Source organism: Choristoneura fumiferana, chromosome 15, assembly GCF_025370935.1.
Source record: "Choristoneura fumiferana chromosome 15, NRCan_CFum_1, whole genome shotgun sequence".
In the NCBI taxonomy this organism is placed as follows: Eukaryota; Metazoa; Arthropoda; class Insecta; order Lepidoptera; family Tortricidae; genus Choristoneura; species Choristoneura fumiferana.
In genome coordinates, this window is record NC_133486.1 from 1265797 (window position 1) to 1329554 (window position 63758).

A 63758-nucleotide genomic window follows, 5' to 3' on the forward strand; every position below is an offset into this window, starting at 1 on the left:
GGATGGTTCAAGATTATTTGTTTGGCCACTACCCGGAACTCTAATCAATCAAGCGATTTCAAGGGTCATCCCTGGATGTACTAAATAAAGCATAAGCCTACAATGAGACCCTAAATCGGATACTTTTACTTACACTGTAAAACTTACCTTTAGAAAAACGTATTACTCGTCGAGTTATTTTAGCGTCCACAGCTAAATTGTTTGATCCTCCCGGATGGATCTGTCCGGTAGTATTACTAAGGTGATGGTAAACCTATTTAATGGGACTACCCTGCTCCAGATGATCTTGTTCAGAAATGGCGATAATTTCTTTAGGACTTACCGTAAACTGCTTTCTCTGCCCCCTGGGTGAAGGGATTGCCTGAGATTTGATTTCAGAGACCTCACGCTACACTAGCGCCTCTATGGCGAATTCATACGCGATAGCCCTCATTGGATCATAGTCAGCCGTAAGTGCGTCCGTGACAATAGTTGGAGACCTTCGGTCTTAATGTATAAGTGACTCATACTTACCCTTTTATTTAGTATTGGGAGCAAATAACTCCGTTACGGCATTATTTTATTAGAATAGAGAAAGTACTGATACCCGAATAACAAAGGAAAGAAGTTTTATGCACTTAATTAAAGAAATAAAAATATTGAAATAAATAAATGGTATAACAAAGTGCAATAAAGTTGAAAAATAATAACGAACTAATTACCACAATGTTTTTTTATTTTATTTTAAATATAAAAAACATTTGCAATTTCATAGCAAGGCAAGTGACACTAGGATAAATATAAGAGAAACTAATTAAACTTAGTTTAAGTAATTGTAGTTAAAGTCCTCCTATTCTATTAACAGCTTCCAGTACTCAAAAAAAAAATGTAAACAAGTAACATGCGTTTAATTGCAACATCTTTGCAACATTGCAAAGATTTTGGTATTTCAAGAGACGTTAAAAAAACGTATGGAACGTGCCAAAAAATTCCAACTTAAAGCGGACCCCGACATTATGAGCGAAGAAGTAATCGATAACACTCTGGCGAAACTGAAAAGACTCTTGGAAGATAACGGAATTGACGTAACAAATTTTGCAATTACAACATTTAAACATATAACAAATCAATTGGGCAAGAAGAATAATTTGTACTTTCACGGACCGCCATCTACAGAGAAAACCATAATAATGGAGTCGCTGTGTGATGTGAACTTTAACGTATCGCGACTGACGGGACTAACACCCAACAGTCAATTTAATTTTGCGTCTGTATACAATACAAACGCGTGTTTCATGGACGAATGTAAACTAACGGACAATCAATTTGAACAGTGGAAATTGTTGGCTGGTGGCAGCAAAATGGACACGGACATTAAATACAAGGACAGATTAATGGTAGTAGACTGTCGCCTGTATACCGCGTCGAATCATCAATTGGGATTGTACGTGCAGACTGAAGGAGCGGCAAAGGCGATTGCAGAAAGAACGACGCAATTTGACTTCTTTAAACCGGTGAAGGAGTACTTTTTTTGCTCGGTCTTTGTATGGGTAAAATTCTGGAAGAGTTTTAATATGGTAGTATGACCTTAACCGGGTATACATTACTGATCACTTGAACAACAACGAACGAACATGAGCCTCCGACTTGTCCTAACCTAGTATTAAGCGTGTATCTTTGTCACTAACACTATATGTACCTAGTATTAATTTTAAGTTATCATAGGGGTGAGCCAAAAATCCAAAAAAATGTATAAAATTTTAAAAAAAAAAAAAATAAACGTAGTCTTAAGTCACAACACTTGTGTATTTATTTCTCCTTCCCAGACGTGCCGCGACGACATGTCGCGACACGTCCGTCCAGTCAAAGTATAAATAGGGGGGAATCACAGCACACCAATCAGTATGGATCCGGCAGCCGAGGGGAGTAGAGGTCTAACGCTACCGGGCTATAAATATTTGGGACCATTAAATTCCTTGAATAGAGGTTTACCTACCAATAAATTAGACGCTGCAGCAAAAAGACACGACGAAAAATATCATAAAATCACTGATTATTATAAAAAGACTAAAAATTATAAAGAATTTGAAAAACAGGTACGAGAAGCCGACTTGACATTTCTAGAAGAGGTCAAAGAATTTACACCTGAAACAACTTATGATCAAGTAGCGTCTTGGTTAGCAACTGGGGGCATAGGAACAAAGTATTTGTTAGAACAAGTGACAGGAGTTATATACCCGACAGCTGATAACGAGTCTGGAATAGACATTGCAAACATGGAGACGTTCAATGCCAATAGCATGATTGGAGGTGGAGTAGAAAATAATGCAAACGTACATAAATTTCAATTTAAAAAAAAATTACATTTGCCATAGAGTCAACAAAGGCCACTTATACAAAAGATAGAACCAACACGACATATAACACATATATACATAGCTTACCATGGCAATACTTGTACTTTTATCTAACGGAAAAAGAATACAAAGACATGTGTGGAATATTTCACACGAGCAAAGTGACTGGAGTAGGCATAAAAATTACAAACTTGGGAAATAGAACAACATTTGTAACTAGCGCCAGTGCTGTAAACTTTGCCAATGCAAACTCGCAAACAACAATAGGAATATGGGAAAATTTAGAAAGAACAATGCCCGTACAGATGGGTAACGGAATAAAAAGCGAGACATTGTACGGGAAAAGTATAGGATCGTTACCAGAAGGAGAAGCAAAAGATCCGGAACACTCTACGGCCCAAGCAAAAATTATAACAAATGTAATAAGTTATAAAATTGCAAATACACAAAAAAATTTGCATCTTCCACCACTTATAATGGAAGCCAAAGTACTGTTTAATGCAACAAACTCGATAGGACCGATTTATGAAAAGAATTATAGCCCGCAAGACGGCACATTCCACACAAAACACGACGGAATAACCAATGAAAATGTTTACATGCTACGTATGGAAAATAATCCATTGCAAATGACAACATCAGGTCAAACACAGGCACTAAGTCTGCAAACAAACCTCACAAAATCATACGAATCAGCGACAGTAGACAATATGGTAATAGGAAACAACTTATTCACCAATACAAAAGCCGGTTTCATGCCGAGTATAGGAGTAGGAATAATACCACTGTTAAATGCAGACGGCAGCTTGGAAAAATCAGTACTCAACATAATGGTAGAGACCTATATAAACTTGGAATGTGTTTCACACGGTACCAACTTATTAATGGCCAACGCAGGCGGCGCCCAACCGAACACAAACTTTATGAAAATGTCGGTCAACAAGAAATGGGCTGACAAATACACCATACAAGGAGCTCCAGTAATGGAGTAGGTAATGAATACAAATGTTACTTGTCGGTGACGTAATGTCATAACGGTATAACACATGTGTATTTATTACAGGTCGCTGGACAATATGCAAGTTACTCCGGTGGATATGGCGCCTGTTCAAGAGGTGGAAGCGCATGATGTACACTTTTCCTTCGTATAGAGGGTGTTACTATCTCCCTCTCACTCGCACCTTTTTTTTTTTGCAGCTATGAACCCTCATACTCTCCAGTCCCAGGAAACTACTCCAATGACGATGAGGAACAGTTCCGCTCGTGTCGACGGAGGAGGAATGAGACCAGTCACGCCACCCCTGCCCCGGCTTCACCGCCCATGGCTCCACGAAAGCCTTCCCATTCTGCTGAACGACGATGCTACTTCTATGCAATCCCGTGCCATGGCTCCAGGGGGATCGTACACGTATCGCCCCACCCTATTTCCAGTGTGCCGTCTACCTATATTTTCTGTATACTGCGAGACATGTGCCAAATTTGTGCAACTTGTCCCGTCTAACCACTGATTGTGTATCATGACTCTACCCTCTATACAACACTATGTAAACTTTTTTTAATAAACGCTCCCCCTTGGCTCTACATCATTTCCCCCCCCCCAAAGATTTTTTAATAAATTTTTTTCTTCTCGTTTCGTGTGTCATTTACCTCCTAGAATACAACGCCCCATGAATACCTCCTAAAATATTACAAAATACCCCCTAAATATCTCATAAACCAACTTTCTTTGTGTCGGGGGAAACTTCAACACCGACACTTTGATGGATGTCGGTTGGTTAGGTCCGGTTGGGTTATGTTGTGACGTTTTGAGGCGAGGCGGTGTGGGTCGCCCCCCCCCCCGAGGGTATTGGTAGCTATCTCGCTCTGTTGCGCGTCGCTGCATGCAGTATACGCACACCCCCGTAGTAGTAGACCAGCATAACCTAACCTAACCTAACCGTTTAATTTTTTTTCTCTGCCACCCGTGGGTGAAGGGAGGGAAACTATGAGATTTGACATTTCAGAGACCTCACGCTACACTAGCGCCTCTAGTGGCGAATTCATACGCGATAGCCCTCATTGGATCATAGTCAGCCGTAAGTGCGTCCGTGACAATAGTTGGAGACCTTCGGTCTTAATGTATAAGTGACTCATACTTACCCTTTTATTTAGTATTGGGAGCAAATAACTCCGTTACGGCATTATTTTATTAGAATAGAGAAAGTACCGATACCCGAATAACAAAGGAAAGAAGTTTTATGCACTTAATTAAAGAAATAAAAATATTGAAATAAATAAATGGTATAACAAAGTGCAATAAAGTTGAAAAATAATAACGAACTAATTACCACAATGTTTTTTTATTTTATTTTAAATATAAAAAAACACTTGCAATTTCATAGCAAGGCAAGTGACACTAGGATAAATATAGGAGAACTATGTTTATTGCGTAATTAAACTTAGTTTAAGTAATTGCAGTTAAAGTTCTCCTATTCTATTAACAGCTTCCAGTACTCAAAAAAAAAATGTAAACAAGTAACATGCGTTTAATTGCAACATCTTTGCAACATTGCAAAGATTTTGGTATTTCAAGAGACGTTAAAAAAACGTATGGAACGTGGCAAAAAATTCCAACTTAAAGCGGACCCCGACATTATGAGCGAAGAAGTAATCGATAACACTCTGGCGAAACTGAAAAGACTCTTGGAAGATAACGGAATTGACGTAACAAATTTTGCAATTACAACATTTAAACATATAACAAATCAATTGGGCAAGAAGAATAATTTGTACTTTCACGGACCGCCATCTACAGGGAAAACCATGATAATGGAGTCGCTGTGTGATGTGAACTTTAACGTGTCGCGACTGACGGGACTAACACCCAACAGTCAATTTAATTTTGCGTCTGTATACAATACAAACGCGTGTTTCATGGACGAATGTAAACTAACGGACAATCAATTTGAACAGTGGAAATTGTTGGCTGGTGGCAGCAAAATGGACACGGACATTAAATACAAGGACAGATTAATGGTAGTAGACTGTCGCCTGTATACCGCGTCGAATCATCAATTGGGATTGTACGTGCAGACTGAAGGAGCGGCAAAGGCGATTGCAGAAAGAACGACGCAATTTGACTTCTTTAAACCGGTAAAGAGTACTTTTTTTGCTCGGTCTTTGTATGGGAAAAATTCTGGAAGAGTTTTTATATGGTAGTATGACCTTAACCGGGTATACATTACTGATCACTTGAACAACAACGAACGAACATGAGCCTCCGACTTGTCCTAACCTAGTATTAAGCGTGTATCTTTGTCACTAACACTATATGTACCTAGTATTAATTTTAAGTTATCATAGGGGTGAGCCAAAAATCCAAAAAATATATAGTATCGCCCCACCCTATTTCCAGTGTGCCGTCTACCTATATTTTCTGTATACTGCGAGACATGTGCCAAATTTGTGCAACTTGTCCCGTCTAACCACTGATTGTGTATCATGACTCTACCCTCTATACAACACTATGTAAACTTTTTTTAATAAACGCTCCCCCTTGGCTCTACATCATTTCCCCCCCCAAAGATTTTTTAATAATTTTTTTTCTTCTCGTTTCGTGTGTCATTTACCTCCTAGAATACAACGCCCCATGAATACCTCCTAAAATATTACAAAATACCCCCTAAATATCTCATAAACCAACTTTCTTTGTGTCGGGGGAAACTTCAACACCGACACTTTGATGGATGTCGGTTGGTTAGGTCCGGTTGGGTTATGTTGTGACGTTTTGAGGCGAGGCGGTGTGGGTCGCCCCCCCCCCCGAGGGTATTGGTAGCTATCTCGCTCTGTTGCGCGTCGCTGCATGCAGTATACGCACACCCCCGTAGTAGTAGACCAGCATAACCTAACCTAACCTAACCGTTTAATTTTTTTTCTCTGCCACCCCGTGGGTGAAGGGACTTTCGGGGGAGGTGTAGAATTGGCACTTTAGCATACTTCAGCTACACTAGCAGTTTACTGCTACATAAACGCATATTGCTTGTGTCAGCGACAATCCTACTGTATATAATCTAAGTTAATTACAATAAACACGCTCTTGGACACAACCATCTTAAGGGTTTTATTCTGCTCCCCTGCACAACCACGCTGCCCATCTCCACCGAGCAATTACATTATTGCAATACCAGTACCCTTAGTGTAAGTTTTCGGTTACAAAATACGTCTCGAGACGTCTTTGTAACCGAAAACTTACACTAAGGGCACTGGACTATTATAGATCTTTGGCACCAACAGGGGAAGCTAACAACCCACAGAGCAGGGCACAGTCCAACATGGAAAATATAATAGTTTTAGTCTGTTTCAGAAAAAAAAACTATTTTTATATTATCTGTAGGTATATAGGTAACTTTAGGTGTTAAAAAATACGATTGTCTTGTGATACCAATTTTATGTTAATTTTTTATGTTCGTCATCACGAATTAAATCTGTGTTTATAATTTTGTTACTTTTTTACTATTTTTAGGCCAATAAATGTTCAAAATCATTTTAGAAAGTGTCATTCATTATTAACAATTTCAGTAACCATACTACACTTATTTTTAAATGAATAATAAATGTTTTATCTTGATGCATAAGCAACTCATTAAAACGATAATTTATATCAATAAGCCATCAATAACACCTAACGAAACAAAAGATCTTAAATAACAGAATCACGTAACAAATTTTGCAATTACAAATTTAAACATAATAAAAACAATTGCAAGAAGAATAATTTGTGTTTCACGAACGATTACAGGAAAACATTTGCGGAGCGCGTGTGAATGACTTTAACATCGCGAGGACGGGACAAACCCGAAGCAATTCAATGGTGTGTGTGAATTCAATCCAAACCGTGCCCGCGTGGGAACTAAACCCAAGCTCTCTCATTCTGAACAAGGCCTTGTTTGGTGGTGGCAGTATATGGCTGGGATATGGGCTGGGACATTAGTGTGTTGGTCAAATACCTAGTTAAGCGCCTATTCTTTTAACACTAATAACAGTGTAGGTAAAGTTTCTTGATATCGAAGAAATCGTAAAAAATCCCGACACTAAAACGAAAATCCCGCGAACATTCGTGGTTGAAGATGAATTTTACGCAATTGTTAGAAAAAATGAAGCACTCGGGCCTGCAAAATGCAAAAGCAATCGTTTTTTCCAAAATGGCATTAATAAATTTGGTGCTATGCCAAAACAGATTGCTGCCTACTTAGGTTTACCTGAGCCAGAGTCCGGACATAGCTTCAGGCGGATGTCTGCGACTCTACTTGTTGACTCTGGAGCAAGCCTTACGACCCTTAAGAGAGTCATGGTGGGTGGAAGTCTAATACTGTAGCAGAGGGTTACATTGAAGATTCGATAGAAAATAAAAGAACCATATCAAGAAATTAGGTTACTCCAATATTACTCCATCGTTAAACTAGGCATCACCAAGGATTAAGTTTTAGTCCGAGACTAAGCCTGGATTAGCTTACTCTTTCCTTACTTCTTGTTTATTAATACTGACTTTTACTAATCTCAAGTTCACCCTCGAATTAAAGTTAAACCTACTCTACTCTACATTTATTAATAAGGCTGTAAGTGAATATGCAGAAATGCATTATTTTTATGGAGTGGCACGAGGAAACGCCCGTGAAGCAGCGCGACTGTATCGTGCACAGCTTCAACGTCGCGGTGGGCCGCAACCTGAGCGATATCCCGACCATCGTATTTTTACTAACACGCATAACACCTTAATGGCAGGCCATATTCCTGGTAGACGCGGCAGTCATAAAGGAATCCTTAGAGCTGACCCTGATCGCAGAGAAACTGCTGGAAGAAGTTCAGCGAAATCCGTCCACGATACGAGAAGTACGGCTCGTGCTCTGAATCCCAAGGACTTCTATCCAAGCCATACTTCACGATGAAGGATATCACGCGTTTCACATCCGACGAGTCCAAGCTTTAATGCCCACGGACTACCAACTGCGAGTTGATTTTTGCGAAACCATGTTACGAAAAGAGCAAGAGGATGGGTTTTTCGATATAGTTTTATGGTCAGATGAGTCACGATTTGAGCGATTTGGAATATTCAATATCCATAATTACCACACGTGGGCTATTGAAAATCCACACTACGGGAGAGCCTCATCGTTTCAACATCGTTTCAGCGTTAACTTGTGGTCTGGTATTCTCAATGGCGAACTAATTGGTCCGTTTGAACTACCGTCCAGACTTAATGGAGAAACATACAGAAACTTCTTGGAAAATGGACTTCCATTGTTGCTGGAGGATGTGAGTATCGAACTCAGAAACTATGGTATTTCAAAATGACGGTGCCCCGTGTCACTACGCAACGCTAGTCCGAAATTACCTAAATGAAACATACCCCAACAGATGGATCGGACGCAGTGGACCAATTAGGTGGCCTCCACCCTCACCTGACCTCAACCCCATCGATTCTTTCATTTGGGGCTTGTTACAAGGAAATAGTATACGCCCAAGAATGTTCGAGTGAAGAAGAGCCGAGGCAGAAGATTAAGAATAAGAAAAAGAATAAGAATATTTATTTGCGAAAATGTAGTAGTAAATACAGTTGGAGAAGCGTTTTTGAGTGCGTACATTTTACTTAAACAAGCATGCAAATTTTACTTATAAACTATTGATTTGTACCATATTAAATAACATTAAAATACTATATTATGTCAAACTCAGAAGATGAAATTTAAAGTTATTCGCTTATTGGATCAAAATAATGATTAATGCTATAATAACACTTATCTAGACAAAAATTACGTAATTTATATTTATACTCAGGCATGTCAAAGTTCCTTATTTCTATGGGTAGATTATTATACACTTTTACCATCATACATAAAGCATTTTTTGTAAAACAAGCCGTTTTCGACAGCGAAGGATAGCAAAGAAGAGTGCCGCGGCGAGATTGATGCTTTGTTACGGATGCTTTACTTCTAAAGAGGCCCATATTGGTTTTTACAAATAAACCCATTTCATAGATGTATAGGGAGGGTAATGTCATTATTTTTAGCCTATGAAAGAGGGGCCGACATGAATCTGTTTGACGTGCACCACATATAGCCCTAACACATTTCTTTTGTAATTGAAAAACCTTCCGAACAGTGCAACAGTTACCCCAGAGTATTAATCCATACCGTAGATTTGACATTACATGCCCATTAAATGCCAGAAGAGCAGTTTTTTGGGACGAAAGTTGAGAAATCCGTCGCAGAGCAAACACAAACCTATTCAACCTCCCAATCAACATCTCGGTGTGTTCTCTCCAGTTCGTATGGCAATCGAGAACAACCCCAAGAAACGAACAGATGAAACGCGTTCGATTGTGTAGCCGTTATAATTTAGCTTTATATCTTTTGGTTTTCTCTGTGGTGCATGGAACTCCATAAACTTAGTTTTGTGGAGGTTTACTTTCAAATCATTATCTATCAACCATGAAGTCACGTTCCTAAAGACCTGGTTAATTGCATGTTCGTAGTTCTGTGCATCTTTACCCTGTATCACTATAGAAACGTCATCTGCAAATAGGGTAACTTTGTGCTCGGTAAGTGAAGGCAAGTCGTTAATATAAATAAGAAACAGCAACGGTCCAAGGACAGATTACAGAAGCCGAACGTTATAAAAGAGAACTGGGTAGCTTTTAGCCGATTAAAAGACAATTTCTTACGCAGGTGTAGAACGTGTATTGCTGCTGGAGGTGGTAACTTTGAAAACCTTTTGTAAATTTTAAAAATAAATTTTCACATTACTTGAAACTTTTTTTAAACAACCTCGATATGTTTTGGTTAATTTCTAGCATTCTCTATCGTTAATAAACCTTAAGAATGATTATGAAAGCTGAGTCTAGCGCATTTTTTATCACTTAGAAACTATTTAATCACCTGTTTAGATTTTTAATTTAAAGTTGAAAATGTATGTCTAATTCACCGACCGTAAATTTTTCTCTTTAAACCAAAATTTACGAAGCTGATTATTTTATGCATAAAAGAACAACTCTTAGATCTTACTCTTAGTTGCAAAAAAAAGTCGAAAAGTCTTCTAAATTTTTTTTAAGTGGGCCAGGTCGAAAATTAGAAAAAAATTAGAAAGAAATCATAACTCGAAAACTATCAAAAATCGCGGAACATACATGGGGTGATTCGGCTACTCCACGACACGAGGGACCAACATTTTTTTTGGACGTTATCGGCCATCCTGTATAGTAGGGATGTAAAGACACGCTTCCGTTACAGTTTTATAATAATAATAAAAAAACCGCTGACACGACACTACGTCTTTTAAATAACTTTTGTAACTTGATGTTTTTTGGACCATTTTAACAACTAACGAAAAGTTTATTTCTCTATAAAGTATCGCACGCGTGAAAGAACTATAAATAAGATCGCAATGTCGCTATTTCCATATTTATTCACGGAAAAATACCATTGTGATTTTGACACGTGGTTGACGTTGTCAACTAATCAACAACTCCGTCGATATTTATTATAGTTATGAAAGTTACAAATGTTAACAAGACGGAAAACAAGAGCGGCCACAGAACTTGCACGATCATCACCCCCGCCCGAGTTCGCCACGGCGCCCGACACCAGCACCGAGTCGAGCACTGACGAGCGTGGGCCCTCGCCCCCGCCGCCGCCACCACCAGCGCGACGAGAAAGGCGACCGCTGCCGGCACGCTTGGGGCTTGTGGGACAATCTGCCCCGCTACCGGTGGTGTAGTGCGACGCATGCGATGGACTCATTCCATAAATGTTAATTGCATGCGCGCCTACTATGGGGCTACGGTGAAGGAGCGTTTCTTTTGCCGCCTTACAAAGGTACTTAACAGTCTTTTGTCGGGTGGTAATAAGGTGCGCGCCTTTAACGCCTGGGTGATGCCCCTGCTCACATACTCCTTTGGCATACTAAGGTGGACTCAGACTGAACTGGACGCCCTGGACCGGAGGGTCCGCCTACTGCTTACTACCCATCGCATGCTACACCCACGTTCATCGGTTATGAGGCTGTACATCCCACGGAAATGTGGAGGTCGCGGCTTTCTTAATGCCAAAAATCTCCACAACCGCGAGGTATGCAGCCTTAGGAATTATTTCCTTAGCAACGAGAGTGGGATGCATCGCGATGTTGTGGCAGTAGACAGACACCTCACCCCGCTATCCTTGGCAAACGAAAATTGGCGCAGTCCTATGGTAATGAGCACGGAAGATCGCAAGAACGTATGGAAGAGCAAGGAGCTACACGGGCGGTTCTACAAGGCCCTATTAGGGCCTGATGTAGACCTTCTCGCGTCGGTGACCTGGCTACGTTTCGGGGACCTCTTTGGGGAAACCGAGGGTTTTGTGTGTGCAATTGCTGACGAAGTTATCATGACGAACATTTGTCGGGCATGCCGCCGTCCCGGGGAGTCACTCAGGCATATCATCTCCGCATGTTCTCATCTTGCTAACGGTGAGTATTTGCACAGACATAACTTAGTAGCCAGGATTATCCACCAGCAACTTGCTCTTCGATACGACCTTGTAGACTCTGAGGTGCCGTATTATAGGTATGTCCCTGCGCCAGTTCTTGAAAATGGTCGTGCCACGCTCTATTGGGATCGATCTGTCATCACGGACAGGACTATTGTAGCCAATAAGCCTGATATCGTGCTGACAGATCGATCAAACCGCCAGGCAGTGCTCGTCGACATCACCATCCCACATGACGAGAACCTCGTGAAGGCCGAGAAGGACAAACTCAGCAAGTACCACCTTGACTTGGCTCACGACGTGACTGCTATGTGGGATGTTGACTCGACGATCATTGTCCCGATAGTCGTTTCGGCAAACGGTCTAATAGCGAAGAGTCTCGACCAACATCTCAAGAGACTCTCGCTAGATGGCTGGATCAAGGGCCAGATACAGAAGGCGGTACTTCTGGACACGGCACGCATCGTCCGGAGGTTCCTCACTCTGCGGCCCTGACCACCGGTAGCTTGGGCCCTGCCCCGTTACCGGCGGCAAACTAGGTTAGGTTTTTATAATATTATTATTTTGTATGTATTTTACTTTTTAGAACTATAATAAAAACCTAACCTAAGAATGAAAGAAAAATAAAGAAATAATAATAATAATTTATAATAGTATTGATTTAAAGTTTTATTAAATTCTGTTCAGAATATACAACATTAATCACACCAAAGCAATTAAAATATATTAAGCATATATTTAGTGTAGGTAATTTGTATAGTATTGTAGCATATGTGGGTATATAATTGTAATTTTAAGAGTTAAGCGCGGCCATGTTTGTACGGCAGTCTGCAACCGAATAATAAACTGGTGTGACGCACGATTTGCTGTTTTCTTCAGTATCCTGAAATACAGGACAATTGGCGACGAGGACTGATTCCACGCTCACGGACACCATCGTTGATATGGCAAACAATCACGGCATATTCGGCGGCAGCCTCACTTTCGACCATCACACGCAGGAGTGGAATATTTTTTATAGTCGTTTTACTCACTAATGTGCAGCGAGTGATTAATGGTGAATCGGATAAGTCTGGAGTAAAGCGACGGGCCCTGTTGTTATCTTCTTTGGTCGAAGATACCTACCGTATCATCAGAGACTTGTTTTTCCCGGATGACTTAGGGGAGAGTATTGTATTGTTTTCGCTTTCTTTGTAAGTAGCCTTTAAAAGCATGCCAATCCCAACCGAAACAATTACGAAAATCCAGTCCAGCGTGAGACGGTATTATGAAAACCAAATAAATTATTATGAAGCAAACTGTTTCACTGGAAATGTGACACTTAATGTCAACAACTGGAAAAGTAACACTATTATTTCTCAAAGTTCAAAAGTAATGGACCCACCAAATAACAATATAAAACACTCAATATAAAAGCTTAATCATAATTGTATCAAATTAAATTAAGAGCGCATATAATTTAGTCACGGAACCATCTAAATATTATTTACAAAACACGCTTTACAACTTGAGGCACCTCTAACAAAGCGTCTCTTATTACACTTAGTCGGCCCTGTTCTAAGTGTACGATAACGATAAGCATGTTTAGTTAACAACTCGAGCTCTGTTCTGTTTATGTTATAATTATTTTACAATACCAAACTTAATGACTACTTGATTGCCGAAATTTAAAACAAAAAATTTAGAAAGACTTCGTACGAAACACATGAATGAAGAAGAAAAACAAGCCATTATTAAATTATGCTATGACTATAGAGACATATTCTTTCACGAAAAGATTCCTCTTACATTTACGCATGAAGTAAAACATCACATTAGGACAAAAAATTAAAACCCAATTTACATAAGACCATATAGACAATCACCCAGTCAAACAACTGAAATTAAAAACCAAGTAGATAAATTATTACAAAATAATATCATTAAACCCTCATTTTCTCCATGGAGCGCACCAGTACACATCATACCAAAAAAACTGGATGCCACAAATGAACAAAAGTATAGAATGGTGATTGACTATCGGAAGTTAAATGAAGTTACTATTGACGACAAATACCCTTTACCCAATATTAATGACATTTTCGACAAATTAGGGAATAGTACATATTTCACAACCTTAGATTTAGCATCAGGGTATCATCAAATTGAAGTCAATAAAGCAGATATACAAAAAACAGCCTTCAGCACGCAATACGGACATTATGAATTTCTAAGAATGCCCTTTGGATTAAAAACAGCACCTGCAACATTTCAACGTACTATGGATAATATACTGAAAGGACTTCAAGGCACACATTGTCTTATATACATACTTAGATGATATTATTATATTCTCAGCAACCCTATCAGAACATATAACGCGTCTAAGAAAAGTATTTGAAACACTCAGACAAGCAAATTTAAAAGTACAGTTGGACAAATCTGAATTTTTACGAAAAGAAGTTTTATATCTCGGTCATACAATCACTAAAGAAGGATTAAAACCAAACGAAGACAAAATAAAATCAGTGTTGAACTATCCTTTACCAAAAACAGTTAAAGAAATTAAATCATTCCTGTGATATATGTAAACGAATGAAATATGATAGGCGACCAATTAAGCCATTACTACAACTAACACAAACCCAAAATAAACCATTTGAGTAAATTTTTATAGATCTATTCACAATTGAAGGTAATACATATCTTACAATTATAGACGCCTTCAGCAAATTGGGACAAGCAATGTTAATAAACAATAAGTCGACACCAGAAGTGATTAAAGCACTAATTACATACTTCTCATTCTACGGGACACCATTAAAAATTAACAGTGACCCAGGAACAGAATTTAACAATCACTTAATAAAAGAAATGTTAGACCTACATAAAATTAATTTGCACATAGGAACACCAAACAGCCCAACCTCTATGGGAATGATTGAAAGATTACACAGTACAATTACAGAAATTTATAGAATTACAAAACACGACAAAAATTTCAAAAACGTAGCGAATACAATGCAATACGCAATTAATGCCTATAACAACACAATACACTCAACAACTGGGTTAACACCATTTGAAGTCGTATTTGGTCATACTGATTCAAGGAGCATTTCCAATATTAATTTTGAAAAGCAATATATGCAACAATTAATAAAAGAACACGCGAATAGAACACATGCACTTTATGAGGAAATAGCAAAAAAGATGTTACGAACAAAAGAAAATAATAGGGAAAAATTAATGTCAAAAACAGTACCACCAAGTGACGATATGCCACTTAACAGTACTATTTATACAAAACTTGTAAATAAAAGAAAACCGAAAGACACATCTCGCTTTAAAAAAGCAACAGTAACCGGAGAAATCGACAAAAATATTATACCGGTTGAAATCCGAAGTCGCAAAACAAATTTTCCATTGAAAAATGTTAAAAACCCAACTAAAAAGGATATATTATAGTATCACTCATTGTCACAGTAAAAAGATCATGTTATGAACTATTTAAGGCCTACTATTATAAAAATATATGTTACTAAGTTCTACACATCTCCATACTTATAATGTGAACACAAATTAAAGTGTATCCCCGTGTGGTACCCGGGTGTAAGAATAGGACCTCCCCAATTTTGATCTTTTTGGATGTCGTACAAGGCGACTAAGAGATCATACGAAGTACCCACCATAGTCATACTGTATATTATATTGATCATAGTGGGGCTTACGTATTATTATGTATAATTATCTATAAGGATCCACATAATATATATCATGTATTTAATATTCTCGATTTGTGTTAATAGAATAATGTAAATTTAGATTTCTATCTCATTTCCTTTCCTAGAAGATAAAGAAGTCCAAGACAAGAGGCGTAACCAAGGCAAGAAAAGCCAAATTCTTAACGAGCATACAAGATGTAAGCTTTGACAAGACTAAGAGTGAAACGAAATATTAAGATTCAAGGACTAGGTACAAGCATCATAGTGTTACAATTAGTTATAACGGTGAAGGTATACTAACAACGTACAATTATGGCAAAATTTTACACTTAATACTAACATAGATTAAGGAGAGATTTTAACAATTTTATGGAAAATTATAATGATTTTATATTGCGAAATTACTTTCAAATCAATTTTCGAAATTAATTTTCAAATAATTTTACCCTAGGACGGGACTATATGTACATAACGAGTCGTACAATGTAATCTTAACCTACTATTGCATCAGCCACCGTCCAAAGTGACATCAATTATTCCTGTTTTTCCTAAATATTAACATTTCGTATAATTTGCCGATAAATTAAGATCATGTCAAGTAAAACCTCACGTACAGATCGTTAACGCAAAATTTACGACATTTTTTACGACTCTGTTTTTGCACCATTTTTAGCCGGAACTAAGACCACTGTATGGTAAAGTCCTAACATATATAATCTGGTGGCTACGAACACACTACTCATTCGATAGCCTGAGGCGCATTCGATAACCTGCGACGAACGCATTCAATAGCCTTCGATCCTTTCTTCTAGAAAATCCAGTAAAACTCTCCAAGTATTAAATATTGTAATCGCTGTTATTGAGTTTACTTTAAAATCAAGTCTAAAGTGAAATCCTTGGCGAAGTCAGCATCAACAGCTCCGAGTCGCCGCACCACGCAGTCTACAATCTTCGAGTATTCTTCGGGACTACGAGTCTCCGAACCTACATCAACGTGTAACTGGTCCACCACAGCCACTATACCGTGATCCAATGAGATAAGATATAGATAAGATGTCACTATATCAGTATACTTGTGTAATTCAAGTAATAATGAGCAGACTTAAAGACAGAGCAGCTACTTTAATCTGCGAAACATTTTGCAATATTTCAAAATTGGGATGGGAAACTTTAAAAGAATTGCTTATCCAACATTTCGGCGATCAAAAACCGAAGTGTTTAAAAGAAGTAGTAGAATCGATGACAATAAAACCGGGCAAATCGAATAAAAACCTCTGCACAAGAATACAAAACGCAAGAAGTTATCTATTTTCAAAAGTACTAAATCAAGACGACAAACAAACGCATTAAGCCAAAATGGCAATTATGAAAATACCGCATTACAAGTATTCTTTTACAACTTACCTCAAAAATTATTCAAATTCAAATCGTACTTGAGGAAGAAAACTTCCATTTAACATTAAATATGCGTAAGGTAAGGAACTTCATGCAAATAACGCAAACAGGTTCAACCGAATACAGCCTCCTTAACTAAAATATAAAATAAAAGATTTACAAAACCATATTTTCAGCGATTCAACACCAACTTAATTAAGAATCCTAACCTTACTACATTGTATTTCCATAATCTTGTACAACATTGTTTTCTATCGTATAATTAGTCACACCTCATTTAACTAATCCCAAGTCGAGAGCGAACCTATTCAAGGATCACATATTTTAATGATGACATTTATGGTTGTTGTGTGTTATTGAGATGGTTACGCCAATTAGTAGAGGGGTGACTAAGAAAATACCACGCATCAGAAGCATATATAAACTGGAGCTGCGTCTCCTAAGATCATTCTGGAGCACCTCTCGTCGAAGTTTCAATTACGCATCAACCGCGGACCCTCAACGTTGGAACTACGCAGCTCATCTCGACAGGTCGAGTAGGCTACGACCCAACTTGACTACTTGTTCAAGGCAGAATAATAATAATTGCCCCCAAGACCGTCATTCAGCAAACCTTCAAATAATTACGTTAAAAGTAATATTAAAAAAAGTCAACCAAAAAATTACTTTAATCAAAATAGTCGAAAATTACGTCAAACCAGGAACACGAACCTGTCGAGCCTGTTTAAAAAATATAATGATATCCAAGACAAAATTGAAGCACTTCAGGACATCGCAGAGGACAGCGAAGTCAAGAGCGAACCAATTCAAGCATCACGTATCTGCAATAACTTCATTATTTTATGATGACATTTATAGTTGTTGTGTGCTCTTGAGATGGTTACGCCAATTAGTAGAGGGGTGACTAAGATGCATCAGAAGCATATATAAACGGGAGCTGCGTCTCCTAAAGATCATTCTGGAGCACCTCCTCTCTCCGTGCAGTTGTACTTTGAAGTGAATATAAGTCTTAACCCAAAGTCGCAGTTTCAATTAAGTAACAACCTCGGACCCTCAACGTTGGAACCTCATCTCGACAGGTTGAGTAGGCCACGACCCAACTTGACTGGCACAGACCGGTTACGGAAATTCCGAAGAACTCCAGGTGAAAGCAGACACTGAAGTAAGTGACCAGCTTTATTTTTCCTCGGAGCTCTGTTCTTTCAAGAATTTGTCGGAATAACGAACCAAACAAATAAAACTTGAGATTAGTGGTACCCAATAGTAACGAAACACGCTGAAAAACCACGTTGAAAAATAACAAAGTACTGAGAGGAGCAGCTACAGGATCGGGAGGATCCATACGGTAGACACAAAAAAAGTCGTTCCCAAAAACCTTTCTTTCCTTACCAAAATCTCAATAATCATACTATTGTATTTTGTGTGTGTGTGTAAATCTTTATATACATAACCTTTTGCGAACTCGTCTGCAGCGAATAGCGAATTGATGGTTAACGTTTATAATTGTATTTTATTCTTGTGTGTGTATTAATTTGACTCTTATAAAAAAAGGTACGCGTAGGTCAGACAAATAAAAATTGCAGATTTTATATTTCATGAAAAAGGGGTCAATTACGTGTATATCGGAAAACGATTACACAGTAATAATTAATAAAACTAACGAAATATTAAGGATCAATACTTGTAGTCTTTATCCAACAGAGAATAGTACATATTCAATTTTTAAAATAAAATTAATAAAATTTACGGTTCTTGATATTTACGGTGTAAAAGTAGAACAAATCGACTTTTAAATATGGATTTGTCAGCAAATGCAGCGAGGAGAGCAGTTAGACAATCAGTACCGGCACAAGCTATAAGGCAAAAAGCCCAAATAGCGCCTAATGAGTCAGCAAACGTAGCCGTACCAGTGGCACAACCAGGTGATATAGTTGAACAACTAGCCGAACCATTTCGTGATAATATCAATTTAGAAGAGCAAGAACAAGAATAAGATTATATGCATCCCAATTCCATATTAGATGACGACAAAACGTCATCAATTAATGAATCATCTCACTTTCCAAATTATGAACCAGATCCAACTATTAATTCAGTACCAACACCTAACCCCATACACCACATGCCACCTTTGGGTATACTACAAAGACCATCTCAAAGTAACTCCTTCATTAGCGAAATGATCGCAATTATACCAATATATAATGGGGATCCAAGACAATTGACTCGTTTAATACATAAATGCGATTTTGTTGTAAAACAATTTAGAAACAATCCAAATGACCAATACTTATACATTTTAGAAGTAATCACGACTAGACTCATAGGGAAAGCAGCACACCTAATCAGTGAAAATAATTACTGCTTACACAATTGGCCACTATTAAAACAATTATTAACGCAAATAGATCAGAAATAGTCCAGGAGTATTTTATGTTAATATTGTATTATTCTCACATTGTTTTGCGTCAGGTTGTACGTTATTTTGACAATATATATATTTTTAATGTTATTGTATTGCATTCTAATCATTTTGAATAGGTAGAAATTTGAATCTGTTTTGCTTTTAACGTTTTTGACTTTTATTTAGTGCTGAAATTGGACATTTTTATTTTTGGATTTGTAATTGTAGGGACACAGGAATGGATAGCTCGCGTTACATGATACGTACGACGGCTATGCACTCCGGAATTTCAGTAGCTTTCCTCCGGCCCCACTGTCGACACGTGTGTTTGAATAAATTTAAATTACGTGATTAAATCGTTTATTTTTTACATCCGTAACCTTGGCCGAGGGCGTGTACCTCAAGTACCTACGTAGTTACAGTATAGTTACAGTGGTGACCCGATGCAGAACATTTACAATTTAATAAGTGAACACTAAAAATATACTATGCAGGACGACTACGCGTCACAAGAATCGGCGGACGTCATGGCGATATCAGTGACCAGTAGAATTCCAGAATTTTGGGTGGACCAACCCCGTACTTTGTTCATAAGGACAGAGGCCGTATTGACACCATAAAAATTGGGGGACGACACGAAATTCGATATTATCGTATCCAAACTACCCAAAGAAGTGATAGTGAGACTGACGGATTTTTTAACCAACCCTCCGGCGTCGAAGAAATATGATACTCTCAAGACAAAATTACTGACCATGCTGGAAGAATAGAGAAATTATTAGGCGAAATGGACTTCCCAAATCAAAAGCCATCCCAATTGTAGCAGCGGATGAAGGACATGGCAAAGGACAACTTTCCTGATGAAACTATTCGGATTATGTGGCAAAAACACATACCAACTACGGTGCGAGCAGTTTTGATAGCGTCACAAGTCACGGAGATGGACAAATTGGCAGCAATCGCCGACGATGTATATGAGGCCACGATGAGTCGGCAGATTTCATCGGTGGAGGCACAACACGCCCCAACTCACGAAGCAGCTAGCACCAGCAGAGCAAGCGACACAGGAATTATATTGGCGGAAATAGCCAAGCTGAGCGTCCGGATGATGGACCTCAAAAGGTCAAGGCCACGACAACGGAACTTCAGCAGGAGATGTCGCGGCGGACGGTCAGCATCCAGGCCCAGAAGTGCGTCGGCACGCCGTACGCCGCAGCGTGCTTTAAACAACCCCGAATGGTTATGCTTTTACCATTATCATTTCGGACCTGACGCAAAAAAGTGTATCCAACCGTGCGCGTGGGTGAAACGGCAGGGAAACGAATAAGTATAGTACAGTCACCGACGGAAGTCTGTACTATTTCCCCTCGCCGTCGATTATGTGTTACTGACTTTAATAGTGGACTGAGATTTTTAGTTGATACGGGCGCAAATATTTCAGTGCTACCTGCTATTAAAAAATACCGTACTAGTGAGTGTTCAGACTTTAAACTTTATGCAGCCAATGGAACGGAGATCAAAACTTATGGTGTAAAGACTTTAACATTACATTTTAAACTTAGGAGACCATACCGTTGGGAATGATTACTAGCGGACTGTTATAATTGTCACGTTTTGTACTCAATCGCGGATTTCCATGACAGTGCATTGCCGACGATGCACTGACGATATACACTCTTTATGCTTTTTAGACCAGTCTAGATTTGAAACTCGTGGCGGACACCCAACTTTGTGTAACTCAAATTTATTTAATAAACGTTATTTTTATGGACAATAGTAGTTTCAAAAACCCACCCCGTAACAGTGGTGTCAGAAGTGGGATTTTCCACAACTATTCGGGGTTTAACTTTACAGTTTAAACTTAAGTGAAAGTTTTAAACCGAAACTACGCGAGTCATCCACTGTGTCATTCAAAAGTATCGTAAGAGTGTGTCCGCCCTAAACCCTATTTTCTCTGTTTCGTGAAGTTCTAAGACTCAAATTACCAAATAACCGCGCCGTTTCGTGAAGTGCTAAGATTCAAACTATGTACTAAAGTGAAAAGAATAGCTGTCATCTCTACCTCCGCTGTGTCCCGCTGCTCACGCCGTATCCTGTACCGTTCAAGAAGAAGCCGCTCAGTTCCTCTTGCATAACTGTGTGCTGGCAAATCCGGTGGTAGTCATTCCTGGTTATCGTCCACGACGAGTCATTCTTGGAGAGAAAACGACGTGAAAGTTGTTCGTATACCTAACCTACTAGATCCTGAGTTCCTGCTGTAAAACGCCTTGTTCGTGTCGCCCTGCCATGCTGAATTTCTTCGTGCTTATGTGAGTAGAATATTCTGTTTCTGTAGTTACTATCAATTTGTCAATCTAAAGTCGGTTTCGAAAGTATACGGTTTTGGGATCCAAATAATAGTCTTATAGTGTCAGTGTTAGAATTATTATATATACACACTTACCATTTCAAGCATTATCAATAACAGCAAGATGGGTTCAGAAGACCAGGCCAAATCAGTTTCCACGGAGCAAACTCCTATTCAAGTTCTTTGTAGTTTCGTAAATGTGTATAAAGGAGATCGTGAAACCTTGCCTGCATTTTTAACAAATTGCCAAAATGCATTGGACTTAGCGTCGGAGAATCAAAAGGTTGTGTTACTGAAATTCATAATTTCAAAATTGGAAGGCAAGGCTCAAATAGCCTGCTCAAATAAAATTTTTGAGAAGTTTGAGGATTTAAAATCTTTCCTTAAACAAAACTTTGGCGAGACTAAACATTACAACCACCTCCTCCTAGACCTACAAGCTTGTAAACAACAGGTGAATGAAACTGTCGCTCAATACGCCCTTCGTGTGGAAACCTGTTTAACACAACTGCAATCAGAAATACACAACTCTGACTCGTATAAAAAGGAAATACCGGGTCGCATTGCAATGACGGAAGATCTCGCCTTATATACATTCTCCTTGGGCCTAAAACCCAATATTAGCAACATGGTAAGATGTAAAAGTCCCAAGAACTTAAATTCAGCAATCAATATTGCAATAGAAGAAGAAAAAATCCAGAATTTGTCATTCAGATCGGGTAAACATGTAAAGTTCTGCAAGATTTGCCGTAGAGAGGGCCATTTAGAGGCCAACTGTTACAATGGGCAAAGGTCATCTTTGCGAGTGCCATCATACCAACGTCAAACTAACGATGCAGCGAACTCTCCTCGTAGTTTGATTCCTAAATCATCACCTATTACATGTAGGTATTGTAAAAATATCGGTCACGATATTTCACAATGTAGAAAACGGCAATTCAATAATACTAGGTTCGCGAATAACACCGGTCAACGACACGCTGATCAAAACTGCTTAGACTGCGCTCCGGTCACGTTTGACGCAGAGTCACCACAAAACGAAGTATATTACAATAATGCAAACACCAGTCATTTAAACTAGGTAATCGGGTTTCAGACTCGTGCCAACCGAAACCTGAGTCACCAGGCACTTCTACTATCTCTACTTACGCTACTATTTCTGGTGAAAGTTCATGCAGTGTTATATCCACTAAGTCTATATTTCCTAAGTCCATCACTGTTGCGAATGATCACTGTAAGATTTTAAGATCATATATAGATGAAAATCAACATACTTGGGACTTATATATCAATACTGCCATGCTCGCTTATAATTCAAACATTCACACCACCACGGGCTTTTCTCCAATGGAGCTGATGTTTGGTCACAAGCCTTACTTGCCAAAAAGCATAGATTCACTAGAGTCAAACACCTATACGGACTATATACGTGCATTGAATCATAGGCTGTATTATAGTAGGCAGAAGGCTTTAGAAAATATACAAACATCCAAAGAGAGGTCAAAAGCTTACTATGACTCGCATGCCAAACCCTTAAACTACAATGTCGGTGATATGGTATATATAAGATGTCACCACAAACAAAATAAGGCACTATCACCCGTTTGGAAAGGGCCGTATAAGGTTATAAAGTTAAACGGAAACCACACCGTCACCGTGCTTATTAATCGTAAACACGTACGTCATCATTATGACGAAATCAAACTTGCACCTCAATTTTAAACATTATATTACAGGTTTGCCTCGGTGCTCACGGTATGTCTCGGGAGTTTTGTCACGCCAATCATAAGGAGTTCAGGCCTCTTCTTCGATCAAATGCCAGATGTTAAGTTCACAAATGACAAATGGAATGTTGTTACTTACATAGATATAAGCCACATACAGCCTCACTTAGATAATGTAGAGTTTCTGTTTGCAAAGATATCAACGTTTTGCAAATCTCATTCTTCATCAAAAGTACAGATAGACTGCTTAAATTCACTAAGTGCTCTACAAAATCAACATGCTAATAACATCAAAAAGTTTTCGTCTATATCTTACCTAGTTCAAAGTCCAGCACGTGTAAAACGAGGCCTCATCGATGCTGGCGGCTCAATACTAAAAACATTCTTCGGGACATTAGACTCGGACGACGCGATAAAGTTCACGGATGCAATTCATCAGGTACAGTCCGATGAAAAAAGTTAGCTCATGTCATGAAAGATAATATCCATATTGTTAAATCGACTATCCTTAGTTTTAATAACACAATATCAAAGGTTAATGAAAATGAAGCCCGGCTTAACCAAAACTTAGACGTAGTCGAAAAAGCTTTCGAACAGTTAAGAAATTCAAATGACAAATTAGATATCAAAACTCACCTCAACTCTCTACTAAATTCTATCGAAAGCATAATCATGTCCTTATCCTTTGATATCGACGATATAAATAATGCCATTCTCTTTAGCAAATTAAATATTTTGCATCCCACTGTACTAAGCCCCTATCAGCTGTACAATGAACTTGAACAAAACGCCAACAACCTGCCTAAGCATTATGAGCTTCCAACATCGCTGTCGCTGCAAAACATTCACGACATTGTAGACGTAAGCAGTTTGATATGCTATTATCATTATAATAAGATAGTTATAGTTATAAAAATACCACTTGTAATTCCACAGACTTATAGTCTATATCATCTCATATCTCTACCAGTTCCGTATGACATTTCGAAACCCGACACTTTTGCCTTAATTGCACCCAACAAACCGTATCTAGCAGTAACAGCTGACAGAATGTTTTACTCACTCTTCGACAGTGTCAAAGAGTGCAAAGTGATTACAAATAAGTGTTACGTGTGTGAATTAAACAATATCTATTCCACAATCGCGACGCCAACGTGTGAGACAATTTTGTTAAACGATGTAGTTTCTAAGTTACCTAGTTTATGCGTAGTTAAGATTTTGCATGGGTCCATAGATATGTTCTATAAATTAAGGAAAAACCGCTGGATATTTGTACAATCCGAACCTGGCAAATGTCATATCACATGTGAGAACGACCCAAATAATTACGATGAAATTTTGTTCGGCACAGGTTTGTTAAACCTACAAAAGCGTTGTAACGCCTTTTTCAAAACCTTACAGTTTAGCGCTAGTGATACCATTGTTACAAACATAACTACCAATGCTCAAATAATGTCATCGTTCAATATTATCTTTGACGACTGTTGTGAAAAAAATAAAATAAATAAAACTTTGCCTCAGTTGCCTTTTGTAAGATTAAATAACATAAACAATTTGGATTCTTTGGTCCATGCTAGTACCCACTTAGATCAGCTTCAACAAGAACTCAATAAACTGGAAAACACTTCACACCTGGAAAAGTACAGTGTCCACTATCTGTCACTTACCAGTTTAACTTCCGCCCTTGTTATCTTATACATGTTTTATAAGACCAGGATATGTTTAGACCACAAGAGTTCGCCATTGTGTTGCATAAAAATGTCCCGTCGATGCAATAGAAGGAGAACCAACAACGAAAAATCAGCACCGATAGATAATCCCCAGGAAAATGTCCCGGAGTCAGAAAGTTCTCCTTCTACTTCAGACGATGAACCAGTTTCAATTAAACGTAATATAATAGTATAATGTCTTAATCATATAGATTACTACTTACTTCAGGTTACTATTTGTATTTCTATTTCCTGCAGATAACTTTAAATTTTGTCGGGTAATCACTCCCGCTTTAAGCATATTGATTTTAAAGTTAATTACCTAGATCGTTAATACTAGAGCCACGCAATACGGCTAGATCCTATGTCTAGAATAAAATAAACCTTTTGTTAGCCAAAGCGAAGTTCATGACTACACTAGGTCTTCAGATTTCTCATCACCCTCCCGTGATGATCAATCTTAACGGGGGGGGCTGTTATAATTGTCACGTTTTGTACTCAATCGCGGATTTCCATGACAGTGCATTGCCGACGATGCACTGACGATATACACTCTTTATGCTTTTTAGACCAGTCTAGATTTGAAACTCGTGGCGGACACCCAACTTTGTGTAACTCAAATTTATTTAATAAACGTTATTTTTATGGACAATAGTAGTTTCAAAAACCCCCACCCCGTAACACAGCCCATATTAGGCGCAGATTTCCTGATATATCACAAGCTTTTGGTTAATTTGAGTTAACAAAAACTAATTGACCAGACGACTGATTTCAAGGTAGCAGCACAATCCGTGAGTATTAATCAACCTTCTATTAGTACCATCGAAGGGAACCACCCTTTTAGAGAATTGTTTTCCCAGCGTTACGAAACCAGCGTCATTCACGGAAACTCCAAAACATAATGTATTGCATCACGCGGCAAGGCCACTACCGCCAGATCGGTATGTGAAGGTCAGAGAAGAATTTAGGTTGATGCAAGTTAGGAATTTGCAGGCCTTCCAAGAGCACTTGGGCAAGCCCTTTGCACGTGGTAATCAAGAAAAATGGGGAGATAAGATCTTGTGGCGGTTATCGCATGCTAAATTCAATAACAAAGCCAGATAGGTACCCCATACCTAGATTACATGATTTTACGTATATACTGGCGGGCAAGAAAATTTACTCAAAATTGGATATTAATAGAGCTTATCACTGCATTAGCGTGGCACCGTCAGATGTTGAGAAAACAGCAACAATTCCGCCATTTGGTTTATATGAGTTTCCGCGAATGAGTTTCGGGTTGCGTAACGCTGCGCAAACTTTTGAGCGATTCATGTACAATACTGTTTTACAAGGACTTGACTTTCTTTTTAACTACCTAGATGACATTATCATAGCTAGCACTGATAAGGACGAACACCGAAAACATCTTGAAATAGTGTTCGAAAGGTTTTCGAAATTTGGCATAACGATCAATCTAAACAAATGTAGTTTTGGCCAATCACGATTAGAATTCCTAGGTCATGAGGTTAGTACGACAGGGATCAGGCCGCTCGACGGAAAGGTTCAAGCCATAATTCAGTACCCAAAACCAGAGACAATAGACCAATTGCGTAGATTTTTAGGCATGTCATTTTAAAACATTATTCTGTTTTATCATTGGCGTAATAATTTTAAGCTGAACTGTATATAATGGTGCCTTGGCAATACAAAGTGCTGTAAGTCCGACATATGCATGTGATAAGACATTATTTTTATCCTCAAGTGGGAAAATCTGTGATGACACCAACTGCATGAGTATAAACATGTACTCAATACCAATACAAAGTGGATCTGTTATATGTTTCACAACTATGCTTGGAGATAAACTGGAACTGAATCAAACTCTAATGCAATTAGTAGATATCAGGCAGAATACTATGCATGTTCATTCAGTATAGTCACAGAATCAACCTGGGAATGCAAGGGGCCTGCAAGCAACTGCTGGAACCATGGAACATGTGTGCCAGGGCATAGACATGAATCAATATCAGCTGAGATGACATATCCACATGGCTATGGATGCAACTCAGACAGTGTAGGCTGTGATACATACTGCTGGCACCAAACATCATGTACTTGGTATAAATGGGTTGCTAAACCAAACAATGACAAATGCTACAAGGTCTACAGAAAAGTTAGTGAGATCTGGGAAACCACATTATTTGTTACATATCAAGGAATAGTAAAACAGATCAAACTGAACACAAATAACCCTTAAATTGACGTCGGGTCACCAGTGAGTGATACATCAACTTTATTTTTTTTTGCCTTAAACCAATTCATTGTTGGTGTGTGTTTTTAACTACTAAGTACTTATTAATTAACTTATTTTGCGTAGTAGAAAAAATAAATTAAGTTGGTAACATTTTTAAATAAACGTCAGTTGCCAGCTGTGCATAATTTTACTTTTGATTTGATTTCGTATTTTATTTCTGTTTTGGTGTTTTTTTTTTTATACCAATTAAAGCATGTTTTTGTTGTTTTTTCTCTCTGCAGTGCATGCAACAAACGCGATCACACAAAATTTTGGCTTTGGTTCCTTTGAATAATGCATATTCGGATGATAGGTTTGATTCAGAAGATATGCTTCTATGCTTTTGCAACCACCTGCACTATCCGAATCTGAAAGAAATTCCGAACCACCTTCAATAAGCTCTTCCCTAGAAAGACTCAATTTATTAGTTAGCACCTTAGACGATGACTCTGATAACAATAACATAGATGAAAACCGACTAACCAGAGACACAAACCATAACCATATCGAAGACGCTCCGCTTACGCCTATATTAGAACATGTTCTACCATCTTCATCTACTGCAAACTATGATGCTTTGCTAACTTTGAATTCAGTACAATCCTTACCAACACCAGAAGCCCCTGAAAACTCACCGCATCCTGGACTTAACAAAGTAGTAACTAGAGCTAAAATATCCGTGCCACCCAAAGCAGTGCCTTCCAAAAAAACAAAAACTAAATTCACTCTTAATCTAAAATGGTCGAAAACAACTTTTAAACATACAAGTCTTACATACGACATACGAGCCAAAAAAATAGAATTGGATTCCGCTTTGAAACATTTATACCTCTTTTTCACGCCGGATATTATATGGGATATAGTTCGAAACACCAATTTATACTCCGTTCAGAAAAGTGGAAAATCTATTCAATTGTCAACGAACGAATTAAAAATTTTTTTGGGCATTGAAATATGATGAGGATTATAAAAATGCCAGCATATACTGATTATTGGGCAAAAAAAACTAGATATGCCCCAATAGCTGACCAAATGCCATTCAAACGTTACCAGCAAATTCGACGCTATCTGCACTTTGTTGATAATAGTTTGGAAACGTCTGACAGGTATTACAAAATTCGACCAATAATGGAAAAAATACGACTGAACTTTTTAAAGGCTGATAAAGAAAGCAAATACTCCATTGATGAGATGACGATACCTATAAAGGTTTCAAGGCTGGTAATCGGAAGCAGTACGTGAAAAACGAGCCAAAAAAAAATTGGGCTTCAAAAATAAGATAATTTCAAAAAAAGTTGAGGAAAAATGTGTTATCAGCAACCCTCCGGGGTCGTTGACAAATGCATCGCGAGGAAATTTTAGACGCAATAACGATGGCCGTACGTATTATATTCCAAGAAATACTACATTATCTCATTAATCAATATATAATTGAGGAAATTCGCGAGGACACATGTCTGGAGGTCGAAATGTAGTAAAAATAATATGCGCAGTACAAACGAAAACAACGAACAAATTGAAAGTTCAATTCCAAGCAACCATTTTTTTCGTTCCTAACGACCATTCAATTTGCTCATGTCACAATACAAACTCTATAAAACTAGGCAGTCCATATTTCATCTCTCAGATGTCTGACTTGGTAGTGTAGTATGGCAATTGGCTACTTAACATATTAGCAGTAACACAATAGTTTACTGCTACATAAACGCATATTGCTTGTATCAGCGACAATCCTACTGTATATAATCTAAGGTAATTACAATAAACGGGGTCTTGGACACAACCATCTTAAGGGTTTCATTCTGCTCCCCTACACAGCCACGCTGCCCATCTCCACCTAGCAATTTTACCCTTTTACTTATGTAAGCTAATTTCGCTTTCGTAGATTCATATTATTGTAAGACTTCGGAGAGGCAATTTAAAATGTCTAACTACAATCAAGATAATGCGTTCAATGGGTATAACAACTATGCACCCAACCCTTACTCCGGCCGTGGCAGAGCGCAGTGGGGAAGAGGAGGACGTAATGTAAATCCTCGTCCCGAGCTGGAAGCGCCGCGCAGGGGAAGAGGCGTACGCTTTGGAGGCCCACCTCGTCGTAACCAGCCACCTCCACCTCAGGAGGAGCGTGTTGCTGTTGTCGCTGAGGCACCACCATCGGGCGTTCCACAGCCCAAACATCTTTCAAAAACATCATCACCACTGACCAACGACCCACTCTACCTTGAGAGTTTTATGAATGAGATGGGTACTGAGATGAGAATGGCTCCAATAGCCAATGAAATACATCCCGGCCACTATGGAATGGCGCAACTGGTCGAGGAAGATTACAAGTCAGTGACTGCACGTTCTCATGTATATGCAAAGAACGTTTCTGAGTCGATGCACTCCTATTGCAACGGTATGCACGTATGCTAAGCGTCCGTCGTCAGTGTGGAGCAGTGATAACCCCAGATGAGTCCGATTTCATCACTCAAATGGAAGTAGGGGGTTATTGTCTAACTAAACTAGCTGAGCAGTACATGGCTGGTTTTGGTAATACTAGCATACCAGGTTCCACGGAGTGCGACTTCGTTTTTGATAAACCAAATCTTCAAGCTGGGGAGAATACAATTGGATTCTTTGGCCCTATTCAGCAAAATGCAGTGGATTATGCCACTTACGTCTGCCCTGGCGTTCTGGCCCAACGAATCGTTGAAGATACAGCGCGTACTGTCGCCAATCAAGCAAACGATCCCGGAGACAACTGGCAATTAGAGATTGATCAACCTGATCCAGAGGATGAAGCAGCGCCCCCCGCACCGCAACCCAACCGTCGTTGCATAGGTTGGGCCCCCGAGAGCGTCTCCGACAAGAGATGATGACTGCACTTGGGCATGCAAGGATAACACCTGAAGCATTTCATGCTGATAACCCAACCATCCCAATCAACACCAGGCTGATGAACTATGTTCACTATCAACTTTCTGAGATTCGAGGTTATGTCGAAGGTACTTTACCAAAGTCGAGGACCGGCTCCGTGGCTCAAACTGTCACTGCGGTGGTTAATGACCAGAATGAAGTATCGGTTCGAGGTCCGTTCCCAGTAGCAGGATCGGTTGCATTCTTTGCCTCAGCATTCCGGTATCGTGTCGATGTTCAACACAATCCGCAGATCCTCGCTCCCTATGATGATGCGCCAATAATTACATTATTGCATGGCGACCCTGCCTTAAGGACCTATCAAGGAACTTCATTAACGAAAAACGCAGTCAGAACCAGCACAACAAGATCAACCAGAGCCAGCCAAATCAAATCAAAGAAAAAATCAAAAAAGCAAATCAATCAAGAGCAAATCAGAAAATGACCATGACCATGAAAATCACCATCAACATTGACGGCATGACCGTGATCATCCAGGCGCCAAGCGAAAAGATAAAGAAAATCGAGAGCATGCAGATAAACATCACGATGCAGCCAGAACCAGAGGAACGACCCAACGCATCGCCCACCACACCACCACCAGCGCCGCCAACACACACAACGAGGACGTCAGGAACGCCACCTACCACGCCACCACCATTGCCAACCACGTCACGCCAACGAACAGTGACATACCGGCCAACACCACTCGCGGACGCCCATCACCGATGCCATCAGCGGACCAGCGGACATGCTACAGCACCGATATAGAATCCGCCGATCCCGCCACTCCGCCAGCCAGGACGCTATCCCGAAGGACGAGGCCGAGGAAGAGGATGGAGGTACCGCCGCGTCACCCAGCTCTAAAGGTTTTTTTTTTCGCCAGTCATTAATTTCTTCACATTATTTTTGTTATATTGTTAGTTACCTTATGCATTCTTATCACGTGTTTCATGGTTTAGATTTTTTTTTGTTAGAAAATTAAAAGATAAAGTTAACGGTTGTCGCTAAAAAGTTTAAAGTCAGTTTAAATTAAGTAATTCAAAAATTCAAATGTTAGTCATTACTCCAGTGTCACGAACCTTAATTAGATCAATTTATCAATATTTCGCAACACGTGCGAGTGCGATGCCGCTGCGCGCTAGCCGTGTAAGCGGAAATTTCTAGGTCGCGCGCATACGCCGACCATTATGCGATTTTATAATTATTGGTGAATTAAATTTGATACCTTGGGAGTGTGTCGCATCGCTCCAGTAGCTAAATAATTAACAACTCAATTCAATAAAATTATTTAACTACAACATCAAATACAACATAGAATCCAATGGACACAAATAATTAACGAGAGTCTATAAAAATTAAACTCATTCTAATATTTTTTTTACTTCTTACTCTGGTACGGTACAAGTTAAGGTTTAGGGATTGCTCCCGGGAATTCCCGGGAAATTTCATCGCCCTCAGTACCGGGAAACGAAACTCATTTCCCGGGAATTCCGGTACTACAAAATATATAATCATTTTAATATTTTAAATTTTTATCAAGCTGTAAATGCTGTAAATCCTCACGATGTTTTTTGGATTTGAGGCGAGAGATATTTAACATCTTTCCGTCGCCCCTCGTGTGCAGATGAATACCCCGTTCGGTATCACCGAAAGCTGTTCGTACCTAATATTAGTGCGAAATATATTCCGAACAAGGTAGGATCCAGAACGCAGCCCTGACGTACACCTCTGCGAACATCAAACGGCTCCGATGTGTTGCCGTTGTAATCTAAAACCCCCTTTATGCCTTCGTGAAATGACTTTACCAGGCTTAGAAGTTTTGGTGGACACCCAATGCTCTCGAGCGCAGAATAAAGACCTTCCCTGCTTACTGTATCGAACGCTTTGTTAAGGTCAACGAAAGCGACGTAGAGAGGAGTGTTCTGCTTCCTACACTTCTCCTGTAACTGAAGAAGTATGAAGATCATTTCTACTGTGGATCGCTGGGGTGTAAATTAGTGAGTACATGACCAAAGTGTAGCGATGCTAATCAGCTACGCGATCCCATAAATATTAATAGTTTAAGATTATTACTTTGTAGTTTTCCTCAAGCCTACGTCTTTGTTTTCTCTCACTACAATGATGTATTTATAAAGTCCCAACTGAATGGAGCGATTCATTATATCACAGCGGTACAATTGTCTGGGAATGGAATTATCAGTATTAACGGTGATTGCGTAATCAAGAGCGCAGAATTCACCATCTACTCTCGCCGGCAGCAGAGCAGCACACTGACCGTAGAACCTGACATCTTGGATATAGAAATACCTCCCATCAATCACATCATATTTACCCATTTCAGTCATTAACGAGACAAATATAGCCGAAAAGACAAAATACGACAACCACACGTATTTACATCAACAATTGAACGAGATTGAGAAACAAATTCAACAGATGAAAAAGAATAGCGCAGAAGTGTCACTAAGCGACAAAACATCATCCCATGACGTCACTCAGTACGGACAGATCAGCGTGATAACAGGCATCACACTTTGCATATGTTTAATACTAGCATGGAGGCGTCTGCGCATATGCAGAGCACGGGGCTCCAGTGCCATCAGCAAGCCAGTGACGAGCCGGCCCCCGCCCCCCGCACCTCACCGCGCTGGCACGGCGGCGGCGAGGCACGCGGCGCGACCACCGACTCCAGCTCCGAGCATCCACACCATATAAGCAAGACGCGGCTCATTAACGTCTGCCAACTCAGCAGGCGGAAGTGACGGCGAAGACACAGGCTCGCGCTACGCGATAGTAATCGATAGAGCGACATCGCCCACATTCGCAAAACATTTTTAGCAAATAAGTAGTTGAAATATCTTAAGTTGACATGTAAAAAATATTAAAGAGGTTTACGATACTTTAAGGTGGCGTGTATATTATTTAAGATATTTTTATAACCGAGTATCATCGCCTCGAATGCTTCCTTTTCCTCTCCCGGAAGATATACGGGACAGCACCGCACATTTCACACAGCGGGCAGCGTCATTAATTTACGTCGACTTACCAATCTAGGTCAATGCACGACAGTTCACTAATATCAGCCTTTATGGGTACTCGTTTATTACGTAAAAATAAAGTAATTAATTAGTAAAATCAGTGAGTTAAAAGGTTTATTTTATTTGAAACTTAAAATCTCGTACAAACGCTACTCCGCCAACCAACTCGACTCGCTACGAGCTTCAGCAAGTTCCAGTCGACGTTCGAAAGCTACGAGTTTCCTGAAGTCCAAGTTCTGCGAGCTCCTCTCCACAACCATTTCTGGCGCAGCCGGTAGGATCTTTCCTGCGGCGAATCTGTGGTTGCACAATCTTTAATTGACTGTGTCGTCGTGGCCATTTCAAGGAGCAAAAGGAAGAAACGATCCAATAAACTTTTTTTGTATTGTGTGTCTAGAGCGTATTCAATCTTGACTAATTTTCATTGTTGCGAACACCTCTATTTACAAGAGCACTATTAAATCTTGACTGACCGTCACTGTTGCGAATATCTCTATTTAACTAGTGCACTAGATTAAGAAAAAATAAAAAAAATAAGAAAAATAATTTATTTAAATAATATATTTGCTATAGCTAATCTGCTATTTTTATATTTTCTCGATGAAAGAAAATTACATTCGCCAAAGACGCGAAATGAAATAAAATTCAAAGAAAGGTGAATAAAACGGGTACCCAACTAATAATTGATGTTTTATTTTGTTTGTATGAATACATCCATTTTTTGTGTGATAATTAATTGTGTTATATGAATTCAAATCAAAATAATTCAAATAACAAAGGGCGAGGTTCAAATAATAGAAATTAAAATAATACAGGATTACTTGAATTGAAATTACAACAATTTTCGCACTGTGCAGATCAATAATTGAATCAATTCAAAGAATTGTAGAAAAGCCAGCGTATTTGCATTATTTTCAAACTGCTTGCGTATGCTTGTTCAGAGCGAATACTTTATATTTTAATTGGTGTCTTTTACCAATTTCACCTGTTGCTCACATAGTGAGCAAAGCAATTATTCCGCCTTAAAGCAAGCCCAATAATAATAAAATGGCTATGCCAGCCCAAATCGATGTGAAACCGGCATCAGAAAGTACGGAAAACATGCCTGAAAGTACGAAACCTGTACTAAAAATTATATACAGCGAAATTTTAAAATTGATTCCATTATTTGACGGCGATGCACACACGCTTAATTTATTTGTGAAAAATGGAGACTACATAATATCCTATTTTTCTGAAGATATAACTAACGAACCTCAGCAAGAATACGTTATGCATTCATTAACGTCATGTTTAATAGGAATAGCCTCGGCGTTAATTAGCAAAAATTAACACATTACTAATTGGACAGTAATTAAAAAACTTTTACTACAACATTTTGACAATAATCGCACAGAAGATTGTAATCTTATGGAATAAGATGGACTTAAAACAGAATGAGACATTTTTAAAACTATGCAACAGAATACAATTGTTTTGGAGGAATTACTATGGCCTGTAATGACCAAGTAATAGAGGCCAGCTATTAGCAAAAGTGAAGCAATGTTATTGACTAGATGGCGAATGAGATAGGATTCACAGAGCTACGGCTCCCACCATATCATTGTGAATTGAGCCTTATTGAACTGATTTGGTCTCAAGTAAAAGGATACATTGCAACGAATAATAAGGACTTCAAAATGCCAACAATAAAAAAAAATTGTCCCTGAAGCGTTCGCCAAAGTTAAAGCTGAAAATTGGAGGTCATGTATTTAACATGTCATTAAAGTTGAGAATACGACGATGGGGGGTTGGATACATTAAGAGATGATACAAATTTGTTATAATTCAGTCATCACATTTATTTTTGAAGGAAGGAGACTACATAATATCCAATTTTTCCGGAGATGTAACTAACGAACCTTAACAAGAATTGCATTAACGTCACGTTTAACGGGCAAAGCCGCCGCGTTAATTAGCGAAAACAAGCACATAAGTAATTGGACCGAAATTAAAAATCTTTTATTACAAACATTTTGGCGATAATCGCTCAGAAGACTGTATTCTTATGCAATTAGAAAGAGTAGTCTTAAAACCAAATGAGACATTTTTACAATTATTCAATAGAATACAAATAATTAGGAGCAATTTGTACGCAAAAGTAAACCAAATCCCTGGCGAAATAAGTAGAAACAGTCGGGTGCAAATTTACAACCATATCTCTTTAAATGTATTACTTTATAATTTACCTAAAGGCCTTATACGGTACGTTTAAAACAACCAACCACGTTAGAAAGTGCTTTACAAGTAGTTTAGAAAAGGAAAACTTTGGCGAACAATATCAATCCAGAAATAATGCGCATAAGCAAAGTTCAGTTCTTTCGCGCCAAAAAACTATCCAAACAATTTTCGTACATCCCGAATTAAAACGGTGCTCACACGTGTTTATCAGATGCGATATTTTACGTCCGAACTCAGGTTCCCACCCCCACGAACCCCACCCAGGGTCCCACAGTACTGTGGCATATAAAAATTTCAACCCTCGCCTTTCTTTTTTTTAAATAAACGCTCAACAAACGCCCATTGTATGGTTATGGTTTCCTTTGACTTTTGTTTTGTTGCTGCTGGTAAATTTAGGTCCTTATAGTTTTATGCGTTTTACAAATACAGGAGACTACGTTTTCGGCTGAAGTGGTGTTATTATTTCAGGGTAAATCAAGTAAGTACTTGTTTTCATCTTTCCAGAATTAAACTGCTTCTTTATATTTTGCTCAACTGGACTTGGTTTATGTCCCTGCGCTTGCGCATGGCAACACTCTTGATGTGTCAAAATGTCGAACTGACTTGGCAACCGGTCATTTTTTCCCTCGGAGGGCCGCCGTCTCAAATTTTCTTTTTCATTTGGCTATTGCCGCGGACGCTCCTCCTTTTCCCAAACGAGTGTGAGTGATCTCACCTCACCTCGTATTTTTTTTAACGAACGCTCTGAGCATAATTTCGCGAACGCGACGCCAAATGTCGCGTGGTAACCGGATTTTGTTCATTTCAACATAATCCTAGATGTGGAACTGCTGCAACCTCCGGAGAGTCGACAGACGTCGACGTCACTACCAGCCTGACCAGCTAAAGCGGGACCTTCATTCCTCTCCGGTGAGTCCAGAAATTTCGACCACAGAACATTAGGAACCGGTTGCCCATTGAACAACTTGCGTCTCGTCCTACCATCACTCTTTTAATTTTCCTAATCCTGGGTATTTCTATTTCAGGAGGTTTCACGGTGGAGTTTTCATGTGCGGAGTTCTTTTTGAAGTTTCAAGTCTTTGAGCTTCTCCCTTTGCCTGGGTCAACTTTCCTTCGGGTTGGAAGAGTCCCTGCGGACTCCCATTGCCCACCACTGCAGGACGTCTCAATAGCCGCCAAACCCAGGGGTAGTTCTCCGGGCCGAGGTACACACATTTTTTTTTACCTTTAAACTTCCGGTCCAGTCGCCGCTGCGACTGGTGGCGCTCAACATTTTACTTTTAACTAATTTTACGAAGCGAACAAAACCGTGCCGGTGAACGTTCAGTTGAGGTAGCCCAAATAACCCACCAGCTCTATGTAACAGAATAGGCTAGCCGAGAGCCCCTTTGCTTTATTTTTTTTTAAATAAATAAATAGTCAAGAAACCGTTGTTTCCTTTTTTACATCATCGCTTTAGAGGTCACAGTACGAAGGACCATATCGAGTTATTTCAAGAACGGACAAAGTTTATTTAATTCAAAAAGGCGACAAAGAAACATACGTGTCTATAGATCGACTTAAGCCTGCATTCCTATTAGGCGAACCAAGTGTCGATAGTACGTATGTCACGAAGTCCAACCGCTCGGTTCGGTTTAAGTGTTAGGTAGCGATAATATCTAATGTCAGGTTAATCTACGGAAATCATCATTTAGCGGTGCCCCCGAGATGGGCCTCCAAAGTTCGAAAGACCAGATTAATTACAATAACGACAACAGCTTGCAGCAGCAGATGGACGAGATCAAGCAGTTGCTGTTGGGGGGAGATCCGGGCAAATCGTCGTATTGCTTGTATCAGCGACAATCGTAATGTATATATTCTAAGGTTGAAGCCCTCTTTTCCTACGACTCTAGCTGTGATTTCCTTGTGTCTCCTACACATAACCTTATATCGAAACCTGTCATATTACAAGTGCACATTTAAAGCTCTTGACAAAATAAATTCCATAAAATTCGTAGATGACAAAGGGAAAAATGTTAAATTTTGAAAGTTTTAATCGTTAAACTTATTCATATTTCACGCTGGGGAATGCTTCGCCACCTCGATATAGCTGACGACGGAACTGCCATATCTAAATGGCGAAAGTGCATCTCAAACTTGCCTTTTGAATTCAAACTCTACGTGACAAGCGATAAATTCTGTTCTGGTAACAAGAACCATAACTATTACCTTTTTTTATAACTATAATGCATGTTGGTGTGTCAACTGGCCACTTTTAGTGTTTAGTAGTCATAGTTTACTGCTACATAAACGCATATGGCTTGTATCAGCGACAATACAGAGCTATATCAATGTATGTATGCCAAAATAATCGAGTACATGAATGAACACTTAAAACAAAAGAAAAATGAGCTCGAAGATCATAATCTATCGTTCTTCAAAGGTATTTGGCCGCACCCGGCTTCACTTAATAACGATCAAAATTTTAGAATTTCAGTCAGGAGTAAACCTTTTACAAAATTTTAAAAGTAGGAGATATGGTCAGTCAAAATACGAGACGGTGTATGCTCGAGAGTGCACATTTAAAGCTCTTGACAAAATAAATTCCATATAATTCGTAGATGACAAAGGGAAACTAACGTCGGTGCCGACTTATAAATTTGGGTAACGACTTTACACGGTTACTAAAGATTGAGACAACGTAAAAGCTATGAGATCCTGATATTATTTAGACCCTATTGAAACATTTTTTGGTGTACGCTTATTCCTTCAGTTGTAGCCAACTGTAGGAATAACGACAGTTGCCAAAGTTTTATTAGCAAATTCAAGTCGTTACTTGTTACGGAGTTATAAGGTTCCTCTAAAAAACCTTCAACTGTGAAGATGATGCAGCTTCACAGCTTGTCAAAGTAAAATTATTATTTAAAATGTATACAATTTAAAGGTGTCCTATATATAAGGACGAAGTGAATAATGCGACTCAGTTTCTTGGCATTGCGCTAACACCCGTCCACGTTCACGACGTTGGTGTCGAAATCAACCTTCTGCTTAATTCTAGAAAATGAGAAAGATAGCTTGAAACTATACTCTTTTGTTTTTATTACAAGAAATGTTAAATTATGAAAGATATATTCACATCGGCTGAATGCCTCTCTGTACTGCTACTACTCTCTCTACTGTCGCCTCCTCGGTAATGCTACTGCTGACCACGGAACTGCCATACTCGTGACGAAAGTACATCGTAGACTTGCCTTTTGAATTCAAGCCCTACCTAACCAGTGATAAATTCTGCGCCGGTAACAACGATAACTATAATACCTACTTTTTTATAACAATGTAAGGACGAAGTGAATAATGCGACTCAGTTTCTTGGCATTGCGCTAACACCCGTCCACGTTCACGACGTTGGTGTCGAAATCAACCTTCTGCTTAATTCTAGAAAATGAGAAAGATAGCTTGAAACTATACTCTTTTGTTTTTATTACAAGAAATGTTAAATTATGAAAGATATATTCACATCGGCCGAATGCCTCTCTGTACTGCTACTACTCTCTCTACTGTCGCCTCCTCGGTAATGCTACTGCTGACCACGGAACTGCCATACTCGTGACGAAAGTACATCGTAGACTTGCCTTTTGAATTCAAGCCGTACCTAACCAGTGATAAATTCGCGCCGGTAACAACGATAACTATATTACCTACTTTTTTATAACAATGTAAGGACGAAGTGAATAATGCGACTCAGTTTCTTGGCATTGCGCTAACACCCGTCCACGTTCACGACGTTGGTGTCGAAATCAACCTTCTGCTTAATTCTAGAAAATGAGAAAGATAGCTTGAAACTATATTCTTTTGTTTTTATTACAAGAAATGTTAAATTATGAAAGATATATTCACATCGGCTGAATGCCTCTCTGTACTGCTACTACTCTCTCTACTGTCGCCTCCTCGGTAATGCTACTGCTGACCACGGAACTGCCATACTCGTGACGAAAGTACATCGTAGACTTGCCTTTTGAATTCAAGCCGTACCTAACCAGTGATAAATTCGGCGCCGGTAACAACGATAACTATATTACCTACTTTTTTATAACAATGTAAGGACGAAGTGAATAATGCGACTCAGTTTCTTGGCATTGCGCTAACACCCGTCCACGTTCACGACGTTGGTGTCGAAATCAACCTTCTGCTTAATTCTAGAAAATGAGAAAGATAGCTTGAAACTATATTCTTTTGTTTTTATTACAAGAAATGTTAAATTATGAAAGATATATTCACATCGGCTGAATGCCTCTCTGTACTGCTACTACTCTCTCTACTGTCGCCTCCGCGGTAATGCTACGGCTGACCACGGAACTGCCATACTCGTGACGAAAGTACATCGTAGACTTGCCTTTTGAATTCAAGCCGTACCTAACCAGTGATAAATTCGGCGCCGGTAACAACGATAACTATATTACCTACTTTTTTATAGAATGTAAGGACGAAGTGAATAATGCGACTCAGTTTCTTGGCATTGCGCTAACACCCGTCCACGTTCACGACGTTGGTGTCGATATCAACCTTCTGCTTAATTCTAGAAAATGAGAAAGATAGCTTGAAACTATACTCTTTTGTTTTTATTACAAGAAATGTTAAATTATGAAAGATATATTCACATCGGCTGAATGCCTCTCTGTACTGCTACTACTCTCTCTACTGTCGCCTCCTCGGTAATGCTACTGCTGACCACGGAACTGCCATACTCGTGACGAAAGTACATCGTAGACTTGCCTTTTGAATTCAAGCCGTACCTAACCAGTGATAAATTCGGCGCCGGTAACAACGATAACTATATTACCTACTTTTTTATAACAATGTAAGGACGAAGTGAATAATGCGACTCAGTTTCTTGGCATTGCGCTAACACCCGTCCACGTTCACGACGTTGGTGTCGATATCAACCTTCTGCTTAATTCTAGAAAATGAGAAAGATAGCTTGAAACTATACTCTTTTGTTTTTATTACAAGAAATGTTAAATTATGAAAGATATATTCACATCGGCTGAATGCCTCTCTGTACTGCTACTACTCTCTCTACTGTCGCCTCCTCGGTAATGCTACTGCTGACCACGGAACTGCCATACTCGTGACGAAAGTACATCGTAGACTTGCCTTTTGAATTCAAGCCGTATCTAACCAGTGATAAATTCGGCGCCGGTAACAACGATAACTATATTACCTACTTTTTTATAACAATGTAAGCACGTAAGCTAACATGCGGTTTTTTCTGCCACCCCGGGGGTCAACGGACTTTCGGAGGTGTAGTATGGCAATAGGCCACTTTCAGTGTTTAGCAGTAACACAATAGTTTTACTGCAATATAAACGCATAGTATTGCTTGTGTCAGCGACAATCGTAATATATATTATTTATTATCTAGGCTTTACTCAAATAAATGGTTCTTTTACTACACGCAACCTTTGGTTTGATTTGAGTGACTCCCGCTCTCATCTGCTACCTAAGACTACAAAATTACCGATACGATTTGAGGAGTGCGGTATCTATCTCACGCGCGATCGATTCAGATAAGCCACGTCACCATCTCATTATCTTAGAAATATTCTAGTATATAAGTCATCATTTCTTGTGAGTAAAAGCGTTCGGTAGTTCGAACAGTTCAAGTTAATCCGACAAGGCCTCATGAATCCTTTCAAATGACTGGGTCCCCATGAGCTCGTGACTGGTGTAGTATGGCAATTGGCCACTTTCAGTATTTAGCAGTAAGACAATAGTCTGCTGCTACATAAACGCATATTGCTTGTATCAGCGACAATGGTATTGTATATAATCTAAGGTTTTTTTTATATACCACGTCAGTGGCAAACATGCATTCGGCCTGAATAAAGTGCTTTTTACCTGAAATACACACAATTTGTGGTTTGACTCGGAAACCCTTGTTCCCGTAAATCACCTATCCACAGTCCAGATTACTACATTATTACATGGCAACCCTGCCATAAGAAATAAAATAAAAAAGGCAGAACACCAACCAGAGAACTAACCGAAACCAAAACCAAAACCGAAGCAACCAGCAGCCATGAACTCAACATCGTTCGCACTAACCCTCAATGGCATAAAACATGCATTATTACACTGCAAATCCACATGATCAGTAACACTACAAGAAAATACCCACATAAACTCACATAATTCAAACCCTAAGTTACGAGTGATAAATTCTGCGCCGGAAACAAGAACGACAACTATTAACTTAATTTTTAAATAACAATACCGCTTACCGCGCGAGTACCGCTTGCGTTACGACAGACGCGTCAGGCTCCTTAGCAAAAGACGTGCTACAGCATCAAGTTAATAACTAACTTAAGAGTATTTCATATTTTTCAGAGGCGCAAAGGAAATACAGCACGTTCGACAGGGAATTATTAGCCATTTACATGTCCATTGTCCATGTGCCATGGCTCGCTCATGATTTATCTGGATCGTGTCGATTGATTTGGAATGCAGTGATATCTATCTCACGCGCGATCGATCCAGATAAGCCACGCCGCCATCTCAGTACCTTAGAGATATTCTAGTATATAAGCTAGCATGTACGTTCATAATGTATGGAGAGAGTTCTGTTCAGTGGTAGTTCGAGAGATCAGTAAACGAGTCCAAGTAACCCGCACAAGATCTATTCACTCCCCCACTTATTTTCCCCTAAAGTGGTGACCCCGCGAAAGAGCACCGTTTCTGACTGAGCACCCGACGTGAGTTTTCGGATCACCACCAGCCTCAGGTGGTGACCCGGCCCCGATCCCTGTTCCGGACGCGACCCCGGCTAAGCGCGTCGACCGACAACGTAATTCCGACATTGAAGACATCATCATCGTGACTCTGATTAAACATCACATCAGCATCGTGAGTTGGCTTAAGATATCGTCTCCGTTGAAATAATATTGCAAGCGACTTCGATTGGAGTAATCACTACAAACGGCATGCATGACGAACGAGCAACCGACGCAGTATCGATGCAGCCTCAGCGGAATGTGCTACATCGACTTGAGCAAGATCAAGGACAGCACAACGCTGAGTTACCTTAATTCATAATTAATTTATTACTACTTCGTTCTACAAATAGCAAACATTTTGTTAGGTACTTAATTATGATCCTTTAAAATTATCGTTAAATATTAGTAGCAGGTAAACTAATTTCAGCTCTGGGTATCGTGGACATTAAGTGCTATTTATTATTTCGAGTATTCATCCGTTGAACCGCCAATTATCGACTGAAAAAGTGATATTAAGGTATCGGTTGCGTCACGGAATCATTAGTTTTTTTTTTATTTTTGCGTCTGAAACGCACGCAGCACCGTCCGCACAAGGGACAAGAAGTTAACTTGAACCTTAATGTTAAAATAAGAAGTGCTATTCGTGATGATACCGGATTCAGTGCAACAGAAATGGTGTACGGCTCGGCCATTAAACTTCCAGGAGATTTTTTCACTACTGAGAGAGAACCAGAAACCTACAACGAGTTTGTTAATGGAATTCGGGAGAATATTGCAAAGTTCGTCTCAGTTCCTCCACGCCAAAAAACTAGCCAAACAGTTTTCGTACATCCCGAATTGAAACGCTGCTCACTCTTTGTAACGAGCGATAAATTCTGCGCAGGTAACAAGAACGATAACTATTACCTTTTTTTTAAATAACTATAATACATGTTGGTGTGTCAACTGGCCACTTTCAGTGGTGAGCAGTCATAGTTTACTGCTACATCAACGCATTTTGCTTGTATCAGCGACAATCCAGAGCTTAGTTTCACGCTCGCTGGGTAATGACATCGGCGGAATGCTTCGCCACCTCGATATTGCAGATGACGGAACTGCCATAGCTAAATGGCGAAAGTGCATCTCGGACTTGCCTTTTGAATTCAAACTCGATGTGACGAGCGATAAATTCTGCGCTGGTAACAAGAACGATAACTATTACCTTTTTTTTAATAACTAAAATACATGTTGGTGTGTCAACTGGCCACTTTCAGTGTTGAGCAGTCATAGTTTACTGCTACATCAACGCATTTTGCTTGTATCAGCGACAATCCAGAGCTTAGTTTCACGCTGGCTGGGTAATGACATCGGCGGAATGCTTCGCCACCTCGATATTGCAGATGACGGAACTTCCATATCTAAACGGCGAAAGTGCATCTCGGACTTGCCTTTTGAATTCAAACTCTTTGTAACGAGCGATAAATTCTGCGCAGGTAACAAACGATAACTATTACCTTTTTTTTAAATAACTATAATATGTTGGTGTGTCAACTGGCCACTTTCAGTGTTGAGCAGTCATAGTTTACTGCCACATCAACGCATTTTGCTTGTATCAGCGACAATCCAGAGCTTAGTTTCACGCTGGCTGGGTAATGACATCGGCGGAATGCTTCGCCACCTCGATATTGCAGATGACGGAACTGCCATATCTAAATGGCGAAAGTGCATCTCGGACTTGCCTTTTGAATTCAAACTCTATGTAACGAGCGATAAATTCTGCGCAGGTAACAAGAACGATAACTATTACCTTTTTTTAAATAACTATAATATGTTGGTGTGTCAACTGGCCACTTTCAGTGTTGAGCAGTCATAGTTTACTGCTACATCAACGCATTTTGCTTGTATCAGCGACAATCCAGAGCTTAGTTTCACGCTGGCTGGGTAATGACATCGGCGGAATGCTTCGCCACCTCGATATTGCAGATGACGGAACTGCCATATCTAAATGGCGAAAGTGCATCTCGGACTTGCCTTTTGAATTCAAACTCTATGTAACGAGCGATAAATTCTGCGCGGGTAACAAGAACGATAACTATTACCTTTTTTTAAAATAACTATAATACATGTTGGTGTGTCAACTGGCCACTTTCAGTGTTGAGCAGTCATAGTTTACTGCCACATCAACGCATTTTGCTTGTATCAGCGACAATCCAGAGCTTAGTTTCACGCTGGCTGGGTAATGACATCGGTGGAATGCTTCGCCACCTCGATATTGCAGATGACGGAACTGCCATATCTAAATGGCGAAAGTGCATCTCGGACTTGCCTTTTGAATTCAAACTCTATGTAACGAGCGATAAATTCTGCGCAGGTAACAAGAACGATAACTATTACCTTTTTTTTAAATAACTATAATATGTTGGTGTGTCAACTGGCCACTTTCAGTGTTGAGCAGTCATAGTTTACTGCACATCAACGCATTTTGCTTGTATCAGCGACAATCCAGAGCTTAGTTTAACGCTGGCTGGGTAATGACATCGGCGGAATGCTTCGCCACCTCGATATTGCAGATGACGGAACTGCCATAGCTAAATGGCGAAAGTGCATCTCGGACTTGCCTTTTGAATTCAAACTCTATGTAACGAGCGATAAATTCTGCGCTGGTAACAAGAACGATAACTATTACCTTTTTTTTAAATAACTATAATACATGTTGGTGTGTCAACTGGCCACTTTCAGTGTTGAGCAGTCATAGTTTACTGCTACATCAACGCATTTTGCTTGTATCAGCGACAATCCAGAGCTTAGTTTCACGCTGGCTGGGTAATGACATCGGCGGAATGCTTCGCCACCTCGATATTGCAGATGACGGAACTTCCATATCTAAACGGCGAAAGTGCATCTCGGACTTGCCTTTTGAATTCAAACTCTTTGTAACGAGCGATAAATTCTGCGCAGGTAACAAGAACGATAACTATTACCTTTTTTTTAAATAACTATAATATGTTGGTGTGTCAACTGGCCACTTTCAGTGTTGAGCAGTCATAGTTTACTGCTACATCAACGCATTTTGCTTGTATCAGCGACAATCCAGAGCTTAGTTTAACGCTGGCTGGGTAATGACATCGGCAGAATGCTTCGCCACCTCGATATTGCAGATGACGGAACTGCCATATCTAAATGGCGAAAGTGCATCTCGGACTTGCCTTTTGAATTCAAACTCTATGTAACGAGCGATAAATTCTGCGCAGGTAACAAGAACGATAACTATTACCTTTTTTTTAAATAACTATAATATGTTGTTGTGTCAACTGGCCACTTTCAGTGTTGAGCAGTCATAGTTTACTGCTACATCAACGCATTTTGCTTGTATCAGCGACAATCCAGAGCTTAGTTTCACGCTGGCTGGGTAATGACATCGGCGGAATGCTTCGCCACCTCGATATTGCAGATGACGGAACTGCCATATCTAAATGGCGAAAGTACATCTCGGACTTGCCTTTTGAATTCAAACTCTATGTAACGAGCGATAAATTCTGCGCGGGTAACAAGAACGATAACTATTACCTTTTTTAAAAATAACTATAATACATGTTGGTGTGTCAACTGGCCACTTTCAGTGTTGAGCAGTCATAGTTTACTACTACATCAACGCATTTTGCTTGTATCAGCGACAATCCAGAGCTTAGTTTCACGCTGGCTGGGTAATGACATCGGCGGAATGCTTCGCCACCTCGATATTGCAGATGACGGAACTGCCATAGCTAAATGGCGAAAGTGCATCTCGGACTTGCCTTTTGAATTCAAACTCTATGTGACGAGCGATAAATTCTGCGCTGGTAACAAGAACGATAACTATTACCTTTTTTTTAAATAACTATAATACATGTTGGTGTGTCAACTGGCCACTTTCAGTGTTGAGCAGTCATAGTTTACTGCTACATCAACGCATTTTGCTTGTATCAGCGACAATCCAGAGCTTAGTTTCACGCTGGCTGGGTAATGACATCGGCGGAATGCTTCGCCACCTCGATATTGCAGATGACGGCACTGCTATATCTAAATGGCGAAAGTGCACCTCGGACTTGCCTTTTGAATTCAAACTCTATGTAACGAGCGATAAATTCTGCGCTGGTAACAAGAACGATAACTATTACCTTTTTTTAAATAACTATAATACATGTTGCTGTGTCAACTGGCCACTTTCTGTGTTTAGCAGTCATAGTTTACTGCTACATCAACGCATTTTGCTTGTATCAGCGACAATCCAGAGCTATATCAATGTAAAAAAACATAAATCATAATGTATAAAACATCGGTTTAATTAAATAAATGCGTTCTTTTTACAACTGAGCTACGACTATTTATTCGTACTCCCACTGATTCCCTCAGAACCTTCATCATATATTACATGGCGATCCTGCCTTAAGAACCAAAGACGAATCTTGACAACGAAGCCAACAAAACAAAAGGAAAACCACATCAGAACACTTGACGAGAAGCAACCACATCAATACAAGAAAACATCAAAAAACAAGAAAAGCAACAACATGACTGCGGCCACATCGATAGCTCTAGCCGTCAATGGCAAAAGCCCATTCCAATAAAATGGAAACATTATCAGAAATACAGGGAACCTGGCAATAGCTTCGTGGTGCGAGAAATAACGATCAGGACTATATAAGCTGCAACGTCCAGTCTCCGGTCCAGTCAGAACTTCTACAACGAACTTCTTAGTGTAAGGTTCTGAAGTAAGAATGTTATTTGCAAAAAAAGTTTCAATATTATTTTAACTGGCGCACGGTACATTGTTAAAGCGGCGTGGTCACTAGAAGTTTTTAAACTCAGAAGAACTCTCGAGTTTGCTTCGGTTGAACCGTCGAGCTACGATAGGTTTTCAAATCTCAAGAAACCAGCTTAACTAAACAAAATAAATTAGTGAAAAGAAAGTTAAAAAAAAATTCTAGTCAAAGAATCCTAACCTTACATTGTATAATTCATTTCCATATCCGTTGCAACATTGTTTTACCCTGAATCAGTGTGTAAATTAGTTACGCCTCATTTAACTAATCCTATGTCAAGAACCAACTCACCACGCAAGTACAATAAATTAATATTTTTACGATGACCTTTATAGTTCTACGTGTTTGACTAGTAACGCTAACTTATGAATTGTAGAGGGGTGACTAATAAACACGAGTATTGTTAAGTATAAAAGCTGGAGCTGAGTCTCCGAACACTCATTCTGGAGCACCTCCTCTCTCCGTACAGTTGAATTTTAATTTGGAATATAAGTCTTAACCCAAAGTCGACGAAGTTTCAATTACTCATCAATTACGGACCCTCAACGTTGGAACTACGCAGCTCATCTCGACAGGTCGAGTAGGCCACGACCCAACTTGACTACCTACATGCTACAAGAGGCAGCGCTACTGTGTATGCGACTACCTATAACCATTTTCTTTCTTTTCCACCATTCCGCTCCTTAGGCCCCCTGTTTTTGTGTATGGGACAGTGTAACAGGGCTTTATAGCATAAAATAACCCAACCTTCCGGCAATAATCCGCAAGGCAACATGAACTCCGTGCCTAACGCACCAGGTCCAAGTCCAGTCCAGCCTTCATCGGCAATAGACTTCCATAAACTGATAGGTTTCGTGCCATCATACGATGGGGACGCTATAAATATTTATAACTATATCAAGGAGTAAATTCACTACTCTGGGAAAGAATTTGAAGATTGTTGATAAGGTTTCTGGTAATCCGGAAGCTGTGACACTCTCAAGGGTGCTGGCCTGCTTTCCAGACCTTGCAGCTTACAGTGTAAGTCGAGAAGATCTCCCAACAATTATAACATTAGCTGAATTACGGAAAAAAGATAGCGAGTGGCCAGCAGTATCCAGACACCAAGTGTGTGCTAGCATACTGCCTGGTGACATGACTAACGTGCAGAGAGCAATGGCTCTTGATGTAATAATGTTGCCTTATTTAAAGACCTCAAATGTGATAAACTCCAAGAGCAAGACTGGGTGGCTAGGCTAGCCCAGCTTTCGAGGACAAAATTTGTGAAGTCAACAACATATCTGCTGAACTCATACAACTCAAGAGTGTTGACTGCTGAGGAAAGACTGGATGCTTCAGGAAGGTTGGGAATGACAATCCAGGGTACTGCGAAACTGACATCAAAGTGGGTGGCAGTGGCTGCCAAAGCTCGTGAGTACTTAATACAAAAGTACACAATGAGTATGGCTGATTGCATGTTTTAGTTTAGGTTGCTTTTATCACTTTTTTATTATATTAGGTTAAGGTCACGAAATATTCCTTAAACTATCATTAGATTGTAAGTGGAACAATGTACGGCCTTATCCTTATGGTTTTTTTATTTTAATAGTCTACTCGAGCAATTCCATAGTGAAACGGCGTATAAATTAACGACTTTTTAATTTTATTGCTCTCACCGAAACCCCAATTAGTTTAATTGTTGCAAACTAACAAGAGTTGAATTCAGCATAGTCGTCGCCATGCTTCGGATCGGGACGAATCTCTGTTTCATCTTTGTTTTGACGTTTCACTTCGCCACTAGCGATGTGAACCGAATCGAGCTCCCAGAGAGTAGCAGGATGGTTGGTGTCGACACAATTCATGACGTGAAAATAGATAAGGACACCATTATTTCACAAAACTTAAAACTTGAGAAACGGAGCAAAAGCAAAAACGGTGAGTATGACTATCAAGATAATTCTGTAATTGCGTTGTTAGCGAAACTAAAGTTTCTAATTTGGTTGTTAGTAGGTACGAGTATGTTTATTTCAGATAAACATACTCGTACCTACCATACTTCAACACACTCCATGTTAATAGTTACTATTAAACTTAATTTTAATTAACTTTCTACCAACTTCAGAACAAATTCCGTTTAAAGCATGTTATTTTGTTTTGTCCGAATTGCTTTTTTCGAATAGATTTTTTTATTTAAATACAGTTTACGTGTTTGCAATAGAATATTTTGTAAGTAAGTCTCTAAGTAGAATTATAATATTCCAAGACAAGTTTGATGGTTGAAAAGTTGTTGTAATTCCGGAATTGGATGTGAACGTAAATAACCGAATTAGTTATATAATTAAGTCAATGACAATGACTAAAGGGCGAGGAACGGCAACTTTTAAATTTTTATTCTCTATAGTTTAATGTAAAATTTACTATGCGCGGGCGGCCACCTTCATATTTTGTAACATGGCAATCCTTGTCTTTGTTGCATCCTTTCATCATGCATTCGATTGTTGCGCTTTGCCACGTATTCAGCATTTTCAATGTCGATCCGCAAATTAGTTGTTGCTATTCTGACAATTATGGCGTTAGCTGGTATATAAACCACGTCAACATAACCTATCATGAACGCGACCATTATTATATTTGGCTACCCATTAAAAAGGTTTTGCACACCATCGATGATTCACACCCTCTCCAAAATACACACATACGTACTGAAGTCATTGGAACAGCGAACACCAGCATTACTCCTTATTCCATTAGCATGCACGATACTGACATTAAAACGAGACTTGGATGGGTGCTGCAAGCGAGCAGTAAAGCAGGGTGTTTTATTCCAGCCCTTCCTTTTTCCTGCTGATCTACTTTCATCTCCACTTCCCTCCGCTCCGCTGCCTCGGAGCAGAACGCCGGCGCAACCGGACGCCCCGAGGCTACCTTAACACCCTGCTTTGTTTCCCTACCAGTCCTACAAGTCTCAGGCCAGTGTTTTTTTAAATTTATTTACAAGAGCAGTGCTGACTGAACCACACGCCTTTCATTTCTCCGACCGGCTAGCCGGTTACATTTTTTACTTAGTCGGTCAAGCGTAAGCAACCACAAAACTATCGAAAAAATGTATAATTGGCAGCTCTTGAAAAACATTACTTAGCCAATTTAAGGTACTTACGTTCTCGGTTACACTTTATCCCTTTTATGAAGAGGTTTTGTAAGAATACCATAATCGTAACGTTACAGTGCATCGTCACAAGAAAGTAGACGAAGAGCCTGACTGGTCGTACAGCGCTTTTCCGGCCGACGTCGAAACCTACGTGCAAGAGTTCAAGCAGAACATGTCGGAATGTCTCAAAGAGGTCCAAGCGGCGGACAAGAGGCAGGTGAAGCGGCTGTCGCCGAAGACTGAATCACCTGTCCACGGGGAATGCCTGATTGCTTGTGTGCTGAAGAGAAACAAAGTTATTGAGAATGGGAAGATCAGCAAAGGTAAGTGAGAATCAGATTAAGATGAATTTTGAAATATTTAGAAGATTAGCGACCTTGGCATAGCATTATGAATGCTCTTTCTCCTCTTTCTTTCTCTTTTATCACAAATCACTGTACTCAGTAAAAGAGTACAGTGAAATGAATTTTGTACAGTTGACTGATGGTTAAATTTTTTATTGTCTGTACCTACCTTTGAAAATTTTCTATTTATTTTTCTTTGTATTTGACATTTTCACATTGTGTAACTATATTATAATTTTTTATTTATTTTATATTCATTGAGATTTGATTTGACTAGGAAAATACATTATCATGTATTTCTTAGTCGTTTGTATTAACATTGTTCAATTGATTTAACACATTTAAATTGTTATAGATTAGTTAATGTTTGTTTTATTTGGATCATGTTTTTATTGTAAGTATATTTTTCTTGGCCATCTTTTTGTGTTTTTTTTTTATATGACATACTTATGTCTGAAATCTAATGTGGACATTTTCATTACCTAAGAAATTAACCCGTCTATATATTTTTCTATCACTGGCAACATTCCATAATCATTAATTTCAATTTTGCACACCTGAAATCATCTTCGCAAGTATAAATACAACTATTTCCAAATAATTAGAAAAATAAGCACAACCCTCTTAGCCATTAACTTTGCCACAACTTTTTGTTAATTATGTTTATTTCAATTTTTGTTGCGTAGGTACTCAAGTTGAAATTTGAAATATGAACAGAAATAATACTACTTCTAGTGATGTCAAGCCTCAATTTTGATTACAGCGAATTTGATATCCTTGGTCAACAAGTTCTACTCCAAAGACACAAGAATGATGAAGAAACTGGACAAGAATCTGGACCGCTGTATCGAGATGAGTGCTAAGATCAGTGACGAATGCGCACTCGCTTCTCACCTCAACGACTGCACTAACGATCTCATGGCCAGCAACAAACACAAGATCACTGTCAATTATTAACCATTGCCTTTGCTTTTTCATAATATATTTCATAATATGGCAGTTTAAATAAAAACTAAACATAGCACTTTTTTGTGTAGAATCATAACTTTAGATTTAAGTGCATCTGAGGCGAGGCTTCAAATAGAGATCGCCCTCCAGGCAGGTGTTATGCTTCGGGGCCGAAGTCCAAAGGAAGAGCGTTGGAAGATGAATATAATTAATAAATAATGCTTCGGAGTTGAGAAACTTCGATAGGGCGACGTAGGATTCGGCCGGAGTTTCTATATTTGGGCGATAGATGGCACTACACATCTAACGCAACTTGATTGCGCCTAACGCAGGCTAGAAACCTCTGACGCCACGCGGTCTTGTCATTGTCCCTCTCTCTCATTAACAAAAAAAATACCCGCTCACGCTGCCAATCATAAAACTCTTCTCTTAGGTGTATCTAATTCCTCTATCCAAGTGCTACTAAGCGGCGAAATGCATTCATTTATATTATTCATCACACCCGTGGCCAGTCAACGAGCTCGGCAGCGAAATTAGTTGTTTTGCTAATGCAGAAATAGAAATGCAGATCAAGTTGGGGACCAATCACTCTGGCAGTATCAATAGTGCTTATAATATGGCTAATAATGATCATTATGTGTCTGACCTGTTTAAAAAGTGCTTCAACAAAACATTGAACTGGGTTTTCTATAGGATACTGACTAGAAATGATAGAGTCAGAGCAAAGAAAGTCTTACTTCTTAATAAGATGACTGGAACCCAGAACCCCATCTTGTTTAGAACAGTTATAACATCAAGCCCAGAACTTAACAAAATGATAATGGATTCCAGAATGGCACTAAGAAAGAAAATAACTGGTGATGAGCCAATATACGAGGAGATATGCAAAGGTGATAAGTACAAGGGAAGATTCACATTTGAGATGGAGGAGAAACTAATAAGAAACAAGTTAGCATTAACTTAACCGACATAATACGATGGAAAATCATTATTCAATGGATCTGTAAGTCCTTAGGTAAGATCTTCCTTCGTCATCTCGACACGAGCCGCACCACAACTGTTAGATAATCTCATTAATAATTTCTCTCTGGCCTCGAAACATAGATGCCAAGAATATTAGAAACTGGTCATTATTACGACATCTTTAATTTCACTTGGCTACACCGATGGCTGGTCGAAGGGTGATCCGACGCTTGATCCTAATTAATCACCTAATTTAAACTATTGCGACAAATGTGTTGTATTTGTGTTTTTACATTTATCTCTACCTGCTGCAAATAAAAGACAAGGCAGTCCTAAGATCAAGCTATAAGAAATCAGTTGATAAAATCAAATCAATGCTGATTTAACCAGCCAGAATAGCAATCTTACAAATGAGTAAGCAGAAACTGGCACAAATGTAGTAGCGACACCGAAGTTTTTTTAAAAATTAATTGAGCTTCATGTGGAATACGAAGGCAGAAGAGACTTTATGGCAATCGTAACATTTTATTTAAAATAAACTTCATGATTTTTTAGAAAAACAAACAGAAAAGATTTATGTAGACGATGGACCATTAATGAAAAATATTTTGTCAAAAATTACCAGCTAAGAAATCAGTAGGTTCAGATTTATCTCGAATAGGTATGAAGGCAGATGAGACTTTATGACAACATACTGTTTTATTTAAATCTTCTTAGGTACTGACTTTTTTGTATCCAAACCAAAAGCTATATTTTTATTTCTGGCCTGCACAGCTTTATTATCTGTACAGAGGCCACCCCTAGCCAAGCAATGTACGGACGCAACGGACCATTATTGAAAAACAGTCTGACTAAAATTACCATAACTCAAGAAACAGTAGGTACCTGAAGTACAGTGATATAGATTAAGAAACCTTTTTTGTATCAAATCCAAAAGCTTTATTTTTATTTCTGGCCTGCACAGCTTTATTATCTGTACAGAGGCCACCCCTAGCCAAGCAGTGTACGGACGCAAAGGACCATTATTGAAAAACAGTCTGACTAAAATTACCATAACTCAAGAAACAGTAGGTACCTGAAGTACAGTGATATAGATTAAGAAACCTTTTTTGTATCAAATCCAAAAGCTTTATTTTTATTTCTGGCCTGCACAGCTTTATTATCTGTACAGAGGCCACCCCTAGCCAAGCAATGTACGGACGCAACGGACTATTATTGAAAAACAGTGACTAAAATTACCATAACTCAAGAAACAGTAGGTACCTGAAGTACAGTGATATAGATTAAGAAACCTTTTTTGTATCAAATCCAAAAGCTTTATTTTTATTTCTGGCCTGCACAGCTTTATTATCTGTACAGAGGCCACCCCTAGCCAAGCAATGTACGGACGCAACGGACTATTATTGAAAAACAGTGACTAAAATTACCATAACTCAAGAAACAGTAGGTACCTGAAGTACAGTGATATAGATTAAGAAACCTTTTTTGTATCAAATCCAAAAGCTTTATTTTTATTTCTGGCCTGCACAGCTTTATTATCTGTACAGAGGCCACCCCTAGCCAAGCAGTGTACGGACGCAACAGACTATTATTGAAAAACAGTGACTAAAATTACCATAACTCAAGAAACAGTAGGTACCTGAAGTACAGTGATATAGATTAAGAAACCTTTTTGTATCAAATCAAAAGCTTTTTTTTATTTCTGGCCTGCACAGCTTTATTATCTGTACAGAGGCCACCCCTAGCCAAGCAATGTACGGACGAAAGGACCATTATTGAAAAACAGTGACTAAAATTACCATAACTCAAGAAACAGTAGGTACCTGAAGTACAGTGATATAGATTAAGAAACCTTTTTTGTATCAAATCCAAAAGCTTTATTTTTATTTCTGGCCTGCACAGCTTTATTATCTGTACAGAGGCCACCCCTAGCCAAGCAGTGTACGGACGCAACGGACCATTATTGAAAAACAGTGACTAAAATTACCATAACTCAAGAAACAGTAGGTACCTGAAGTACAGTGATATAGATTAAGAAACCTTTTGTGTATCAAATCCAAAAGCTTTATTTTTATTTCTGGCCTGCACAGCTTTATTATCTGTACAGAGGCCACCCCTAGCCAAGCAGTGTACGGACGCAAAGGACCATTATTGAAAAACAGTGACTAAAATTACCATAACTCAAGAAACAGTAGGTACCTGAAGTACAGTGATATAGATTAAGAAACCTTTTTTGTATCAAATCCAAAAGCTTTATTTTTATTTCTGGCCTGCACAGCTTTATTATCTGTACAGAGGCCACCCCTAGCCAAGCAATGTACGGACGCAACGGACCATTATTGAAAAACAGTCTGACAAAAATTACCATAACTCAAGAAACAGTAGGTACCTGAAGTACAGTGATATAGATTAAGAAACCTTTTTGTATCAAATCCAAAAGCTTTATTTTTATTTCTGGCCTGCACAGCTTTATTATCTGTACAGAGGCCACCCCTAGCCAAGCAGTGTACGGACGCAAAGGACCATTATTGAAAAACAATCTGACAAAAATTACCATAACTCAAGAAACAGTAGGTACCTGAAGTACAGTGATATAGATTAAGAAACCTTTTTTGTATCAAATCCAAAAGCTTTATTTTTATTTCTGGCCTGCACAGCTTTATTATCTGTACAGAGGCCACCCCTAGCCTAACGACGGTTTTTTTATATAATAGGCTTATAGAAAAGATATTCAAATCTGAACAGATTTAAAGCAAAAATTGACAAAAGAATCCTGTAGTCTGTAGTGGCATGTCAACACGTTTTTTTAATAATATAGCCTAATAAGCCTGGTGAAACCTATTTGTACCTAAACCAAAAGCTATATTTTTATTTTTGGCCCGCACAGCTTTATAAGAATAAAGACACACAGAAGGCTGCACAGAGGCCACCCCTAGCCAAAGTCCTGAAGACAACAATTAACAACAAAACAATCAGACAAAAACCCTCAAACACAAACCAAAATTGAAACAAAAACAACAATAAACAGGTGCGATCCACTGTTTACATAATATTTTAGATCAAATGAAAACAATTTCCTTTTAGGTTTAATAATGCTTGTGTTATGAAGTTGGCGTGAAATTAAAAAGGCCTTTACTCAGCAGCGGGTGGATTGGGCCGATTTTATTGAGATGTAGCCTGCCTACTGCATAGTATATGCCCTTTCACTTTAAATTTATAGACTGCCTATTCTAGCGTTTTAGGGTATGGACATACATAAAATTACATTCAACAAAGGACTAGTGATAAAATCTGACATATCTGTAAAGAAACAGGGTGATGGATATATTTTATATCAAATGGGCGAACAACAATTCCTTTACCCTACTCCGCTACCAAACAAGAGAAGCAAGGTAAAGGAGTTCTAGTTTGTTGATGTGAACTTGGTCCAAGGTAGCAAATGAATCAATTAAATGTGAATAAATGCAAAAAAAAATAGTAATTAAACCCAACAATGCTGCACAAAGCTACCTATATTTATCAAAAATAACAGCGAATCTTACACAAAACCTTTTAGTTTCTTCATTATCTGACAGAACGTCTTCAAACCAAAAATCTTGCACCACAGGAATGTAATCTCAGTAAATATTAGAAAGGCCATTAATATTTTCTGTCTTCTTGATGAAGCTGTGATTACCCTGCCACTTTAAAAGAAGCAGACCAACATTTGCCATCCAGGTTCAAGCAACATCCATTAGTAAATGACAACTGCATCATCAGGTCAATTCAACCATGTCTAAAAGCCTCATTATTTCATTCCTGGCAGCTGCAGCATTCTCCTCACTCATACAATTCAGCCTCTCCGTAACATGTCGACTGAAGAACCAGTAATTGTTCGTCTCCGTAGACCCATTGGTTGCTAACGGTCTCATTGCAATCAGGAGTTCGTCGAGGACTTTTTTACACCGGTTCTTTGTTTTCTTCGGTTTGGATGCTATGGCTCTGCGGCGTGGACGGTCAGTTCGTTGACCCCGTTGACGGATTTGGAGGTCCGTTTCCTCCAAGTCTGATTGGAACTCTACTTTGACTTGGACGCTGCTGTTGTCTTTGTAGTCTATAGAGTAGCCCTGGAAAAGGTAAGTTAATAATTAATTTTACCATACATAGCCATTTCTTCTGCTTGAGAGGTGATAGGTTAAATCACTAGGCCTCCACGGCTCCACTCCTTTGTTGCCCCAAGGCCTCCAGACCTCTAAATCCGGCCCTGTACCGAATATATGACTATTAATAGCCACATTGGCACCGCGCAATGCGCATGATATTTCTGTTTCTCATATTGTAAAACCAAGTTAGAAAAGATGAAAACGGCTCAAACGATTTTAATGAACATAGTCAAGATCAACTGCAAGGAAATGTACTTTCACTAAAAAAACCAGTCAAGTGAGAGTCGGACTCGCGTACGAAGGGTTCCGTACCATTATATTTACAATATTATACATTAGCGAAAAAACAGCAAAAAAATCAAGTTTTTTGTATGGGAGTCCCCCCCCTTTTAATATTTATTTTATTTTGATTTCATTATTTATTTTTAAAGTGATTATACAACTAAATATTCTGTGAATATTTCAAGCTTCTACCTGTTGCTGTAATTAACAACAAGCAAAATACGGAAAAAATATAATTTTTGTTGTATGGGAGCCCCCCTTAAATATGCATTTTATCTGTTTGTAGTATTTGTTGTTATAGTGGCCATAGTTATACATAAGCTGTGAAAATTTCAACTTTCTAACTATCACTGTTCATGAGATACAGCCTGGTGACAGACGGACGGACAGCAAAGTCTTAGTAATAGGGTCCCATTTTCACCCTTTGGGTATGGAATCCTAAAAAACCACATCACAAATCGGTCCATTCGTTTTAGAGCTATAATGGCACAGAGAGAGACAAGATCAAAGAAGTAGATACACATACACAGATACTCTTGAAAAACATAACCCTCCTTTGAGCAGTCAGGTAAAAAAACATTAATGGTACGCACCTCAAAATTACTATCATCCTTTTTGGAAGCGTCTCTGAGGAACTGCAACGGTTTCCACAAAGGCCAGCAAGGTACGTAGATGTCAGATGGACATTTGGCCGTCTCTCTACTTCGATCCACCCGTCTCACGTTGTGGTTGAAGGTACTGCGTATGTTCACCCAGCGATCACGGACTGACCGGGCTGGAAAAGAATAGGAAAGAGGATTTTAATAAATAATTTTATTACACCTCTCCTTTTGAAAAGTAACTTTTCCTCCCTGACGAGAGGGAGCAAAGTGCTACTTTTCTGTTCAAGGCTTTTCTAAGTGTTTTATTGCAATTGCCATTTTTTGAAGTTGATAATTGTAAAGCCACGCCATTTTTCTATTTTAATAATATTTACTATTACTAATTACTATTTTTTTCAAGTTTCTTAATGTCCATGTGAAAAGTTGTATGAGCCACTCGGGAGCAAAATTATTTTCATCTTGGGCGTTAACACTTGAATCCCTCATTACGCTCAGGATTCTACTTTAAAATCCCTTGCTACGTTGAGGATTCTATTGCAGAATCCTTCGCTACATTCTGGATTCAATGTACGCCCTCGCCGTAAATACACCATTTTGCCCCCTTGTGATAGATAGTTAGCAACTCTTCCACCTCCACACTATAAGAAAAAAACACAATATTTAATCACACAGACTTAACTATCACCTTCACCACACAACACTGACGCGTTTCGAACTCACCTAGTTTATCCTCAGAGCAACAGAACCATTCACCATGCTGCTAGATGTTACACTAATGAACACCTAACATGTGGTGAATGGTTGTGTTGCTCTGAGGACTAACTCTGGTTGCGTTCGAAACGCGTCAGTAGTGTGGTGAAAGTGATAGTTGAATTTGTGTGATTTGTGTGTGTTTTTACAGTGTGGAGGCAGAGGAGCTGCTTGAACACACATTTGGTGCATAGACATAGCTATCATAAGCTTGTGGGTGAGTTAAGTAATTGTTATATACAAGGTGGGCCCTGTAACAGAAGCAAAAAATTAAACCACAGCTTCGACTCTTGAGCTAATTTAATTCTACAACTTTTGAAAATTACTTTAAGTACAAGTTATGCATTATTATAGTTTAAAGTTTAGTTGGACAAGCAATGTATTCTGAAATACGTCATTTTGTTACATGACAGTCGATGACATTTAAGCTATTGGAAGCCGTACATTGAGAATACCATTTAATTTGTTCGGAATAAACATAATGTTAAAATTACGTATATATAAACATAATGTTAAAGTTGCAGAACTAAAGTAGTTCCATTTGAGTAGAAGAACCTGTGTTTTAATTTTTTGCTCCTGTTACCGGGCCCACCCCTATAATTCATTGTTTTTAAAATGCGAAAGTTTGTGAGTTAGTTACTCCTTCACGCTGAAACGGCTGGACGAATTTGGTATGTAAATAGCTGGAGATTCGGAATAATACATAGGCAACAATGTGCTCGGCACACCAGATAAGAATTTTTACAATTAATAATGATGGGCAAAGTGGCTGGAATAAGAGCTGTTGGGCGCAAGAAGAAATTGTGACTGCGAAACATCCGGGAAATTGCTATCCCAGAGGAATTATAAGGTTTTCCTGTTAAGCTTTTTCCAGGCCCAGCAAATTTAGATATGCTACCACAAAATGAATCACAGTTTTATATTGATTATACACCCTGTTATTTTTGATATCCGTTAACTTTAAGGGGACAATCTACAGGTCCAATGAAGTTAATTTCTCCAAGACACTAGACAGCTAACTCTAACTACTTAAAAGATCAAGAGTTAAGTAAGATAATAAATTATTAGCAGCAAAACAACGAGGTCCTTAATTTATAATTTTTTTCCAAAGTCCATAGCTAATCGGTGTTTAATTCACACATATTTAGCAAAAGAAAGTTGAATATGTGGATTTTTTTCGATGCCTCTCTTATGTATCAAGTCAATGTCACTCGTCAAGTTTTTTTATTATACAATTTAATAATTAAAAATGAAGTGAAGCTATAACATGCAAAAAAAAAAAGGTTTCTATTTTCGATAAAAAAAAATTTTTTTTCAATTTCCATAAAACCTAATTATCAGGTAGTTCATATCAATGAACTGAGTTGTCTGCCGAAGTTAATGGATATCAAAAAAAAACACACGGTGTATAATGAGAGATTAATTATTGAAAGAGGAATAATATTTTGTAATTAATTCAATTCATTTTGTAGCATATTGTAAATTTAACAAGATTGAATATTTGTGCACATTTGTGTGGTTGCTGTACTTACTATGCCTGGAAATGAGTTAACTAGCAGTCTCTTTTATTCCTCAAATCTGTTGTTGAATTTCATTAAGAGCAATAAGCTAGTTTCAACATAAAGCAGCAGCAAAAGAGACAGAGAAAGTAGATCTATAATATTATAAATGTGAAAGGTCACATGCCAATGGATCCACTTTCACATTTATAAAAGTGTGGATTTTTCCATTGTCTGTGCATCTGTAAGGTTGAAATAGCCTTGATATGCCTGCGGCTACTAAGTTATATTGCTTTACAATGTCATAACTACTTTAAAAAAAGGAATGCATTATCATTATAGGTCACTGTGGGTCAAGAACTTCCAAAAGACTTTTTAGGTACGATAATCACGCACAAACATGTAGACAAAGACACCACAATCATCATATTATCACACTAAGATAAGTACCTACTTATTTTAATTAGGTTACTTTAAGAAGCGAAGCGTTCGCCAGAAATCCTTGAGAATAATGACGCAATGATTGAAAACATCGTAAAATTAACTAATTCTTTAAATACCTGTGAATCCACGGCCTAGAATCGCAGCAAACTCCGCGTAAGCTTTATACTTCTGCTGAATATGGTGATTGGTGTTACCAAATGCCTTCCAAATGAATTCTCTTTCACGTACGAACTCCACGAGATCCAACTCGAGTTTGCGAGTCCAGTAACACGGCTTACGGGGCATAGCTCGGCGAGGGGGGTAAAATATGTATAAACAAGCGTCTGACGAAATACCTAACTCGGTGTCGAGTTCACCACAACAATCGGGTCACTTGAGTCGCGAACGACACTTAAGTTGAGTGAGTGTATTAACTACAGCGCACAGGGTACCGTTTCTCGGTATGCAAGAATATGAACATAAATCATACCGATAAGCTTGTTTTCTACGAAACCCTTACAATGTTTAGAACAAGAAGCGAAAACAAGTTTCATCTGACTTAACTATGCAGTGTTGCCAGGAACAGATTTTGTTTTGGTCCGAAATTCGGCCGAAAAATTTCCATGAAAAAAATTTTTTCCCACAGCTCTCATTCAGAAATAGCCGTTTATGCAACTATTACGTAATAAGGGTCCTAAATACATTAGTTAGGCTACGCCACACGGCGGCCACGCCGTACAAATAACGCGTTCTTGAATCTACATAGACACGACGACGTGTACACGCGTCAATGTGTGCGTACGATACACAGGGCTGACTATCGCAAAACCCTAATAAGTGCTACCAATGACATTTAAAGGTACTTATGTGTAGGTATGGCTTAGATAGTGCAAATCAATGCAATAACCTATTTATTTAAACCTAATTAAAATGTGTCTGTGTGTATTTAAGCATTATTATTTTCAATTACAATAGACATACGACTACAAACTTAAACGAATTATTCGGTAGGTAGTTATTTCATGTATAAATCGCGATAATTTCAGAAATCATTATTTATTTAGAAAAAGGAAGTGGATAGGGTACCGTTACCATTTCTCAAAATTATTGCTCCCGAACTTAGTGCCGTGCGGCCGACATACATCGCGTTGCGCATCCGACTGCTTTCCTGCGGTTTTCCTGCAATCTGGCTACGCCTCGTTTCATAAAAGGGTCAGACGAGTTTTTTAAGGCCTAATTACGTAGAGTTGCATACATTACTTTATCTACTTATATTCATATATTAAATCCTCTATCATGCGTTCAAGAACAACTGAGGCACTGAGAATGTCCTGCATTACAACCAGAACTATGTCTGCTCCACGACCACGAGCTCCTTCGCCTGGTGAAGATGAAGCTCCGCTACATTGCGGTAATCTTCATTACGATATCGATTAAGGTTTAATAGGAGAGAAAGGAGAAAAAGGTTTATTATTTTTTGCTTTTCGGTTTTCTGGGCGGTTTAATTTCTTTGTTAAAAAGTATTTATTTTATACTTTTTTCCAACCCTAGGGGTATTTTTTTCCAAATTTATATAATACCAACTTAAAGGTACCCATCTAACAAATAAATTATGTATCTTAGTGTAAACCGAATAAATTTTATGTAGCATATTAAGAATTAATATTGTGTTATTGCGTAAGTACATTACGTATTAATCATCATAATCATCATCATCATTATTACGACTTCACAAAAAATGTTTAGAACCCCTTCTTCTGTAACCTTCTAGAGTCCAATGTTATCCTGAATGGGCTATAACCACAAACAAAACGAAACTAGGGATAGTCTGAATTGATTTTACTTTTAAAAAGCATGTTATTTAGTAATTATTCACATCCCCAACGTTTTTTCATGCAATTATAATTTGACTGTTATATAAAGAAACTCGTGGAAGACCCTCATTATATATGTCTAAAATATTTAAGCAATAGTACCGAATTAGTAATAATGATTATATTAAAAAAAACAAGCGGAACAAAAGTTCCGATGGAAACGAAGTTCCGCAAAAGTTCTACCGAGGCCTGTAAAGTTCCGAAATTGGAACAAAAGTTCCGATCTGGCAACGCCGGCAGTCAAACTCGACACGACTTTACCGGCCTGACAATGCCATGCTAAGCCCAACCAAATGGCTTCGAAGTAACAGTGTAATAAATTCTGTTCAGTCACTTAATGTCAAGTGTGAGTGTGAAAAATGAATAACCGGTTTAACCTGGGTAGGTATAACATTCCAATCCAAAATAGAAGCCAATAAATTCCGACAAAATTTTTAAATATGTCTCTACGGCGTATGTCCATCTCACTCACTCAGCTTTTCGGTAGGTATTATTGAGCACCGTATATATAACTCCTTTCCTTAAATTACCTTTTAGAAATATACAGGGAGGCTTTCAGACTTTTTAGTAGGTATGTATGACGAATATCTGGCTCAGCTGGGATCTTGGTCCATTAATTAAATATAAGTGATGGTTATTAATTATTATGTAAACCTCTTCCTAAAAACTACACACACACAAATATCACGCCTGTATTCCCAAATGGGGTAGGCAGAGCACAAGAACGAAACGTTACCGCTTCGTAGGCACTATATATAGCACATATCATATTAATTATTATGTATGGCTGATTGATGTAATTAATCAATTTAAAAATTGCTACGCCCCATCAGGACATCATATTTTATATTTTTTTTGTAAAAACTGTTGTAATAAATAAATACTGAATACTTACTGAAAAATTATCTGGTCTACCCGGTTTATGTGGTCTTTTCTTTCCTTTGCTTCACTTTGCGAAGGCGACCTCTATCGGGCAGTATCAACTATTTTAGAAATGGATTTTACCATTTTAGCTTCCCTTGTCCCCCCTTGTCCATTGACACTAACGCCATCTCTTGTTGTTAGCGTTAGTCACGTCCTGTGGTCTTCACGACACCGTAACAGCTTTAATATTTTCCCCCTGGATGGCGCTTTAAACAAAAAATAAAGTAAGCAGAACGAAGTTCTGCGATTCCCTTAGTACAGTATCTTATATATATAGTATCTTATCGGACTAGGCCAATTGTTGTCAATTACTGTCAATTGTACCATGATATTTATTTATTTATAATTAGAGAGCAGATTTGAAGTAGCGATTACAAGTTTAATATGGATATGACTAGTGCGATTGGTTAGATAGATAGATAGATTTATTTATTAGATATCATGTTGTTTATTGGTCTTACAGTTATCTTATTACTTACTTACCACAATGCAATCTTATAGATAAATGTTATTCTTGCAACAAACTATATAAGTATGAAAAAGATTTAATTCTAATTATAGGAGTTTTACGAGTATACAGCTCAAACATAACAGATACTATTTATTACGCACCTTTTTGATAAAAATGAATACTTACTTTTACTACCTATATCCATATTAAACTTGTAATCACTACTTCAAATCCGTTCTCTATTTATAATATTAGTGAAAGACTGATAAATACAAGAACCACATAAACTTTCGTATTTGTAATATTAAATTACTTACTATGCTAGAATCGTGCAACACCA

At 38.7% G+C, this 63758-nt stretch overlaps 3 protein-coding genes and 1 pseudogene across 3 annotated transcripts; 3 read left to right on the forward strand and 1 right to left on the reverse strand.

The window, feature by feature from the left end:
• Nucleotides 1-19827: 19827 nt before the first annotated feature.
• Nucleotides 19828-20666, forward strand: LOC141435680 (uncharacterized; annotated as a pseudogene).
• A 918-nt stretch (nt 20667-21584) lies between these two features.
• LOC141435679 (uncharacterized) lies at nt 21585-37923 on the forward strand. The gene is given in 3 exon segments (XM_074098423.1): nt 21585-21648; nt 23423-23865; nt 23868-37923. Coding segments are annotated over 3 exon segments (1914 nt in total). The 5' UTR covers nt 21585-21625; the 3' UTR covers nt 25316-37923.
• Nucleotides 37924-48766: 10843 nt separating this feature from the next.
• Nucleotides 48767-51581, forward strand: LOC141435524 (uncharacterized). The gene is made up of 3 exons (XM_074098223.1): nt 48767-49003; nt 50294-50539; nt 51324-51581. The coding sequence occupies exons 1-3, from the start codon at nt 48808-48810 to the stop codon at nt 51515-51517; spliced, it is 636 nt and encodes a 211-aa protein (XP_073954324.1). The 5' UTR covers nt 48767-48807; the 3' UTR covers nt 51518-51581.
• A 4368-nt stretch (nt 51582-55949) lies between these two features.
• LOC141435582 (uncharacterized) lies at nt 55950-60732 on the reverse strand. Its single transcript, XM_074098311.1, has 3 exons — nt 60307-60732; nt 57489-57670; nt 55950-56577 (listed from the first exon to the last, which is right to left on the reverse strand). The coding sequence occupies exons 1-3, from the start codon at nt 60473-60475 to the stop codon at nt 56227-56229; spliced, it is 702 nt and encodes a 233-aa protein (XP_073954412.1). The 5' UTR covers nt 60476-60732; the 3' UTR covers nt 55950-56226.
• Between the last annotated feature and the right edge of the window lie 3026 nt (nt 60733-63758).

Coding starts and splice junctions, on each gene's coding strand:
- LOC141435524 (XM_074098223.1), top strand. CDS start 48,808: ATGCTTCGGATCGGGACGAATCTCTGTTTCATCTTTGTTTTGACGTTT. Junction 49,004..50,293: donor ACGGAGCAAAAGCAAAAACG/GTGAGTATGACT, acceptor GTAACGTTACAG/TGCATCGTCACAAGAAAGTA. Junction 50,540..51,323: donor GAATGGGAAGATCAGCAAAG/GTAAGTGAGAAT, acceptor TTTTGATTACAG/CGAATTTGATATCCTTGGTC.
- LOC141435582 (XM_074098311.1), bottom strand. CDS start 60,475: ATGCCCCGTAAGCCGTGTTACTGGACTCGCAAACTCGAGTTGGATCTC. Junction 57,671..60,306: donor TCTAGGCCGTGGATTCACAG/GTATTTAAAGAA, acceptor ATTCTTTTCCAG/CCCGGTCAGTCCGTGATCGC. Junction 56,578..57,488: donor AGGATGATAGTAATTTTGAG/GTGCGTACCATT, acceptor TACCTTTTCCAG/GGCTACTCTATAGACTACAA.